Genomic DNA, 70847 nt, shown 5'->3' with positions numbered 1-70847 from the left:
TAGTGTATGAAGATGGAAACTCTTAATGAAAGCATTAAAATAGGAGAAAAGAAAAATGGTTAGAGGGATTTAGGGTGGATTGATATCAATAATTAAGGATAACTATATTTAAGGAAGGATTATTGCATATTAGTTGTATTAAATCTTTATTTTCCTTTTCAGTAATTACTTTTTTGTATTTAAAAAAAAAGGAAAAAACTTTTTTATTTTTTATTTTTTAAAAGATTTTCTATAACTTGAAAAAGTGAAAGTTATGCTATAAGTTGTAATTTCCTATCTAATAATTGCTATATACGTTTTTTTCCCTTCAGTTTTCTTTTGCTACAGATTTTTAACTAAAAAATATTTTGCTTTTATTTTATTGTTTAAAAATAATAATTAAATAAAAATGTATAAAAATGGTATATTTTTTTTGGTATATAAAAGAATTTTATTTCACCAAGTAAGAATATTTACAAATCTAGACAGTGCTGACCACCCGTCTTTCCAAATTTTTATACATAAATCCAAACCAGTAGGACTTCCACTAACAATCCTATGGAGTCACTACCGTGTATTAAGAATCAATATTTTGCTATCTATCTCATCTAGTTCAAGGCAGTAGTCTTCATGGCATGACATTCAGTTGCTGGAAGTATGCTGCCCATTTCTTTTGTTGCTTCCCTCAGATATGTATATGCAAAGCTATCTCTTTACAGATCTTATCACACATGAAGTTTCCCTGGTGGAATATGATTTGGTTTCTTTCCTTCCAGATTATGCTGACCACCATAGTGAATACACAACATAGGATAGCCCCCTTTTCCTGATCTTTGTTTTGGCCAACAGGTTATCCATACTATTTTTTGTTGCCAAGCACATGTGGTTTTGAGGATTCCCATCCATGAAAGCAATATGCACCATAAAATATTTGTTGCTGGAAAATCAAAGTATAAATGATCTTGTGTTTCTATAGAATTATGGCAGAATACGCAGGCTGTATCAACTGTAATTCCAAATTTTGTTAGTCTATCTACTGTAGCCATTATTTTCCATATTGCAAGCCATAAGATGAAGTTGTGCCTTGGGTGAATGCTTGTGTGAAGGATGATACTCTTCCAGGGTACTTTTGGCAAGTTAGGTATCATGGCTAAATACAACTTTTTGATGAAGAATTTGCATTTCACTGTCAATTGGCTCAGTATTGCCTGTAGGTTGCCTTGTAGTCCTGGTGTTAGCATTATAACCTTCCTTGACTCTATCACTTTCTTTATAACCCAAGCAGCATCTTTTGGGCTGCAACATTCCTCAACATATGCGTCTTTGATTTATTAGGTATTCACCCATTTTATCCACATGTTGTCAGCCTTAGTAGCTAAGGTCCACATGTGCTTTGCAACAACAGCTTTGTTCCAGTTGCGTAGAGTCAAGATGTTTTGTCCTCCTACTCCCTTTAGTATATAGAGGTTCTCCCAAGATGCTAAAGCTCTCTTTGAAGGGCAATTTTGACCCGTCCATAAGAAAATCCTGCAATGAGAGTTAATAAGCTTCATAATCTTCTTAGGCAAAATAAATATTTGTACCCAATATATTTGTATGCCAAAGACAATGGACTTGATTAACTGAAGCCTGCTTGCATAAGTTAGTAGCTTTGTTGACCACACTTCATTCTCTCTAGGATTTTCTCTACCAAGGGGTAGCATTGGTCTACTGTCAGCTTCCTAGAAGACATAGGTACTCCCAGGTATTTGAATGGTAGTGTTCCTGTATTGTAACCCAATGTTTGCAGTATTTGTTGTTTAACTGTGTCCTTTACACCTGACATGTAGATTGATCTCTTATCTTGATTATCTTGAAGTCCCGATGCTGTAGAGATCCTATTGAATGCTTGTTGTAGTAGCTCTATGGATGTAGGTTCTGCTTTACAAAACATTAGCAAGTCATCTGCAAAGCAAATGTGGACAAGACCAAGCTTTTTGCATCTTGGGTGAAACTAGAATCTGGGGTTGGAGGAGATCAAAGATAATTCTCCGTGTAAATATTCCATAGCGATAAAAAAAAAGTAAGGTGACATAGTCACCTTGCCTTATTCCCCTTTTACCTTGAAAAAGTTTAGTAAGTCCCCCTGTCACACCCCCTTTTCCCCAAAAAGATTGATTTTAAGTTCGAAAAGGGTTTGATTATTAAGTGACAAAATAAAATAATTTATTTCGAAAAAGACTTTTAACAATCAAAACTCAGAGTCGCCACTTGGCATAAATCTGGTGTGCCACACCACCTTTGGAAATCTTTTTTTAAAATAATTTTTGACTCTTTCAATATTGATCCACGAACAGAGATTTCGACTAAGGAATTATGTTGACCGAGGGAAAGGTGTTAGCCACCCCTCGATTTCGTGGCTTGACCACGATCGTTTGTGGAGTATATCAGCTAGTACAACACTATGGAATATATAAACCAACAAAACACATAAACAAGAAAACGACAACCAAAACAATCAAAAATTTTAAAATAATCTCCAGTCTAATTTATTACAAACCAAAAATAAAAATGCTAAAATAGAACCTAAACTATTCCAATTGCCTTAGCTATGTTTTACCCGATGCCTCTGGCCTTGATCACGAGTCTCCTTTGCATACAAGATACTTCGGAGCATTCTCCAGTAGCTGAATACAATTTCAATTCCGTGCGATAAAGTAGAAATCATTCAACAAACATCCAAATATTCAACAATCCACAATTCTCAATTTTTGCCTACCCAACCTACCGTTTGCCTACCCATTTTGACTTATTATGATACTATCATGTTCAACAAAATTAATGAATCAAAATTAATCTGTATTCACTTTTATCAAGGTCAATTTTCACCCCAAACAACCAAGTTTAATTCTCAAATGAAACATTATTTTATCACATAATTCATAACCAAGGGAATCAATAATGAATCAATACCAAGAAACTATTCACCACCTACATGGATTAACCAACACACAATATTCAATTCAATGCACTGAATATCATCAAATAATGAAATAAAATGAGGAAAAGAGTAGAATTGAACCTCAATTTGAAGCTTTCGAACTCAAATATTATTTGAATAAATAGATGAAATTCACATTCTGAAGCCGCGAGTCAAACCTGGATATCAACCAAAAAACTCCCAACTCGAACAAATAACAATAACCACAACCCACCTCGTAGCGACGTCAAGTGGCGTATACACTATTGCGATTGGTTTTGGTTGTTGTTTTGGTATTTTTCAATGGATTTCATCGGAGCAGTAACGTCTTGGGCTGGTACACCTTTTGTCCGGTGGGTATTCACTGAATCAAAGCGGGATTTGTTGTTTCTATTTTACCGGAGCTTCGTCGAGCTCAGGCGGTGGTGGAAATCGGAGAATGGGTTAAATTTTTGGTGGCAGTGATGTTTCCCGATGAGAATTCGCCAGAAATTGCTTCTCCGCCATTCCTCTTCTCTTTTAACCTCTCTCTCGATCTCTCATTCTCAATTTTATCCCCCCTCTCTCAATCTCTCACTATCAATCTTCTCTCTATTTTCTCCCCTCTCTTGATCTCTCCCACTTAATTTTCTTTATCTTTCACCATTTTCTCTTCATTCCAGTGTGTGTGTGCACATATATTAGTGTGTCTATGTGAGTATTCTCTCCAGCTCCCAATTATTATTGTGTGTGTATATACTGTTCTCTTGTGGTGAATGAGGGGAAAATGGAGTCATTGCGTGTCTGTGTGTGAATTCGGTGGAAAGATCTATGTATTTGTGTATTATTAATTGTAAGGGGTGTGGATGTGAGCATGATTGGGTTTGCAGAGAGTTGTTGTAAGTGTCAGGTATTGGGTGGGATTAAGGGGTAGGGTAGGAAGTAGGGTGGGGAATAGGGTAGGGAAAAATAAATAGGTAAATATTATTATTTTGGGAGAGATAATGTAATACCCCAAAAAATTCAAACTAATGCTAGAGACATGCTTCAAGATAATGATTAGTCTATTATAGTTCCTTGATAGTTTTATGAGTTAGTTTCTTGATAGTTTTATGAGTTAGTTTAATGTATGTTAAGGTCTCAAATAACTCCCAGCTATTAGGTGAATTAGAATATTCCATATCGATTGAAATTTTGTTAAGAATGTTGCTCCAATCAAATTCAAAATAGCATATCTTTTTATCTACTTAGATTTTTCTAGCTCAAGACCCATCAAATGGTAGGAAATTGAATTAGCTTTCTAAAGATACCAATTTTACCTAAATCCGATACTCGGCTGAGAAGTTATGTCACTTTTAGTGTAGAATAGTAGCCCAGTACAATAAGACCGCGTCGCGGTGATGGATATTTTCACATTCGTCCTTTTTCAGTGTGTCACCACAATAGGCACCGCATCATGCCAAGAGGCATTTTTCGTATTTGTCATTTTTCAGTGAGGCACCGCGATAAGCACCTCGTCGCGCCAAGGGGTATTTTTGCATTTGTCATTTTCCAGTGAGGCATCGCCGATTTGCACCTCGTCGCACCAAAATGTCAGTTCAAAATTGTCCTTTCCAATGGTGCAATGTGATAGCACCGCATCGCGCTGTTGGGGAAAATGGAGATTTTCAGCTTTCCTGTGGCCCGCCGCGATTGCACTGTATCGCGCCGGAGCCAAAAATTGAGATTTTTCCAGTTTCACGATTTAATATCCAGGGACTGTTTGTTCTTTTTTTATAGCCCCAAATCCATCCAAACATGGAATTTAAGTCCCAATAGAGCATTCTTTGCTTATTATTTCACAATCACCTCAAATTTAAAGTATTCCTCTTTCAAGAACAAAACCCTAGCCTTCAAAATTCAAGATCAAATCTCAAGAGTTCACCATTAACTCCCACAAATTCATCAATGCACGTATATTAAGTGTTTATCTATGGGTTGTTTCACCCATGGAGTCCAAGTATCCAATTTTAAATTCAAAATTTGTGATCTTTACAAGTTATTATGATTTTAATTGTGATTTCCAACCATGAACTCCCATGAATTGTACTTCTATACCATGATTACATGAAATTGTTGTTGATTATCAAACCCCACATGTTTTAATGTTATTATTCATTGATTTAATTCATAATTGGTGATGTTGGTGTTGAAATCATGCTATTACTACAAGTTTTAAACTATTCTCATGCTTAGTTTGAACTATGAATATCAAGTGTTTGATGAAATGACTACAAGAATGAATTTTTGAATAAATGCTTTCATATTATGTCCCCAAGGTTTTAGTACTATTTTGATATTATTGGTATCGAGTCTTGGGGGCTATGAATACCCAAAAACTTAGTTGTTTACTTAGTCTCAATATCTTCAGAATAGTCTCAGAATATGTTATGAGCATTACCAGTTTAGTCAGTCATCATAATTTGTTAAACTCATAATAGTTTAGTATTCTGAGTCAGTTTAGTTGGGAGTAAAATTTAGCAGCGATCGAACCTAGGGATGAGGGCTCACCTGCTAATTGAGAGTGTGACCTTTATCAGCAGTCCTTGCATTCCAGAACTACGTAGCCAGCGTAGGTTGAGATGTTAACCTGCCAATTGAGGGTTGATCTCACACGGGTAACTGCCAAATGAGGGTTCTTTAGTCCTTTGGGACAACACTTTAGTGGATCCACACAGCTAGTGTTAGTACCCATGGCACGGTACTGACACCCTTCCAACTGGGGTCACAGGTTGGACCCCAAATGTACTCATTGGGGCATGTCGATTTAATGATATCTCCCATAATCTCAGTCCAGTAATCAGTTCAGTAATTTAGTTTCAGTTTTCCTGACCATAGAATACAAATATCAGTTATTCGATTATCAGACTAGTATTTTAGTTTACAGATTATATGCAGAACATGTTTTATGCTTGATCATGCATCCTCAGTATTTACAGTTTTCATGTATTTTATTCAGTACTTCATGCTATTCACTCAGTCAATTAGTACCCATTCACATAAACTATGCATATCAGCCTACCTTATTTAGCATACCAGTACATTCAAAGTACTGATTGCATACTCTTTTCTTTCGCTATGATGTATCATATCATTAGTTCTGACGCTCAGTTCTCGGATCGTACATAGACCTTCCAGATTATCAACCATAGCAGTGGTGAGTCCTCATATTTTGAGGATAGACTATATTTATTTTCATGCTTTCAGTTCAGGCCTCATCGGTTAGTAACACCTTGAAGGGTTTTCGGGCCAACAAGCCTCTCTCATTTTTCTTTCTCATGTGTCTGTAAAGGTTTTCACTAATGAGACTCTCTTATTTTTATTTCTCTCAATCTTGGTTCCTGTGAGGATTTTCGTCAATGAGACTCTTTCATTTTCATTTCTCTCATCTCACCATCATCTTGTGGTGTTCATGAGAATTTTCACCAATAACACTCCATGAGCCTTTCTCATTTTCATTTCTCTTAACTTACAATCGTATTACGGTGTCTGTGAGGCTTTTCACCAATAAAAATCTCTCATTTTATCTCTCTCAACTTATGATCGCCTTACGGTGCCCGTGAGGGTTTTCACCAATAAGATTCTCTTATTTTAATTCTCTCCTGATTCCTTATGACGAGGAAGGCAAGTAGTTCCCAAAATGCATCATTATAAAATGCATCATCATAAAATACATCATCATATGCATTGCATACTTGGCCTTATCATTCTCAAAGATTGATCTGAAGGTCTCTCTTTGATTGTAACTTAGTAGTTGGATAGAGTTAGAAAGAAAGGATGGCATAAGGTCCAAACTACACTTGAAGTGGGGTGGGACTTATAACTTTTTGAATCGACTCAAACAACAAAAATTAACTCATGCCCTAGTTTTTTTTTATTGGATAATTCTGAATTGTTTATTTGGTTGGACAGAGCCAGAGTAGGAAAGCATACGTATCTTACCCCCGAGAGAGGAGAATCAGGTCACTCGTAGTTCGGACAACTTATTCTTTTGCTTAATTGTGATTTCTCTCTTTTTTATCATTGACTCTTTTCTCTTGGGAACTTTTTCTGATTCTATTTTTCTTCACATTCTTCTTTTTCTTTCTTTTTGGACATGTTTTTTTTTTTTGAAATTTTTCTGACTCTATTTTTTCGCTCGACACTTTTCTTTTGAGCTTTGCTGACACTATCTTGATTCAAAAAAAGGGGTAAGAAAGAAAATAACAATAAAGCTCACATGGGGTAAGCAAATGATGACACAATGTTTGGATATCAGAATGGAATTCTTTCATCATATCAATCCTTGAAAATGTAAGTGGATATCATGCAACATGAAGTAAAAGATGAAGATCATTCGTGACACTTTAACAACACTAACTTTAACTGAGCATGTGTGCCACTTCTTCTTCTACACTTGTCAAATATACAACTCCACCTTTGTTGTACATCCCTCACATCGAATGACCCATGTTTTTGTAGAACCGATTATCTTCTTGTTTCTCTTGATATTACGTGTCCACTATTTGACCTATTTGAGATATGTTTTTCAATTGATGGCCATGTTAATCTTGTGAGTCTCAAAATAATTGCCTTAATTTTAAAGAAGGCTTCAATTTGATCACCAAATGCCTCAACACTCTGCCTATTTTCTCAGATGCTCTTTTTTTCTAACTTTAGCCCGCTAATTCAAAGTTTCATGATTAAAACTGAATTTTAAGATCTGGCTAAAAATTTCGCAAGCATGTCCTAACACTAGAATTCAACATAAAATGTATTGTGTAAAGAAGACAAACAAACAAATTAAAATAAGACAAAACAATCAAGGGTCACCACATTTTATTGAAAGGAAAGATAGAAGGGTTTAAACAAAGGCGACAGAGAAACAAAACAAGATAGATTCTGAACTACAACCCTAAAATAATTTGGAAAACAGAAAGAAAAACAAAACAAACTACCAACAATCCTTCTAAGTAAGGAGAGGAGTGACTTCTCAATTGCTGAGCTTGACATCTTAGCCACTGATTTTCATATCATCATGACTAAAGCTTTCACCGCTATCTGACACATTCCGTGTAAAATTATCCTTTGACTTTCTCCTTTTTGGCAAACTCTGGCCTCGATTGAAACTTGGACTTAGAAGTTCCTTGGTAAATATGTGGGGGTCGAGGACGATGTTGAGGGACCTATGCATGCCCTTGTGGATAAAACAATGGATGAGTATATGGTTGGGCGCTATGTACTAGATATGGAGGTGGTGGATTAGAAAATAATGGGTTTTAGGAGTGATTATATAGATCTTGGTTATGGACTTGGGCTTGATACTGAGGGTAACAACGACTTGGCCTTCTTGGACGTACCTATTGTCCAACTATAATAGCAGCTACATCTTCCCCATTTTTCTTCCCTCCAACATTTCCTGAACCTTTTTGAATTGCTTGCGTAGTTGCTTTCAATGTTTTGAAACTCATAATGCGATCGATTTAAATTCTATCCTCTATCAAATCCCCCATTTTGAGGACCTCAATAAATGACTTACCTAATGCAGGTAACGAGTGTTGATAATATGTTTCATCCTGCGCTTGAATAAACACCTCCACCATCTTGCTTTCTTTCATTAGCGATTTCATCCTAGCAACTTGTTCACGCCATCTAATCACATATTCCCTGAAACTTTCAGTACTATTGTTCTTTATATTAGTTAGGGATTTCTCATTAGGAATCAATTCACATCATATTGGAATTGTTGCATGAATTCATTAGCTAGGTCATCCCAACTATTCTACTTATCGATGTCTTGGTCAACAAATAATTTTGAAGCTAGACTTCAAAAATTCTCACCGAAATAAGCCACGAGTAATTCTTTCTTCCCTACAGCGCCCCTTAGATGGTTACAATAATGCCTCAAATGTGCCATTGGGTCACCGTGTCCATTGTATTTCTCAAACTTTGGATTTTTAAAACCAAGAGGGAGATTAACATTTGGAAACATGCATAGATATTTATACGATACACTCTTATAAGCCTCGAGTCCCAGCAAATATCTTATGGTATGTTCCAAACTTTCCACCTTGTTGGTCATTTCATTTTGTTTTCTATCATAATCGACTTTTCGGTGTTAAGAGAAAGTTCAAGCGGTTGAGTGTCGCCATGAGGACTAGTCAACTTAGATGTGGGCTCAAGAGCATAATACTAATCAGTAGAAATATTCAATATAGGCTCTCTTGTAGAGTGGGGAGGTACAACCAATGGATGCACATCAAAAGTAGGAGCTTTAGGTGGAGGTGGAGCCACAAAAAGAGAAATTTCAGGTGGAGCCGAGTATGTGATAGTTTTGTATTGAGGAACTTGGAGAGGAATATTGGAAGTGTTAGGATAGCGTTGCCCCAAAGTAAATCCTGATGCATGTTGATGCGTATTAACAAAAATAGGGCATTGTGCATGTGACACTAGAGGTAAGCTAGAAAGATATTTCAGATTATCAGCGAAAAATGAAGGAGGCGACAACCCATTAGCCCAAGCTCGATGCATTTCGATCATTTGCTGTCTTAATTTTTGGATCTCTTCATTAACTTCTAAATTCTCATTCCCCAAACTCCTTATCTAATTAGTGAAAACAACCTCGGAATCCTTGTTGGCTATAACTTTCTCTTCGACTTGGTGCAATATGGAGGACCAACCAAAATGCCACAAACCAACCACCTGAAACTAACTGAACAAGAGATAACAAATGCTTTAGGGTTTAACATTTCCTAAAAATCTTTCTCTCCCTTTTTTTCTTTTGAAACGATCAGTGAGCCCTAGAAGAGCGCCTACGTATCTTACCCTCGAGAGAGGAGAATCGGGTGCGTAGTTCATGAACTTTGGTTACAAAATGACCCATCAACTCTCTTTATTTTTATTTTTCTTGAAACTTTAAGAAGAAAAGAAAATAACAAATTGTCAAGAGAATTGCAAAAATCTATTTGGGTTTTTTGGCTTTAAAATCCCTATTCAAAATGAAACCTATGATCACCAAAGAAAAATCTTTTTGGGTTTTTGATATTGAATTTCATATGAAAATTAAACTTGAAACTATTAAAGGAAAATCTTTTTGTAGTTTTCTTTTAAATATGTGTATAACACCTATTCTAAATGAAGAGTGAAGAAATCTTTTTGAATTTTTAAAATATGATCACCGAATCCTAGAAGGACTGCTTACGTATCTCACTCCCGAGAGAGGAGAATCAGGTGTGCGTAGTTTGTCCTGATTGGACAATCAAAGATTGAACAACCGACTGAACCTTGACCTAAGAGACACGACCACATAGAGACAATAAAATGCCAATAAAATCTTTTTGAGTTTTCACTTTGACACTTAACATAAAATAACGTCAACAACTAGGAAAGACAAATCTTTTTGGTATATTCGTTATACGAAATGTACAAAACTTCTACTATTTTTGAATTTTTCTTTTATAAAAAGCTCCTATGAGGGAAAAATCTTTTTGAAAATTTTGAATTATGAATGCTTACTAGAGAAATAAAAGGAAAATCTTTTTGATATTTTTATTTTTGACAAATGAATTCACATGGTAAAAAATCTTTTTGAATTTTTTTGGATTGTGAAAAACAAAAGCCACAAAGAACTCTAAAAAGAAAAATTACGAAACTCTTTTTTTTGACTCACTTTTCTTTCTTTCTTTTTTTCAACCTTTTCTTGCCTACACACTTTACTTCTAACACATGTTTTCCCCAAATCACTCCGTCAAATAACCCCGTTACTCTCAAAGATGCAACAATTAACACGTAGGGATGCTTTAGGGGTGATTCTCTTACAAAGGACCAAATGGATCCCGCTAGCTCTCAACATGATATAGATAAGCATGACTTAAAGGCTGACCTAGACTAGGGTCCACTAACAAGGCTGTTCGGGGGTGCATACGGTTGATAGTGGCTGCAATTTTTTTCCATCTATTCCATACATCCAATAGCTCCCCCTCCTAAAATGAGGGTGACTCAACATGACGTGTACTCCAAGACTTGCTGCGAAAGAATGACTCAGAGTAATGCACATGATGCCAGATATAAAGCGGTAACATATAAGAGAAAACTATAAATACGTAGCAAGTAGGCATTCAACAATGATTAAAAAAAACACAAATGATAACACAAACAAGGCGTCTATACACCCATAGTGTCACACTAAGCCGATACACCTCAAGAATGGAGCTCGAATTCTGAAAAATCTCCAGCAAAGTCGCCAGAGCTGTCATACCCCATTTCACCAAAAAGATTGATTTTAAGTTCAAAAAGGGTTTGATTATTAAGTAACAAAAGAAATCAATTTGTTTCGAAAAGGACTTTCAACAATCAAAAATCAGAGTCGCCACTTGACATAAATCTGGTGTGCCAAGTCACCTTTGAAAATCCTCTTTCAAAATGATTTTTGACTCTTTCAATACTGATCCATGAACAGAGATTTTGACTAAGAAATTCTGTTGATAGAGGGGAAGGTGTTAGGCACCCCTCATTCCTGTGGTTCGACCACGGTCGCTTCATAGAGTATATCGGCTAGTACTATACTATGGAATATATAAACCAGCAAAATACATAAACAGTAAAACGAAAAACCAAAACAATCAAAAATCGAAAAATAATGTCTAGTTCAATTTATTACAAACCAAAAATAAAAATATTGAAATAGAAACCTTCTGGTTGCCCTAGCTATGCTTTACCCAATGCCTCGGACCTTGATTACGAGCCTTTTTTACGTACATGATATTTCAGGGCATTCCTCAGTAAATGAATACAATTTCAGTTCCGTGCGATAAAGTAGAAACCACTCAACAAACATCCAAATATTCAACAATCCACAATTCCTAATTTTTGCCTACTCATTTCGACTTATCATGATACTATCACATTCAACGACATCAATAAATCAAAATTAATTTGTATTTACTTTTATCAAGGTCAATTTTCACCCCAAACAATCGATTTTAATTCTCGAACGAGACATTTTATCACATAATTCATAACCAAGGGATTTAACAAGGGAAAATTTCAGAAATAACAACTATAGAGTATTAATTGTAACTTTTATAGCAACAATTTCATAATTACAAAAAATAGCAAATTGTATTTTGTATTTAAGTAAACTGTTGCTATACAAATACATATACAACAAGATTTACTGCCCTTGTTTTACTCAAATTAGTCGAGTTAAATAAGGAATAATTATCCCATCTAATTAAATTCCCATAAAGTACTCTTGTTTAAATTAGTAGATTCCTTTTCCAAATCAAATTCAAATATGAAGATTATTATTTTCTGATCTTCAAAATTTCAAAATATCATTCTTTTATATTTCTAACTATTTTTTCTTGTTAGTTTTTTCATTTTTTAATCTTTTTTTATTTTAATTTTTTTTCTTTCCACTTTATTTTCTCTCTTCTATTTTTTTTCCTTTTTGATTTATTTATTTATTTATTTCTTTTTTCATTTTCTTTGTTTTCTTCTTCTTCTTCTTCTTTTTTTCAATTTTTTTTCTCTTTTATTTTTACACTTCTATTTTTAATTTGTATTTCTTTTTTTTTTTCTTTGTCACTTCTTTTTTTTTTTTTTTAAATTTTTTTTTTTCGTTTTTGTTTTTTTCTAACTTTTTTTTTTTACTCTTCTATCTCTATCTTTTATTTTTAAAAGACAAATATTTATATCATATATACATATTCAAAAAATATATAAAATAAATAGACATATAGATCTGCATATGTATTTACGGTAAAAAACATACATATATATCTACATATGTATTTACAAAAATATATATCTGACTCATATGTATATATAAACATATAGGACACAAAATCTTTATAACAAAAATGACAATTATATACATATACATATATGTAATAAAAAAATACATGCTACATGCCTTAAACAGTAAAAGAAAATAAATAAGTACATATGTTACCGTCTAAAATGACATAGTATGTACAGTTCAAAGACAAATTCAACAGCATATAAAATACATATAGCTCTACATATATATATTTACAGAATACATATCTGATCTATATGTATATTCTTATTTTATATGAGTCACCTTTGTATTTCGCAAGTACATATGAAGATATATAGTATAGTTATGTTTGTTACTGTTTAATATGAATACGATTTGTATTTCGTAAATACATATGTATGTTTTGTACTGTAAATACATATTCAGATATTTATGACTATGTATTTTGTATATTTTTTGAATATGTGTATGTGATATACATATTTATCTTTTCAAAATAAAAGTTAGAGATAGAAGAATAAAAAAACAGAAAAAAATAAAAATATAAAAAGAAAAATGAAAAAAGAGAAGTGAAAAAGAAAAAAAAAAGAGGAAGAAAGAGAAATAGAAGTGTAAAAATAAAAGAAAAAAAGAAACAAATAAAATAGAAAAAAAGAAGAAGAAAATGAAAATAGAAAAAGAAAAAAAAATATGAGAAAGGAAAAAAAAAGAAAAAAGGGAAAAAAAGAGAAATAGAAAAGAGAAAATAAAGTGGAAAAGAAAAAAAAATCAAAATGAAAAAATAAAATGATAAAAAAATAAGATGAAAAAAAACTAACAAGGAAAAAAAGATAAGTATATAAGAGAGTGAAAGACAAAATGTTGTTTTATTTTAAAATCTTGAAGATCGTGGAGATAATTATCTTTAAATAAAAAAAATAAAAAAAAAAAATGAAAAATAAAAAATAACCAAAAAGAAAAAAAAAGAAGAGAAATAGAAGAGAGAAAAAATAAAGTGAAAATAAAATAAAGTGAAATGATAATAAAAATAAGATGAAAAAAGAGGTAAAAGATATGACTATATTTGAGGGGGTGAAATAGTTGAGTAAAAATAGAAAAATGTAAAGTAGTTAGAGTAAAACGTGCACTTGTTAATAAGTAAAATAATATTACTCTTGCTACAAACTGTAATTTTACAAAAATATTACTATTTATTGTAATTATAATCTTAAGTATGTTACTTTCTGTAATTTTTTCATTTAATAATGAACCAATACCAAGCGACTATTCACCACCAACATGGATCAATCAACACACAATATTCGATCCAATGCACCGAATATCATCAAATAATGAAATAAAAAACAGAGGAAAAGAGTAGAATTGGAACTCAATTTGAAGCTTTCAAATTCAAATATTATTTGAATAAAAAGATAAAACTCACATTCCGAAGCCGCAAGTTGAAATTAAACCTCAACCAACAAACCGGCTACTCGAACAAATACCAATAACCACAGCTCAACCCATAACGCTGTCAAGTGGCACATACACTGTTGCGAATGCTTTTGGTCTCTGTTTTGGTGGGTTTCGATGGATTTTGCCGGAGCAGCAGCGTCTTGGGCCGCTAGACCTTTTGTCTGGTGGGTCTTTTCTGAATCGGAGCTAGATTTGTTATTTCTATTTTACCGGAGCTCCATCGAGCTCAGGCGGTGGTGGGAATCGAAGAGTGGGTCAAATTTCCGGTGGCAGTGATGTTTCCCGGTGAGAATTCGCCAGAAATTGCTTCTCTATCGTTCCTCTCCTCTTTTCCCCTCTCTCTCGATACCTCACTCTCAACTTTCTCCCCTCTCTCGATCTCTCTCACTTAATTTTCTTTCTCTTTCACCATTTTTCTCTTCATTTCAGTGTTTGTGCGTGCATATATTAGTGTGTGTATGTGAGTATTCTCTCCAGCTCCCAATTATTGTTGTGTGTATATACTGTTCTCTTGTGGTGAATAAGGGAAAAAATAGAGTATTTGCGTGTCTGTGTGTGAATTCGGTGGAACGATCTGTGTGTTTATGTATTATTAATTGTGAGGTGTGTGGATGTGAATGTGTTTATACTTCTTTGATGTAGCCAGATGCTGCAACAATAAAATAAAAAAAAATTATTTAAATTTGATCCATATAAAAATAGGAATATATTAAAATTCTATCATGCAAAAATAGAAAAATTTTAAAGTTCCAACGAAGAGAGAAAATTATTAGCCTTTGGGTCTATTATTATTATTATTTTTTTTTTAAAATAAACTTAAAGGCACCCACACCTAATGTAGCAATAGAGTTTTATTCAACTGTAATATGCTAGCAGCTACTATTTATGGAGCTAGTTATATTATCAAAGTATATGTTTATAACACTCGATCATAAATTTGATGATTATAGGAGCAAAATATACGGGAGCAGAGCCGCATGCATAAATACATACACATCAATGAGAGAAACCCTTAGATTTTTTTTTTTTTTTTTTAATTTAGTACAAAGTCTTAACAACATATTTTCATTCCGATTTTTATAGCAGCAACCATTTATGCCGCCAGTTATATCATCAGAGTATATGTTTATAAGACTCGATTATTAATCTGATAATATATGGTTATTAACGTATGTCACAAAATAAATTGAAGAAGATTTTTTGAGTATTAAATCTAAAAGAAACTTATTTAGCTATAGTCATATACTTTAGGATTTTTTAATTTTTAATAATTAATTAAATAATTAAAAAAATAAATGAAAAGACAATTTAGTCTATTACAAAGTCCTTTTATGAAGGGTAAAAAAGTTCAAACAATATTTTTAAGATCCTTCACACTTTTAATATATTATAGATATAGATTACAGATATAGATTATAGATATAGATATATTATAGATATAAATATAGATTATAGATATAGATATAAATTATAGATTATAGATTATAGATATAAATAGTATATAGAGGAAACATCAAATAATAAATATGCCCTTACTCATATGCCTTTCTTTCAATCCCAAAGATTTGATGCCAATTTATCAGATTCTGTAAGAACAACTAGTCAAAATTCCCAATGTCATAGATAAAACAATATGGAGGAACTTATGTGTTTACTGCATGGACTACAAATAGCTTATCACAACAATTATCGACCATTGAGATCACAAATGATTCTATAGAGGTAATCTTTTTAGACTTTTAACCATTACTCACTTCTAACATTGAGTAATTTTGACCACCTTGAAAAACATTGAAGAAAATCATTGAAGATATTGAAAGTAGAAAATCATTATAAGCCTTGAGAATTTTGAGCCTTGAGAATGTAGAAACTCCTAGTAAAAACTCCCTCTTTAATAGGCCTATACTACACAAAGGGAGATTAGCCGGATTGCTAAATTTCAAACACCAAATGTAATACAAAAAGAGAACATTGAGTATAATTTATACTCGCTCATAAATGGAAATAAACACTTCTTATACATAAATATTATTCCATGGTCGATGTTCTTGAGATATACACTTCAGACCACTAAGGGCTCGTTTGGTTTGGGAACAAGCTAATTATCTCAGGATTAGTTATCCTAGGAATGTTATTCCATCTTCAATATGGGATAAAATAAAATACTACAATCCGAGAATAACTAATTTCAGATAAATAATTATTTCGTGATTCTATTTCAACCAAACATGAGATAAACTCACCATAAAATTAATCTCGAAATTGATTATTCCTTATCATTCGTACGAAAGGAGCCCTTAAGTGTATAGTTCTATGGTATTTGGATGCAATACATCTCCCTAAGAATTGCTTGAAGATAAAGGGAGTGCAAGTGTCCTTACAAATGAAGACAACTTATTCCTATTTCAGAAATCAGATAATGTAAGTGAGAGGCCAAAGTCAAAGCAATAAAGTAACTTTGCCCTATGGATGCTTTTGTCCTCCATTACTATTTTGCTATGGCTAACTTGATTAGTAACATCATCTCAATTATTTATTGTGACTATAAATACATGTCTTACATCCAACGTATCATCACAACAAAAACTAAAGTAGAGTAGATGTGTCAACGGTACAATTCGGGTGGTTATTTTATAAATTTTTTATCGTACCAACTTTTTAGTTATTTTATTTTATGTAACTAGAATTAGACTTTTTAAAACCGTCCCATCATCTTGGTTGTTTTTCAGTATCGGTATGTTCGGTTAATTTTTTATTTATTTTTGTTTTTGAAAAAAAATTACTTGCATATGACTTTGACAAAAACTCTACATATTTTTATTGTTTAAAAGGTGATGAATCAAGAATAGATATTCATCTCATCATTTCACAGTGGGGTAAAAAAATATTAAATCAATGGATAAAAAAAATATAATTTAGACCACAGGAGCAGAAAGAAATCAATCAACATGAAATTCAAGATTCGAGTCTACTTCATTATTCAATAAGAGAAATTTAAGTCAAAAGAGAAAAAATATTTAATAGCTTGTAGCTTGCTATCCAAGATCGTTGGAGTACCTTGTAGCTTACTAGTTATTACTCGAGAGTAGATATAACAAATTTAGTTTTGATTATAGTAGTATAATAAATTTCAACGTCTGGACTTCAAGTATTAATTATGTTGCCTCTTATAGTTACCTCCACATCTCCAGATCTAAAGGAAAAAGTTTAATATCTATTGTTCTTAAACTTAATATGCATAAAATATTTTACATATGTATTATTTGGTATGATTCGGTTATTTTTCGATTAATTTTTATAAAACAAGTACCTACCCTATTATTCGATACAATTATAAATTTATAAAAAATCCATCGATTTTGTCAAAAGAAACTTAAAAATCGGTGCATTATGGTATAGTTTGATTGATTCGATCGATTTTGAGATTTTAACAAAATCATTGACACCCCTAGCAGTAGTCTTACATGAAGAAAAGAGTCATATTATTATTTAGTAGTCAACGATGACTTGCCTGTTCTATTACTTAAAAGGTTTTTTGATTACTCCATTACTAATACAATGGTGATCTTTTTGGTTGGTTTAAGGGTTGTCTCCTTGGCTACCTTGACATGCTCTTCTCTTTCATTCAAGGCTTTCGCTACAAAAATTGCGAAAAATCCATCTCAAAATGGTCAATTATTATTTTTACTAATAAGAAATTTATTGACCTTCGAATAGAAGAGAGGTCTAGCATGATGAGAGGAATTTTACTGACTTGTCTGCACCATATATAATAGTGACGGTGTGTCGTTTCTTTCTTAGTGTAATGACCTAAATAGGTGAATTTTTTATTTCTATGTACTTGTTTGCTTTTTCCTTTTCCTTAGTTGCTAGGTGGAGATGGTGGGCACGGTTCTCAATGTAATCGAGAACTATTTGTGTGAGGTTGTGGTTCTTATAGGCTTGAAAAATCATATAGATGAATTCGATCAACATTCATTGTTTTGATCAGTATCAAATAGAAATTTAGACTGTGTCAACAAAATTAGAGTGTCAAATTTGAGTTAGTTGCGTGGTTTGTTCGATTTTGAGACCTTTATATCTCATTTTGACCCTTTATTTGAAAAATAGTGAAAGAGGATTCCAATGGTTAATTTATTAAAATTAACTTTTTTTTTTCAAAAATCAATGCCTTCATTGAGTCTGAAAAATCGAAATTATCATACTAACATATATGATCTATTTACGCCGAGTCCTAAATGAATTTGAGGGTCCATTCTGAGGCATTCCTCCACTTAGAAAATTTGATGATGCAACATTTTTTGGTGCATCAGGTTCTCTTTCGCAATTGCTTGGCCACGTGTCATGATTGCGAGCCTCGATGATAGAATGCATCATGACCGCTTGATGGAGGTACCATGATCACGATGGATTAATTAGTGGATCAGGTTAGGCTGACTCATTATAATTGCGAGGTACAGCTATGCGACCGTGATGACCAACTTAATTGCTGGTCAAACTTTGACCCTCACGATCATGAGGTGGGATCTACGATCGCGAGGTGTTGTCCACTAAATAGTATATATGATCCATTTTCATGTTTTTCCTTTATTTTTGGACCTTTGAGCTTCGAATTTGGGCAATTCTCGAGAATTTCTTCACCATTTGAGATTGGGTAAGCTCCAAAATCTTATACCCATTATTTTTCATCGATTATATCATCAAAAATAACTCTAAATCATGATTTCAAAATAAAAGTTTAAAGTTTTAACCGGTAAAGTTTAAAAAGATTTTTTATTCAATGTGGACCTTGTTTTTAATCCATTTTTACATGAATTTTCTCCTGTAGACTCCTATAATCTTGGGGATGTGTTTCTAAAATAGAATTCTAATTTTAATTTACCCTTTACATTTTGAACTCATTTTAGACCCAACCTAAATATGAGTAATATGAGCATCGTTAGCCTTCTTTTAACGTATAGATTCCATATATAAATATTAAAGTTGATTCAGAGGCCGTTCGTGAGGGAAATGCTTGGGTTTGAAGCACTTTAGATTGGAATTTCGTCATTTTGAGGTAGGTTATGTCTTAAATTCTGTTAGATTGAGTTGGGAAGTTATTGAACAGAGAAAACATGTATGGATTGGGAAAAGTAACTATGGAGTGTATATTCCAGAGTTATTTTTACTATTGTGTGACAGTGTAGGGGCTTATATTCTATTGTGAGTGGTTTGTGATAACTGATGTTGTGTGTTGACTTTATGAGAGCTTTATTTAGCATCATTGGCCTTATCTGTGCATTTAGATGTTGTTATTCTAGATATGATGCCCTTATTTTTCTAATATAGTCCTTAATTGAGTATTGGTTGACTTTATAATGATAAAATACATGAGTTAGAGATTGATATGATATTAATGATGTGTTACGTAATTGGAGTTGATGATCATGAATTATAGATAGATTGAGTTGATTTTTGAGATCACTTATATATATATATATATATATATATATATATATTGGATAGAATGATTATCATCATATTAAGTTGATTGTGGATTACATCTTCATTCCATACATATACATTCATGAGATACTGGTACCGCTGAGAAACACTATTTTTGAAGAAAATAAAATACTTTTATGAAACATCTCTGCGTAAATATGAGTTAGAGAGGCGAGTTGAGATAGAGATAAAGATATAGTATATGGTTTGCAAACTCTCCATGGATCCAACTTGGTGTGAACTTGATGGGTGTATACAGAAAGTCATGAGATAGCTTTCATCATTCATCCTGTTTACGTTGTATTGCATTGCATTTGCAAACACATCATGCTTAGTTTTCTTAATTTCCTTGATTTGTGCTTAGTTCAGTGTGTTTTCGTATATATCTATGTTGTTTTTATTTCTGTGTAATTATATTATAACTTTAAGAGGAGATGGTGAGAGCCACCGTTTGGGACTTTTCTGCTTGCAGGTGACATGCTCATAGTATATTTTACTTATCTTATTTTCTGCTTTGATCATTTGGCCTATGATTCCTACTGAGTACAAGTGGACCATACTCACCCCAACTGTGCTCTTTCGGTGCATATCTTAGTATGAGCACCTTGCGTGGCAGTTGAATTTGCACAGAGTTTCTAAACTTCGAGGTACTAATTAGCTTTAGAGTTGATTCGAACTCACCTATATTTATTTAAATTTATCTTGGTCATCAGAGACAGATGTATACTTTGAGTTTTCGAATATTATGTTAGACACTCTTACTCTATGACACTAAATTTTGGAGATTTATGAGATTTTTTTCCAGATTCACCTTATTTTCTTATGTTTTAGGGCCTGCTTAATTCTAGAAGTCTTGTATTGATGTATGCTATTATAAATTTTGTATTTCCTTTATCAGTTTGAGTGATTTACTTACTTATGAAGGCTTGACTTTATTGTGATTGTTTTTCATATTGGTTATTATTGTGGGATGTATTGAAATTTAGACGTCTTCATTGAATTGGTTGATTCAGGTACCACGACGGTATAGTACATGGATAAGAGCTCGACTCCTACAAGCCATGACTAGTGGACAACCATAAGACCCTTAACATGTATGTACATGGTATGTATGAATGTGACAGTTCCTTGAGTGGATCAGGTATATGATTATTGTTATTGTTGTTGTTTATATTGGTTCCATGAGTGGGTCAAATTACATTGTGGTTGTTGTTATGGGTTCCTTGAGTGAACGAAATTATGATATTGCTTGATATATTTGGGATTCTTGTAGGGTCTAGTTACGTGTCATATATTTTGAAATTCTTATTGTTAGAATCATGGTTTGTTAATTTGTATATCGTTAGAGTCATGATTTGTTAACTTAGATATTGTTAGAGACAAGATTATTGATTTGGACATGGTTTGACTTGACCTGTTGTCTCTTGACTTGTACTTGACTTAAGTTGCAGAGTTACTTGAAAAGGCTAAGTGTCATAAACTTGGGGTATTTATCATAATGTGTGTCATAGTTGTATTTATTATAAGCTGATGATTATTAATTATTTAACATGATTAATAACTATTAGGTTCAAACATGTGAGAGTTAGGATAGATGAGACTTGAATGACGGTGTTGAATGATCAACACGAATGAGAATGAAAATACTCTTAGTTAAAACAAGGAATAAAGATTGCAAGCGGATAAAGACATTATGAATTAAATTATTATATAAGTTGTCATATTTTCTATCGTAATTTCTATATCGTGTTTACATGATCTAACCCTGGTCGGTCGATTATACGTGCAAGTATGTGTTTTTACTGATACTACTCTTGCTATATCCTTTTTTGGGTATAGTCGTTTGCAGGAATCAATGTTGGTTTCATGATTGTTGCGGATAACGATCCTTCAGCAACTTTTACTCCTCTGATTCATGGTGGAAGTTGTGTACAGTCTTATCGTTCTTGATTTAGAAGCTCTTGGACTTATTTAAACTAGTTCCTAGGGGTAGTTTACATTTTTTTCACTTAATATTTATAATAAAATAGTTGTAATAAAGGTTGGTTATTTTCATTTAATAAAGACTTTCGTATGTTATGTTGAATAGGTGATAACGGGGTTTTCTATCTAGATGGATTAGAGTAGGTGCCCTTATGATTCAATAATTTGGGTTGTGATATTCCATCTCAAAATATTGGTAAAACAAGAATCAATAGAAAATGATAATTTCAAAATAATGGATGTCGATGCTGTCGAATTCAAATGCAAACCTCTGCCTTTTCTGCTGGGTGCGCCGACAACTTTGAAATGACGGTGCCGATGGCTCTATGGCCTCCTTCACACATTGGCTGACAAAGTCGGTAGCTCGTGACCTTTACACTAGCAATTGAAGAAGTAGACAGTAGAGAAACGATAACTTTACGAAAATCTCGTCGGAGAGAGCATCGAAGGAACTGAATATATATATATTGACATCATCGTCTTTGAACTTTGTTGCTAATTTTTTTTTTTTTCTTTCTTGCTCTCTATTTGAAACTTGGAAGGAAAGGTAGAAGAGGTGAAGAAGGAAGGAGAAAGAGAAGGGATTGTAATAGAAAAGGGTTAAATTAGATGTGTTTGGTCAATATGTTATGGGTCGGATCGGGGTAAAAATAAAATCAATTAATTTGGAGCGTATATGTGATAAGTTTCATAACGGCGAAGATATAAACAACCACAAGAGTAAATTTAACCAATTATTTTTGACCCTTTTTCTTTTTTTTTTTTTAGGGGGGGTGGGGCGGAGGGGAGGGGGTACTTGCATGTCCCATACGAGCAAATTATTCACAACTAATGCCCCTTACATAAAATGTCCCCTTCCCTTGTAGCTTTAGTTATTTATCCATCATTTAATTCATTTTCTTTTTATTTCTCTACTTACATTTTTTTCTTTTCTTATTATGCTTCTTCGCTCATTTATTTTTTAGTTAAATAATTTTATTCTTTATTTTCTTTTTACACCATAATCTTATTCACAATCTATTTTTATTTTTTATACTTCTTCTTCTTCTTCTTCTTCTTCTTCCTCATTTATTGTTTTATTCATTTATTTCTTTCTCTACTATATTTTTCTTTTTCCTCTATTTTTATTTTTCTCTTCTTTTCCTTTATTGGTTCTTTTTATTTTTATGTGTGTATGTGTTTTTTCATCTTCACTTTATTTTCAGTCTCTTTATTTTTTGTTCCTTTTAAAAAAAATAAATTTATTCCATATTTTTTTCTCTACTTTTATTTTCATTTTTTCAAATTTTATTTTTCCTTTTTTTCTTTATTAGTTTCTTTTATGTTTGTATTTTTATTTTTTATTTTTTCTCTCTCTTTTTTTTTTTTTTTTTTTTAATTTCCTTATTTCTTGTTCCTTTCTATTTTTATTTTTTATTTCTTTATTCCTTATTTTTCTCGTTTTTCAGTCATTTTTTTCTTAAATTATAATTTCATATTTTTAGAACTTTTTCTTTTTCTTTTTTACTTTATTTATTTATTTATTTTCTTTTATAATTTTAATGATTCTCTCTTCTTTTCTTATTTCTATTTTTCATATTTGCTTCAGTCCCTAATGATACTATCATAATATATTTTGTACTGTCATTGTATCACTGATGTTTTCTTCAGTCTTTAGTGGACCTCCACGATGCCATCATTGTCTTTCTATATGCCATCATAGTATCATTGATGTCTCCTTCAATCCTTCAGACAGACCTCCATGATACCATCACTATATATCTATATATAGACACACACACACATACACTCACATGGTATCATTGGGTTTGCTTCAGTCCGTAAGGATACCATCACAATATATTTGTATACTATCATGATATCTTTGATGTCTGCTTCAATCTTCACTGAGACCTCCATGATACCATCACAATATATCTATATATTATTATGGTATTATTGGTGTCTGCTTCAGTGCCTCAGTCAGTCCTCCATGATACCATCATAGTATATTTATATGCTGTCATGGTATCATTGATCTCTGTTTCAAACTTCAGTAAGGCCTCCATGATACCATCACAGTATATCTATATGCTGTCATGGTATTATTGATGTCTGTTTCAATCCTTCAGTCAAACTTTCATAATATCATCACAATACATATACTCACATAGTATCATTAGGTCTGCCTTAGCCCATTAAGATACGATCACAATATATCTCTATATTGTCATAGTATCATTGATGTCCGCTTTAACCTTTTTGTGAGACCTCCATGATACCATCACAATATATCTATATATTATCATGGTATAATTAATTTCCTCTTCAATCCTTAAGTCAGGCCTCCATGATACCATCACAGTATATTTATACTAACATGGTATCATTAGATTTGCTTCAGCCCGTAATGATATCCTCATAGTATATTTATGTATTGTCATCGTATCATTAATTTCTGCTTCAACCTTCATTGAAACCTTATGATACCATCACAATATATAACACTGACATGGTATCATTGAGGTTTGCTTCAGTCCATAATGATATCAGCACAATATCTATATATTGCCATGATATCATTGATGTCTGCTTTAATCCTTCAATGAAACCTCCATGATACCATCATGATATATCTACATATTGTCATGGTATCATTGATCTTGTCTTCAATCCTTCAGTGTTACCTCCATGATACGATTGTAGTATATCTATATATTACTATGATATCATTAAGATTTTCTCCAATCTGTAATGATATCATCATAGTATATCTATATATTGACATAGTATCAAGGAGGAATACTTTATTTCTTCAATGAGACCCTTCAAAGTATACCATCACAATATATCTATATACTACATGATATCATGGAGAACTGCTTCAATCCTTTGATGACATACTCCTTATTGTACCACCATACTATAGTTTTATACAGATAATATCATCATTCAAATGAGACACCCTTAATCTTTTATGGTATCATCATCGTATATCTATATGCCGATATATTATTATATAATCTTACTTCAGTCCTTCTATGACGTACTCCTCTGTATACTACTAAAACATCTATATACTGACATACTATCAACCTTTAGTAAAATACTTCTTAATCCTCCATGATACTATTACAATATATTTAGATACTGACATAGTATCACATGTTACTATCTCAATCCTTTATTGAGAAACTAATGAGAATATTATCATATTATATCTATATATTCCGACATGTATCATGTAGGACTACTTCAATCCTTTAATAAGATACTTCTTAGTCTTCTATGATACCATCACAATGTATAAATTTATTCCAGTGGTGTTCGGTGCTTTAATGAGACACTCCTCAGTCATCCTTAGTTATTTATGATTTTTTAATTAATTAATTTATATTTTTATTAGTCTAAAGATAATTAGATACTATCTTTATTGTTTTAATTTTCTTTTGTCTTTAAAAGAAATTAATACAAAAGAGAAGATAATTTAATAAAAAACAAAATACAAAAAAAAATCCAACTAGAAAAAAATAAAAAATAAAAAAGTTAGTGGACTTTAGTATCTTTCTTATTTATTTCTTATCGTAGTCTAGCTATTTTTTTTTTTTTTAAATCCACAAACGTATAAAGAGATAAAGTATTAAAAAGAAGACAACCAAATAAAAAAAAGAGAAAAATGGAAAACAAAAAGGAAGAAAAGCAAACTAAATAAAAAAGAATGTAATAAATAAAAAAGACAAAGCATTAAAGTAAAGTACTACAACATTAACATACCCAGTATACTCCCACATAGTGAAGTCTGAGGAAGGTAATGTGTACGCATACCATACCACTATCTTAGAAAAAGTAAAAAGACTGTTTCTGATAAACCCCATCTCAGGACAAACCCCGACTCAGGACAAACCATTAAAAAAAAGAATGAAGGCACAATGTAGTAAATGAATGAAGGTAGAATGCATTAAATGAAAAGACTAAAAAAGAAGAAAAATAGGAGCATTTTATCGGGTAAGGGGGATAGCGAGTGTAAATAGTATTGAGCGCCTAGGTATTTTTAGAATTAGTATGGGAGGGGTATTTAGGTGTACATGTTTTAGTTTTTTGGTTCATTTAGTGTATATTTTTTTTAGAAGTCAAATGACCACTTATATATTAGTAAAATTTACGTAAATCCCGATATTCTTACTTATTTTTACATTTTATTCCGTCTTTTTTTAAAATTTCATAAAATTTTTCTTTTTGTGATTTCAGATACATATTAAGTAAACGATATACATGTTAATGGTACATCTTATTATTTAACTGATTAGCATAAATCAAGAAATGTAACAGATAGTAAATCATTAAATGAGCAATTAACTCAATTAATCATCTACATAATTAAAGAAAATCCCATAAAAAATAGTATTTTGTTATTAATTTTAATTTTGAACAAATTCACTTCCATAATCATTTTGCAGACAAACAAAAATATATTTTCTTATTTTTTTTTGCATTTTTTTTCTTCTCCTCATTCAAATTGCACAATCAATATTCAACTCTTTTCTCATTTTTTTCTGTGATTTTTTTTCTTCTCCCTATTCAAATTGCACGATGTATATTTTCTTCTCTTCTCTATTTTTTCTGTGATTTTTTCAACAATTCTCAATGAATATCTCGATGTTATTACGATATTTCGGTGGTTGTTTGTTTGATGTCAAGTACGAATGATACAAGATTGATTGCACAATAATCAAAGAGAATGAAACGTATGAAAAGTTAATTTCTACAATTACTGCAGAACTCAAAATTGATGAAACAGAAAAGAAAATTGAAGCCCGATATATTATTGAAGAAATTTCATCTCCCTTGTTGATATGTGATGATATGGGAACCAAGCTATATGTGGTGGTTAAGAAAAGTGTGCTAGGTATTAGGATGTACCCTCTGTGCATCGGTACCATCGATAAAGATGAAACTGAGATGTTTGCAGATGAGAATGGAGCAGTTATGTATCTCTTGTTGGATGAATTTAATAAAAAATATAAAGTTGTTAAAACGTTTTAGCCAAAAGTATTTATTTGACGTTTTAATACATAATATTGAAGTTGAGATACATAATTTTAATTACTAAGATACATCCATTTCTGAACTATTTTGGTAGAGATACATCATGCATTGGCTAGAACAAAGAGATACATAATTAAAATTATGCATCAAATATAATTTATTAGTTACATTTTGCATTAAACTGAATAATAAAAAATAGTGATGAATGTCATGAACAAAGAATTATTGTATATTGAAATGAATAACTTGTATTATATTACATATCGAAGTACAACTTTCTAAAATCGAATATCATCATATGATTCTTAATAAGAGATACATTTGTTAATGAATAGCTTGTGACATCATATTAATACATTGTCTGTTTTCTGGTAGGTTAATGCTTCGTCACCGTATATGTATTCTATTTATGATTATGGGAGAAAATATATTATACGAGATACATGATGTTTTTCAACTTTAACATCAATTTATTGAATTGTAATGAACTCAACTAGTTACTTGAAGTTTTCTATTAAAAATTATATTGTTTTAATATACAGAAAAAATTATTTTGCTTTACAGTACGAAAAAAATGTTTATTTGTAATACAATGTACATTTTGACATGAAATACATGTCATATTTGAGATACATAAATTAATTATAAGACATATCTATTATATAACTATTTTTTAATTGTATATATGTCATGTAAATAACTCATGTTTAGCAGATATATATTTTTACCTGATAAATAGCTATTTACTAATGTACCTGAAACATTTATTAGTTATACATGACTTTGTCTCCAACAATTCAAATTGAGCTTCATTAATAAAAGGAATAAAATACATAAAAATAACTTCTGAATTAGAAATACTTTGTCATCAAAGTACTAAGTATTTGTCTTACATAACACCCCAAAAACATCACCAAAAGTTTACTAAACTTTGATAATCAATGAAAATTTAGATTCAAAGTTGGATATAACCAACAAAACTACAACTCTTTAATAGTAACCGTATTGTCTTTTTAGGTGGTATGAAATTGCGTTTTGATCTTAGAAAAAATTTATCGTCACTAAAATATTTATTCTCCGCTTTTACAATTTCATAATTGCAAAAACGAAAGGCATATCTCCTTTAAAATATCTGATGCTTATACTTCTTTCACAAATAGTAAAAAATGACATCAAGATGCTGCGCAAGTTATAAAGAAATCTATGAGATATAAAAACATGGGTGTATAACATAATATAGTAATGTTAACTTATATTAGTTACAAGTATCTACATCTTTGTTAAATAAGAGTTAACTGGCAAAAGATATATGTTACACAATTTAAAATAATAAGAGATACATTATTCTACTTATGTAATTGAAATAAAAATAATAAGAGATACATAAAATGAATAAGAGAGTACTTTTATCTGACTACATATAATTACAAATACATAATTATCTTCATGTTATATTCTCAGCTAAAAAGAGATCCAAAAATACTATTTCAGCACATACATAAATTAACACTTATTTCTTTATGAAATAACATATACATAATTTAGCACTTGCATCTGACAAAATGTAACAAGAGATGCATAGTGATCTTCATCTAATAATCTCAACTAAAAAGAAATACAAGTAAACTAAACTAAAATATTTGTCACAAAACTTATCCTCACTGAACAAGTGCTAGATTCTCTTTTCTTATCAACATCAACTTTTTTTTTCTTCGATTTTACTGTCATATTTTGATGCAACTGCTTCATCTTTACTGAATCATTGCAGTATTTAGATCTATTTTCATAAAAATCTTCAGAAACATTATCAAAAACAACAAAAAGATGTTAATGAAGTTGAAATTGAGAGGGGAATGACAAAATTTATTGATACTGTATGAACTTTTTGAGAATTGAGACAAATTATTAAATTTGTTGAGATGAAAATTAAAGATTAAAATTAGAAAAACTTGTACAATTCAAAAATTGAAGGCTAAACGAAGCTATAGAATCTAGATCCATTGTAAACTTGATATTGTAACAAAAAATTGAAGTGATGAAGATTTAAATTGATTTTTGATAAAATCGTTGAATATAATAAGAAGAGAGTAAAGATGAATTTGGGAGGTTGGGGTGATACCTTAATTCAAAAACATGAAGAAGAAGAGAAAATTATGGAATGAAACTGCACCAACAATTCTGCCATTGGTGGAGGAAGAAAATGAAGTTCGTTTGTTAAAGTTAAAAGCAAAAAAAAAGTTTATTAGGATGTATCTCAATTTTTAACCTAAATTGATAAAAGTTGAGATATTTGTAATTTTTTTAAATTGAAGGAATTTTTTTTAGTAATTTTAGTAATAAAGTTGTGCTTATGAAATTTTTCCTATATATTAAAGCAAAAAGGGCCCAAGTTATATACGATTCAGATCAGAACTAAAAGTGGCCCAATCAACAACAGATCAAAAGAGAAAAAAACAAAAAGCAACACCAAACAAAAAATTAGAAAAGTAAAACAATCAGAAGTGGAAACTAAAGCAGCAAAGACAAAACTATCTTGAGCATCTTCATCCGCTGCCATCATCTGGTGTAAGCTCCGAGGAAAAAAAATAATGTTCATAGATTTTTTTAGCCATAAAACATCTTCCTTCTCTGGTCATCAATCTATGATTGAGTGCAAATCTGCAAAAAAGGTGAATGAATGTTTGAGCTTGGAATAAACCCCAATTTTTCAGCCAATCTCTTAGTATTCTTGTTTAGGTGAGTTGCACAACAATAACTAGATCCTCTTCTATAAGAAATCAAGGAGACCATGTGCATCTACATTGAGGTAAGCAATTTTTTTAAGTTCGAGATACATTCTCAATATCTAGTTTTTGATGGATTGAACTTTGCAAGGAGATTAACACTACCATCTAAAAATAAGTCACTGAAAATAAACTCGGACTTTAAGGTGCTAAATAGGGATAAACAAAATTGAACCGCAACCCGCATCAAATCATAAATTGAGTCAAACCGGAAAAAAAATCCTAACTAACGATTTGTTTTGACTTGGTTTCGTCTAGAAAAAAATCCAACGATAATTGGTTTGGTTAGTTTAACTAAAAAAAGCCAATCCGAAATGGAACTAACTCGATATTACATTTACTTAATTTCTCAAAATATTTTATACATAAACATATTTACTATGATGTAATTTATAAATATTTCTTAAACCTTTTCATTGTTTTTATCTTTCAACATATTATTTCAAGTTTAAACTACGAATTTTGAATGGTCCAATAAGTTTTATAACACATACATATTAGTAACTCAAATAAAGCTCAAATCAATACTAATGCTAACAAAAGTATTCAATTAAGTACTAGGAATGACAATAATGTTGGATATCTATTCTTTAGTTTTGTATAAATACATGATTTAAATTTATTTTTTTATTTGATATTTGATGTTGTTTTTTTCAAGAAACACCTAAGATAGTTGTATCTTGCTACTACTAAAGAAATATTTGAAGCACATGTGAATTATATATTTGTATGAAGACATTAAAAAAAAATCTAAAAAATCTAAAAAATTCGAGAAAACCCAAAAATTCAAATTTTATTAGTTTGGTTTGATTTATAGATTTAAAAATCTGATGCGAATGGTTTGATTTGGTAACTAAAAAATTCTAATCAATCCGGTCATATACACTCCTAGTGCTAAATATCACATTTGAAATTGATGCAGGTTTCTAGCTTGAAACACCATAGCAACAACATGTATCTTCAACCTTTGCAAGAATTGAGTCCTGGTTTAGTACCATTCGAACGCTCCAAAACCTCACCAGGTGCGTGATACATTAGCCAATGAAATTACTTCAGACTTCATTAAATACATATGTGACTACTAATTCTTATTAGATTCTCTATAAATATTTAACATGCTTCAATTTTGACACTAAAAGGTTGAAAAGTCCAAGTCCTCTCAATTTGTTGATCTGATTTCTCATGTGAGGAGTACTATGTTTGTCTATATTAATGATCTTTCTATTTTCACTAGGTTTGTCCTCAAAATGATCAAATAAAAAATTACCTGCAACAAAAGAACTAATTTGAAAAAAAAATCAGCAAAAGTATTTCCTTTCCAAAGGAAATTTTATACTCTATTGAATGGGTGTTCCTTAATTTGTTAATAGAGGCGATCTGTAATGTCACATTCTATAAAATTTCCCAATTTCCATCTAAAATCTGAACCATATCCATGGAGTCATTTTCTATAATATATGATAGCTGATGCTCCTTACAAAATTATCACTACCTCATCAACGAAATTAGTGGAGTCAGGGATTTTGACACCTTTAGTAACTACAGAGTTCCTTAACTGCTTAGAGAGGAATCCATCTTACAATTCTAATTAAAAGGTTGGTATGTGACTTACGAGAGGAGTAAACATTCTTGGCTAGTTGTTTTAATCACACTAGTTAAACCTTACACTAAGGAGCTTATGTATGATATAATTGATTTCCCAAATGACTTTGCCAACAGAATTAGAACCTCTATGAAGCGAGGTTTGTATTTCTTCTCTTCCGCAGGATCCATAGAAAGATAACAAGAGTAGCCCTCTCTGACCACCACTTCTTTATAAACTGCCTTAAGTTGAACCAAAGGACTTATACATCGGCTGCTCTAACGTAGTACCCCAAACCTAGTTTCCACTTCTTCTTTCGAGGAAAGGTGCTCAATAATCTCAGTCTTAGGGCTTGAGAAACAATTACAAGTCTATGAGATACTAGGATTCCAAGAGTAATCAAACATCCTTACTATATCTACTTATTCTCCCATTGCTTTAATGTAAAACTCTGAGAGTACTCACTAGACGTAACACTATGCTTAAGACTATGAATAGTCCAAGCTAACCCATGATATCTACTCAACACTAAATTCTCATAAATATAAACTTAAAAGATAAAAGGAATCTGAAGAAACTTAAAGTGGAAATAAAACCGATGATTAATCTCAATTAAAAATTCTGTAACTTAGTAACCTTCAAATCTATGGAAACTGAAAGAAACATAATTTGACTAGTCTTGACAAACCTCTAATCTGGTGACTGAAGAGGCACCGGAACAGACCCGAACTGACCCGAACTGAAAATTAAATAACTAAAATAACTGTACTGAACATCTGAAATCATCATAAACTTGGCCCTCGAGCTACGAGATTCACTAACTATCGAGATGTAGAAAGCGGTGCTAAGGTCAATTGTGTTGCGGGGGATGAACACCAGAGCCTAGATTGTGAATCAATATAGCACATAGACATATATGTGGCTAGTACTTCTAGAATGTACTGAGTTTATAAGGGTGAATGCATAAGTAAAACTGGATTAATGCAAAATCTTAAAACATGCATGCTAAGTGTAGATAGACTCACCTTGATTATGAATAAAATTGGAAGCTGCAATAATATGAACAAAAATTATAAATCAACACATGCATGAAGCATGTGAGTCACTTAGATTCTAAAATCTTTACTTTTGTTTTATAATGGGAGATTCTTATAACCGACATAAATCATGTGAACTATCATAGAGCTTAATGTCTTACCTATGTTGAGGAGAGCTATTCTACCCTTGCCATCAAAATAGATCCTTAACTTAGTGTGATCTCTAAACTTAGACCAAATGGGGTGAGGAGATACTCTCTGGTGAGCTTTCATAAACCTGCGATGACACGTAGTTTCTGAAAAATAGGATGCACTAAACCCACATTCTCTTCTCGGTATCAAATACTACTCATAAAATATATACTTATATGCTTATACTTGTGAAATACACCTTAAAATAGCATATGGGTTTTCACGACCCGAACTGGGGCCTAGTCGTGATAGGTATCTCAAGCCTACCATGAGCATAAGACAACCCTCTTTGTCACGACCCAAAAACGAGGGTCATGATGGTACTTGTCGCGACATACCTTAACAAGTAAACCTATCACCCAAATTGATACGAATAAAGGAAAAGAAAGAAATATCCCAAGATAAGGCTTCTAGAACAAAGCCGAACCATATAAGTAATCATAACAATACGAAAGGAACTTATGCAAAATACCAATCATGCCCAAAACCAGGTGTCATAGTGTAAAACTAATAATACAATCCAAGAGTCAAATATACTGGAAAAATAACCACAAAGCAATAATATTTGTCTTCGAATACTAATAAAGACATAACTACTATAGAAAGATAGAGGTGAACTTCAGACGCATGAATGTCCAACCGCTACCTTGGAAGCTCTAAAAATCGCTCGAGTCAATCAAGTTGAGGCGCACTCGAGCTAGGACCTGCACCGAAAGAGTGAAACAGGCATGAGCATGGTCCACTTGTACTCAGTATGTATCATAGACCAACCAAGAAAAGTATCAAATAAAGCATACAAAATATACACTAAGGGCACATCATCCGCAATCAAAAAATGTCCCACAATAGTAGCCTACACCGCTTGCACTAACAGTTCTAGTATATCTCATATATATTGCAATATCACACCAAGATAAAACAAAAGTACAATTATATAACATATACGAAGAACAAGGGGGAACATGTATATACAAGATCATCAAATACAAGTAAAAGAAAATACGATAAATACATAGATGACAAGTCAATATGGCAATACAACACAACATAACACAATAAAGTTAGTTCAATGTATATGATGATGATGATAATGCACGAGATCATCGCAAAACCTCTGAAATCGTCGCATAATCCCCGTATACACCTACAGAAGCAAGCCTCCCAACACAGGACCTATAGGGAGTTCGTCAGCCCATATACAATCCACATATCTCATATCACCTTTTCGGCACATCCCTCAAAAAGGGTTTTTTAAGGTGTTACAATATCTCCTCCACGGCACATCCCTCGGGAAAGGTTTTTAAAAGGTTTTACTAGTGTTTCTCAGATGTTGCCATGGTGGTACCAATGTTTCATGAATGCATATGATATGAGTATGTAATGCTCATAACCAATCACAATGTGTATTTTCACAATCAATCACAATGAGTATTTTCACAACCAACCACAATGTTATATTCCATAACCATGTGAGCCAATATTCAATCATTATTTCAGTTTCATTCACGAATTTTCACATGTCTCATATGCCAAATAAAGTATGAATATAATCACAGTGCATCAATGGTACCATATTAAGCATCTTAACAACACAATACAATTATTCACATGTATTCAAGGCTATCAATATCACATAGGACCCCACATGATCACACATATCACATAATAACTCAATTTTGAAAATTACATCATATATAGGCCCCCACACGGGAACAACATATAAATATTCATTTTTTATGATTATTTCCCCACCTTAACATATATTTTGTATCATCATTTACTACCCAACCCATTCTGAAAGAGTTAAGCCATAATCTACCTCAAAAAAGCTGAAACCGGTTCACTACACTTCGAACCCACGACCTTACTTTGCATGAACAATGTCGAACTCCACTAAAAACATCAAGTATGAAATCTACACATCAAAATAAAACCAACAACACCCATATTGACTATTGGTTCGGGGTCAAAATGGACCCTCGAAATGGATTTTCAAAAAAGAAGGGCAAAATCAAAACTTTACTTCAAAAACATGTTTCCCATATTCTTAGGATCCTACAACTGAAAACCCAAGTTAATCGAGTAAAAAATAAGGTTCAATTAGAAAAATATTATTTTGAGCATTACCGGGTAAAAATTTTGAAATCCGGGTTAAAATCAAGAACCGAAGTTGTTTTGCTGGTTAAATTGATAAAAAACTAGTAATTATTAGATAAAAATATTATTCAAGTGAAAATGAGTGAAATTGAGATTTAAAATCAAGACCTAAGATTTTTGGTGTTTTGAGAAATTTATCAAGAAATTACTAAGAAAATGATGAATTCTTGCCTTTAATCCGTAATAAAATAAAAAATTAGGTGTTAATCTAGCTTCCCAAGCTCCCACAAGATTCACTTTTAAACTCCAATACTATTTTAGGATTTAACTTTCAAGAGTCAAGATGAAAAATATGAGCAAAATATGAAAAAAAAAAGTTTATATTGCAGTTTTTCTGTTTTTTTGCACTAGATTTTTGCCCTCAAATTCACTCCGGATTTCGACGAGGTGTTCGGAATTCGTTCGGAGTACAATATATGCAAACGAACTGTGCAAACATACTAAATTCAACGTTCCAGATGCGTTGGCGAAGTCAAATTTTCAAAAAAACATCATTTTCATAAAGTTGACACCCGAAATTCGAAATCATAATTTTCCAAATCAGGGGTCGAGATGAGATTTAAAATCCGTAAAATCATACCAAATATGCTAACACCCTAAAATCGACATTTAGAATCTGTTGGAAAATTCAGATTTTCCATCCGAGATCGTTTCGATCAAATGTGGATCCCACACTCATATTTTCAATTTTTCAACTTTCTGATCAATAAGTCGAATGAGCTCGGGTGCATCGGAACCCGAACCAAAGATCTAGCTAGCTTGAAATTGATATTCTGGAGTTGCTGGCACAGTCCATTTGACCATCCATCTCACGGATCAAGAGATATTCCCGTAAGTCTAAAATAAGGCTCTCGAAGCCATCAAAAACCACAATATCGCATAAATGATACCAAAATGCATCAAAAATCTTGCCAATCACTCCCACACTCTAGAAATACCATAATGCAACTACGGGGAGGGATAAAATAATCAAATCACACAATCACAAATTTCACATATTTCATTAAATTTTTAGGTCGTTACACTCTTAGCCTAACATCCAAAACTAAATAATAATAATAATAATAATAACAATAACAATAACAATAACAATCACAAATTTCACATATTTCATCAAATTTTTAGGTCGTTACACTCTTAGCCTAACATCCAGAACTAAATAATAATAATAATAATAATAATAATAATAATAATAATAATAAAACAACAACAACAACAACAACAACAACAACAACAACAACAATAATAATAATAATAATAATAATAATAATAATAATAATAATAATAAAAGGCAGAAGCCAATTAAGTTAGTAATGAAAGATGAGTAAGTCAAATGAAAATTCTAAGAGTCAAAACCGATAATCCAATGCATACTTGTCCACAAAAGCCTTTAAAATTGGAATACCAAAATTAGGTCGGGACATGCCCCCGACTATAGCCAAAGGAATTCAAAAGGAGACACTAAGACATATATGAAAGTAAGACAACGAAATGATTGGCCTTCTAGAAGATAGAGGCTCACCACTTCACATCATCTCAATCAGAATCCGCACAACCTAACGCTACATTGGGGTAATATAAAACCCTTCATACCCTACATTATGAAATGATGTAGCATCCAGGGACGGTCAGTGGAAGAAGTACTGGTATGTAACTTAGGAAAAGTGATAAAGTAATGCCATTTCCAAAACCAGTCAAAACCACATGCACACATTCAACGGGATAGTGACAAGGCTTATGAACATGAGATTTTAAAATTATTAACCTGGACTGTGTAGCTCTATCCGTCCTAAGGGCACCCACTGGCTATATGGGTTTAGCTCTCTTTGCTGAAAGGGCCCATCGCATGTTAGATGCACGAATCGATGAAATTCAAAGGAGGGACAAAGATACAAAGGCTCTAATGTATGAACCAAGAACCCGGTCGTATAGACCCCACATCGGCAAATGTGATTTCCTGTATTAGTCTCCTCGGGACCTCCACCTTCATGGGGATCTCCAAATTAAAATATTTTCACATTATTTCAACCGTTAACCCAAGAATCATTTATTAAGGCATTTACCATTTGGTATCATTATACCAATTATGCTTGCAAGCTAATCCAGTTATGTCATTCCATTCCAGTTAACCAATTTGACTCCCATGTTCGATTTTAATCCAAAAACGTGGCCACCAAGGCCTTTTAAGAGCCATTTATTATCCATTTAGCCATGCAATTATCCATATTTCAAAATCTATTTACAAAGTGGTTTGAGGTTAATGCCAATTCCAAGCCAAAAATTCATTAATTTTTGGAGAACCCATGTTCCTCATTCCAATACCCATCACCATACACCCATTCAGTCCAAAAATCATAAATTCCACCAAGATCAACATATTTAAATCTTGAAGAAAATAATCCAAATATAAACCAACCAAAGTGCCTCAACTCAATTTCAAATCCATAATTAAATCACATGAATATTAATTCAATTTATGCCTAAGTAAAAATATAAGTTTAAGGATGAGAGACATGCCTTAAACGTATGAGAAATTAGAGAGAATTCAGAGTTCTGAGTTCTATGGTTGAATTCCTTGTAAACCCTAGTGTGTTCTTGCCTTGGGAGTTGATGAGGAGAAAGTAGTGTTTGATTTAAGTAACTGATGGAAAAGTGGTCCTTTGTATGTTTTTAAGTCGTGGGTTAAGTGTAAAGGGAGGAAAAGATCAAAAAATCCCCCAATTAAAATATATTATAAAATATACGCCCAACCATTATGGGTTAGGTAACGACTCGTGAGGCCTAACCATGAGTCATTACTTGGACTCATAACCAGAGGGTCAAAAACCTGGCACCATACTGTTATGACCATGAGCCCCTCATGGTGACTCATTACATGTCATGATGAGTCATCACATAGAGTTGTGGTCTGAGAAGACTCCTTGGTCAACTTCACTGTTATAACTACAAGTCACTCATCACGACTCGTTACCTAACTTAACGACTCGTGATGAGGAGTCATGACCAAACAAGACTCCTGGGTGAATCTTACTGTTGAGACAACGAGTGATACCTAATGACTCATTATGTGACATCACGACTTGTACTATGGACTCGTTATCAAGGGATCACAACCCGAGCCACTCACTGGTGAGACCACGAGTCCTACCCTACAAATCGTGACAAGTGATAACAACTCATCACCTGAGTCGTAGTTATGGCAGTATCATCAATACTCCAGGAATCCACAAGTACAATTATGATTTAAGAAAGAGAAGCATAGTTTGTTGAACTTATAAGCTTGAACTTTTTGTAAACTCTATAACTCATGCTTAAATCTTGATTTCATTCATTATCTCATAGAAACTTCATGTCAAATATCAAATCAGTACTTAAGATCACTTTCATGAATAAAAACATAAGTAAACATGAAATCATATGCAAAATAATGTTCAATTTATGAGTAAGCATCAAAAGCTCAAAGCATAGGAAAATGGGTATCAATCCTAGTAAATTACTTTCTTTAAAATCAATTAAAAATCAAACTTTTGGGCATAAGGATGGAAGATAATCCTTACTCAAACCCCACATACCTAAATTTCCTGATTTCTTGGAGGAAGCTTGAATTTGGAGTCTTGGGAGTTAAATTTTTAGAAGAAACCCTACCCCTTCTCTCTTGAGAGTGAAGAGAAAAAAAAACTTTAAAAACTGGTTAAAAAGGGGAAAATAATGCTTATTTAATGATTAAGTCGTGGATAGAGAGTTTGAATTAAGGAAAAGACCAAAAAGCCCCTAACTAGAATGGGCAGGAATTGTCTGGGAACAGTCGCAATAACTCAGGCTACAACTCGTTGTATTAGACCATGAGTCGTGGACTGAAGTCGTGACCTTAGGATAAATGATTTGATTCTTCACTGTTATGACAACAGGTCCTCATAATGACTTATGGTCACTAACAACAAGTTATTAAGAGTCGTGGTCAGGGATTAAACTCCTGAGCATCCTTATGTTGTGACAACGAGTCCCTCATAAAGACTTATTTAGCCACACAACGAGTTGTACCCTGGATGCTTTATCAAAGGAACAAAGGTGATGACTCGTTATGTTTGATAATGAGTCGTTGTCAGAGCCTTTGTAGTGGTAGTTTGATAACACTTCAGTAATTTGGCCATAACTTTTTACCCCAATCATGAATAAAGGCGAGACTAATGACGTTGGAAAGCTAACTTAATTGTCTATATCTTGGAGGGTCTAGAGCTAAAAAAACTGGGGTATTATATTTAATTAACTACCATATCCACTTTATCATAATGGAAATTGAAACATCTTTATTAGTCTAGAAAAATTAAAGTTTAGGACCTAAATACATCCAAGGGTGTGGCTTAGTGGTATGAAGTGGATTGACCGCCTTGAGGTCCAGGATCAATTCCCAACAGAGACAAAACTAGGTGATTTTCTTGAATAATCTTGCCTTGGTGGATGGAGTTACTTGATACCTGTTGCTGGTAGGAGGTGACAGGTATCACGTAAAATTAGTTGAGGTACACACAAACTGATCTATACACCATGATTATTAATAAAAGAGAGACCTAAATGACACATTTTTCAATCAAAAATGTCAAAACGGATACTAACTTCATCTCTAGTCCAAAAAGGTCAAAACATTTTCACCAAAACATTTTTCCCCAATCGCAGGCCAGACTAGGTTTATCACTAAATTATTATGAAATATAAAGTAGAAAAGAAGATGAATGGAGAGATAAGAGAGAGTGATTCTCATTTATCTTTAGGAATTTCTTGAGAGTGCAATTACAATGAAGAAAAACTCCTTTATTTATAGGAAAAAACTAACTTTGTCCTAAGAGTTGGGGTTTCTAAATTTTTTATAGATAGACATTCACTATATATGGTAATACATTTATAACACCCCACCTTGAATGTCTAATGATAGATAATATGCCTCTTTAAAACCTTACTAGAAAAAATTCAATGGAAAGAAAGTCTAGTGAAGGAAAAAGAGTACACATATCTAATAATACACATATAGGCTGCCTCATAAAAACCTTACAAGGAAAACCTAGTGGGACAAAACTCAAAAAGGATGAAAAGAACAACTCATATTAATGAGAACATCCTTGAACAATTGCATCCCGATCTTGTGCACCATCTTCTTGAAAGTTGCAGTTGGAAGAGACTTGGTGAATAAATCATCCACATTGTCACTTGAAAAAATTTGTTGCATGTTAATATCACCATTCTTTTGGAGCTCATGGGTATAGAAAAAGTTTGACAAAATATACTTCATTCTATCTCTTTTTATGAATCATCCCTTATGATGCATTATGCATGCTGCATTATTTTCATATAAAATTATGGATGCTTTGCCACTTTCCAAACTATATTTTTCTAGAATGAGATGTATCATGGACCTCAATCACGCACACTCTCGACTTGCTTCATGAATAGCTATAATCTTAACATGGTTCGATGAGGTGGCTATAATAGACTGCTTTGTAGATATCCAAGATATGGTTGAACCCCCACATATGAATGCATAGCCAATTTTAGACCAAGCTTTATGCAAGTGAGATAAGTACCCAACATCAGCATAACCAACAAATTGGGATTGCAATCTTTAGAATAAAATAAGCTCATGTGTTTGATCTTATTTCTATGTCTCCTAGTAGGAGCAAAACTATACATTGTTAAAAAATTAACCGAACAAGCTATATCAGGACTTGTAGTATTTGCAAGATACATTAGTGCACTAATTGCACTAAGAAATGATACTTCATAACCAATCCATTTTTATACATTTCTCAGTTCAGCAAATAATCTATATGTTTTGAAAACTCTCCAAGAGTTCCAATAATTTTCAAATTATAAATTTATGCTATATAAAGATTATAAATAAGTTTCGTAGAAACTTTTATATGCTTTAAATATTTTGAATCCTTAAAATGTTTTTTATATAAGTTTTGTCAAATGAAAATATTCAGCATTTCATGTGTGTCATCTTCAATTGTTTGTACTGCAAATCAAATACATTTTATACTTATCAAGATGCATTCTTTCATGTTACTTGGTAAATATTTCTAAGTCTGCATGCTTAAATAAACGTTGAATTCAAATCCTCGTAATCTTTCACAATATTGCGCCAATATTATATCAAAGATATAATAAATGATATATCATTTTGTATAGAATCATAATGTGACATATCAATTAGAGATCTCACCATTTTATTATTTTCAGCTATCTAGACCTCTTATAGGTTTCAAAAAGTAGTGTTATATCGTAGGCTCTTCAAGAGCACATTGTCTCCTTATTATGATTATTTGATCCTTATTATTTTTCAAAGATTATTTCATCTGGAACCGATTATGGTCTACCACACTTCATGCATGTTGTAGATTTTTTCCTTCCAAACACACAATAGATGCACTGATAGATGAAATATGAGACTAAATTTGAGTCACCAAATACTTCTGGTATTTGATTGAATTATTTTTTGAATGATGATCAAATGATAATTTCTAACATATTTCATAGCTGCTTATTATCTCCTTCTTATGTTAGGAAAACTAATATACATCCTCTATCTTCTTTAAGGAATCCATCTTTATGCGTCATGGCATATCAATTAATCATATATTGCACATCAAAATTATTTAGATTTAGATGTAAAATATATGGTTCCTAGCCCTGAACAAACTTTGAGAAGAAGGTAATCATAATTTATTGGTTTCCTGCATACAAGTATTTTTGTATAAAATATCATATTTCAAACACGCACATAAAACTTTTTTCTAATAAGCAATGATTTAGCCAATTTTCTGAAGGCATTTAATGCCAAACAAAATTGTATATTTATTAATATAAAAATTATGTTCTTAACTCAATTTTTTTGAGCAAGCAACTTTATGAATGTCAACTACAGGTTGACAATAAATATACATGTGATCATCTTATTGACACATCTTTTCAGCATATCACATGATGGGTGAATGAATCCATATTCACCTCTTATTCTTTCTAGATTTTGAGAGATTTAATCCCAACATTCTCGAGTCCACCCAACTTATCATGAGAACAAATAACAAAATCTTCTATACATGTCTAATACTCAATATATAAATCTCTGAGATATCACAATTGCTCATGTTAATTTATGAACTTTTATACTAGTAAACGTCAAGTTTACCATGACATATGCTTTTTAGTAAAATTCTTGTTTATTATGACAAGAATTTTGTATCAATAAACAAGAAACTTTTAGTTTATTATGGCATGTGATCTCATCATGCATGGGTAGCTTCTTACATTCGGATTTCTTACCATAGTAACTTGGAGATATTCAATTTTTTTAAATTTTTCTACCTCTTCTGGAGGTGGGTTGTGATACCTTTATAACTAAGAACACGCTCGAATTTATAAGTTTTACTAAATCCAGTCACATTCACCTCCAAGATATAGATCTGTATTTATAACATTCGAAATCCTCATTCCTCAAGAATAGAATATAATTGTGCCTTAAACCTATGAAATTATGATAGCTTAAAACCTCTTTCAAGATGTTGCTACTTCAGGAGCAAATCAAGGCATACATAAGATTTAGAGAGTTTTTCTTTAACATATCTTGTAGACCTCAATATCATGTACTTGTAACGCCTTGAGTATGTACCCCGGAGGCTACCAGTGCCAGCGACCCTGAAGGACCACCATCTAACCCATGACTGGTACCTGCTGTGAGTACTAAAAATAGTAACACTATATTAGTAATATAACTGAAATAAATGCAGAAGTAAGGTAGTAAATTCCATAAGGTTCATAACTGAAAATCAATATCGAGTACTGAAATCTGAATACTAAAACATCTGTCTGAAATACTCTAGTATGAAAGCCTCTAACTGTCTGAATATGGAGTTGATGGGACAAGCCCCCAACTAACTCCGACTACTGCATACTAAAATACTAAAATGATAAAATGATATGATACTTTGTCCTTGAACTATAAGGACTCACCACTAAGTCTGTTGCTGATAAATGGGCTACTAAGTACGATCAGGAGCCTGTACGTCTAAACCAATGATATAAAATATCATAGCGCAAAAGAAAGGTATGCATCGGTACTTTGAATGTACTGGCATGCTAAGTGAGGTAGGCTGATATGCATGGGTTCATATGCATGAACAAATAACTGACTGAGTAGCATGAATATAACTAAATGAGATTACATGTATGAATACGTAAACTGTAATTAAGATCATGTCAATACTGGATACTGAGTTCTGAATGTTGATTAATTGATATCTGAGTTTACTGATACTGTAATACTGTGTAACGCACTAAGTCTGCTACTGCGGATGCTACACGATGCTAACAATCTCGAAGGACCACTAGCTAACCCATGGTCGGTATTTGCTATAATAACTGTATAATGATACTGAAATATGCAAAATAATGGGCTGAAATACCACAAGGATCAAAACTGAAACATAACTGTTAATGTGGTATAACAATACAAAAATTGAAATAACCATTTGAACATGCTATAGTCTGAATATCTAGTCTGAAAGCTTCTAAACTGTCTGAATAAGGAGTTGATGGGACATATCCCCAATTGACTCTATCTACTGAAAACTGAACTGAAATAATAAAAAAAATCATGCTATCCTTAATGATGAGGACTCACTGCAATCTATAACTGTTGGATGAATCTGAACTGCTAAGGATGCTCTAGAGCTCGTATGTCTAAACCTATGGTATAAAACACCATAGCGCAAAAGAAAAGTATGCGTCAGTACGTGTGAATGTACTGGTACGCAAAGTGAGGTAAGGCTGAATGTAAGGGTTCATATGCATGAACTATATATGACTGAATATCATGAGAATAACTGAATGAGAATACATACATGGCTATATAGACTAACTGAAATCATGAGAATTCTAAATACTGAGTTTTTCTGATAACACGAATTACTGATAATTGATATAACTGATACTGGGTGACTGTATCTGACAGTCCTGATTCTGATGAAACTAGCTGAGTTTTGTACTGAACTGAGTGACTGTATCTGACAGTCCTAAAATCTGTAGAACAATATGAGTTTTATTACTGAGGCTGAGACTGAGACTGTGGCTGTAAGAGGTAGTCATCTAATCGACATACCCTAAATAAAGCAAAATAGCTTAGTTGGGGTCCAATCTGTAACCCCAACTGAAAGGGTGTCAAGACCGCACCACTGGTAAAGACAAGCTGTGAGTGACGCTCATCTGGCAGTGTCCCCAAAGGTGAATGGTGGGACCCTCAACTGGCAGTGTTAATCCACCTCATCAACCCTCAACTGTCAGTATTGATGTATCAACCTATGCTGGCTACATAGTTCTAGAATACAAGGATTGCTTCTAAGTGTCACACCCTTTACTGTTAGTGTGTGCCCTCATCCTTGGGTTCGCTTGGTGCTGAATCCTACTCCCAACAAAATAGACACTAAACTAACTATAATAAAATGAACTGGACTGAGTTCATTGAGTGTTGTGGATTGACGGAATATTATTGAATTTTGTTAATTAACAGAGTTCATGAGATTACTGAGTTTTTCTGAGTTATGTAACTGACTGAATTCTACTGAGTTCTGAAACTGACTGAGAATATTACTGATCATAGTGTGATTGAGATTATCTTGAAACTGATATTGGCTCTAGGCACACAGCTAAATTGTCGGGTATTGAATACCCCCAGGACTCGATAGCATGAAATAAATAGGACATGACACTTCTAGAGCTCATAACAATTGATAATACAACCATTGAGGGATTTCATGATGCACTTGATACTCATAGTCTTGTACATGAATAGGAATGCATTCCAACATATCATAAGTTCACAATCTAGTCTCATGAACACTCCATCAATTCATCACAAGACATAACATTAGCATGGGAGTCATTTTGAACATGTAGTTATAGCCTAAGTTTATCATGTAGATCAGTAAGGGTTCATAAAATACAATTCTACTCACTTAGGCATTTTGTCATACACATGGAATGCATATACGTAGGCTTAGGCATGAATATTAAACAATTGCATCATGGCTATATTAATCAACCTAATTTCATGAAATTCAATCTACATTCTAACACAATATCATGAAAACACACTAAAAGATTCCAACTTGGGAATCATACAACACATCAACATGATCATAATAAATCCACAACATGAATATCAAAATTTATAATTTAAAATTGGATCCTTGGACTCCAAGGATGAAAGGGATCCTTGGACGAACACTTTACATGCCTTAGAACGTAAATCCTTAAGGGTTCTTGAAGGAATTCTTGAGCCTTGTTCTTGAATTTTTAAACTAGGGTTTCTTGCTTTTGAGAGAGAATGATGAATTTTGGAGAAACTTGTGTGAATAATGAAATATTTAGGTCATTTAGGGATCAATTTCGTATTTGGAGCTGACCTGGTTCATGGAAAAATGACCTATTTACCCTTAAAGATGCGGTCATTTAATGACTAAAAACTAAGCATCAACGCGATTGGCGATACGATGAATCGATGGCATCAATGCGATACCCGATGCGTCACGCCATAATCGTGCTAAGCCTCAGTATTTTTGACACTGGCAACCTGGAACAATGTTAACCAATGCATAGGCGCCGCGCCACGCCAATATCATGTTGGTGCACTATTTTGAGACACCAAACGTGGTCTAAATGAGTTTCAAAAAATCCGAAACTTGTTTGGGAACACCTAATGACCTCCCTGATCATGAATCAACAAAAATATAAACTAATAAAGCACATTAATGTCGGAAAATAAGATTGCCAACCTTCAAAGGCCAAAAATAAACTAAGTCTAGAAACTTAGCTAGGATTTTTTTCTAAGTCTAGGCCCCCTTGACAAGCTTAAAGGACTGGATTAAGCTTAGGAATTTTGCAGGGTCTTATAATATCTCCCTTTTGGGAACATTCGTATTTGAATGAGACTGACTGAGATGGGAAAAATGATAAGCTGAAGTACCTACTGAACATGAACAACTGAAACAAGACTACATACTGACATTACTGAAATTCATACTGAGCATGCATATCTGATGCATGATTTCATGACTGAGCTAATACATGAATGCATGACTGAGAGTACTGATAAACTGATCATGCATATCTGATGCGTTAATACCTGACTAAACTGACTCATGAACATGCGACTAAACATGTAATGGTAAAATACCAAGTTTGAAATGAAAACTGAGCATGGAGCTGAATACCAAGTTTATAACTAAAATTTGAACATGAAACTGAATAAGCTTAAGGAAAGCTATTACCTTGGGCTGAGTCTGAGTTTGCGGAGAAGAGGTGAGGATACTTGGTCCGTATGTCTGCTTCTACTTCCCAAATAGCTCCATCAATGGACTGATTTCGCCAAAGAACTTTGACTAGAGGGACTTCTTTGTTCCTCAATCTACGAGTCTAATAGTCAAGAATTTTGACTAGAATTTCCTTATATGAGAGACTATCTTGAATATCTATGCCCTCAACAGGGACTACGACTGCTGGGTCACCTATGCACTTCCTTAATTTCAAAACGAGAGATGATTCTGAACTATTCTGAACCCATAATCTACCTTTTATCGAGTCGACTAAGCGGACACCTAGTCTGGTAAGATGATAAACTTCCTGATCTAATTTTTTCTTACTGTCCTCAACATGAGCAAAAATACCTATAGAGAGTCTACTGAGAGCATCAACCACTACATTGTCCTTGCCCGGATGATAAAAGACACTCATGTCATAATCTTTCAAGAGGTCTAACCACCTTATCTAACGGAGGTTAAGATCTTTATGAGAGAATACGTACTAAAGGCTTTTGTGATTTGTGAACACATCTACATGCACCCCATATAAGTAATGCCTCCAAATCTTCAAGGCAAAAACTACGACTGCTAACTCAAGATCATGAGTCGGATAATTCTTCTCGTGGGGTTTAACCTACCTAGAGGCATAGGCTATGACCTTACCATGTTGCATGAGGACACAACCCAAACCTACTCTGGATGTATCACAGTACACTATGAACCCATCTGAACCGCCTAGAAGAGCCAAAACTGGAGCTGAGGTGAGTCAAGTCTTCAACTTCTAAAAACTCTTCTCGCAAGGATCTAACCACTGAAACTTGACTTTCTTCTGAGTCAATCTGGACATAGGGGATGCAATTGAAGAAAATTCCTCAACAAACCATTTGTAATAGCCAGCCAAACCCAAGAAATTCCTGATATCTAATGGAGAGACAGGGCGAGGCCAATTTCTCACTACCTTGGTCTTTTGAGGATCAAGTCTAATGCCATCACCGGAAATGATATGACCAAAGAATGCTACCGACCTTAGCCAAAATTTCTACTTATTGAATTTGGGGAACAACCGATGATTCCTGAGATTCTACAATACTATTCTGAGATGGTCTGCATGATCATGCTCACTGCAAAAATAGACAAGAATATCATCTATGAAGACTATGATGAACATGTCCAAGTACTGCTTGAACACACAGTTTATCAAGTCCATGAAAGCGGCTGGGGTATTGGTAAGACCAAAGGACAGGACTAAGAATTTGAAGTAACTATACCGAGTTCGGAAGGCTATTTTCGGAATGTTATATTCTCTAACTCTAAGCTGATGATATCCTGATCTGAGGTATATCTTAGAGAAATAAATGGAACCCTGGAGTTGGTAAAAAAAGTCATCGATTTTGGGAAGTGGATACTTGTTCTTGACTGTGACCTTATTGAGCTGACGGTAGTCTGTGCACATTCTAAGAGAACAATCTTTCTTTCGCACGAATAGAACTGGTGTACCTCACGGGGACACACTGGTTCTGATGAACCCATTGTCTAGGAGATTCTTCAACTGCTCTTTTAATTTTCTGAGTTCTATTGGTGCCATTCTATATGACAGAATAGATATGGGCTGAGTATCTGGGAGAAGGTCTATGCCGAAGTCTATTTCCCTTTCGGGAGAAATTCCTGGAAAATCTTCAGGAAAGACATCTGAATATTCATTCACTACTGGGACTGATTCAAGACTGGGAGTTTCGGAACTAGAGTCCTTAACTTGAACAAAATGATAGAAAAATTTCTTAGATATCATTTTCCTTGCCCGTAGGTAGGAAACAAGATGTCCCTTGAAGGCTGAAGTACTACCCCTTTACTCTAAGACGTGTTCATTTAGAAACTGAAACTGAAACTGGACAATTTTGTTTCTACAGTCGACTGTGGCATAGCAGAAATGAAGCCAATCCTTGCCGAGAATGACATCAAAATCAGTCATCTCTAATTCGACAAGTCCACTGAAGTGACTTTCTAAGATATCATAATCGAGCAGTTCCTGTATACCCGCCTGGATATGATAGTTTTACCCATGGGATAGAGACTGAAAAGGGCTCTGCTAGAATTTCAGGACTGACTCCGAAATCAACTGCTATAGAAGGAGTAACAAAAGACAAAGAAGCTCTTGGATCTAGCAAAGCGTAAACATGTATATGAAAGACCTGTAACGTACCAGTGACAACATCAGGAGAATTTTCCTGATTTTGTCGGGACTAGAGCATATAGTCTATTTGGGCATTGCCCACTGGTGGCACTGGAAGTGGCACCCTGCTGGTTTGGGTGACCAAACTGAGCTGAGAAATGATTATGCTGACCCTGAAAACTTAACTAGGCATAATCTCTGACTCTATGGCCTGTCTTGCCACATCTGAAACAAACATCGCTGCCAGTCCTGCAAATACCCTAATGGTTCTTGCCATAAGTCTGATAAAGATTATGAGTGCGGGCACTGCTAACACTACCTTCAGACTTAGAGCCTGGCGCCCTATCTTTGTTACTATTCTTGAACTTAGGAATCGGAGCACTGGCTGAGAAAGGAACTATAATGGATGACTTTGGGCAAAACTGAGAATAATTTCCACCCCCCGACTTAGGTTGACTGAAATTGAAGCTACCTATTCTAGCCTTCTTATTCTATTTTTTTCCTTTTGTTTAACCTTCTACTCCTTTATCTGTTGATCATGGATCATAAGCCTGGCTATGTCCATCTCACTAATCAACATGGAAGTCCTGCACTCCTTGACCACACTATCATTCACCACAGAAATAAACTTACTCATCTTAGCCCTGATATCTGCCACCGCATGAGGAACATACCTGGCTAATTGAGTAAACTTAAGAGAATACTCTTTCACTGTCATGTTGCCCTACCTGAGGTTGATAAACTCTAACACCTTAGCTTTTCTCAGCTCTAGGGGAAAGAATCTATCTAAGAAGGTAGTGGCAAACTCCTCCCACTCAACGGACCCTGCATCTTTGGCCCTCTCTGCTTTTCACTGTTTGAACCATGTGTGAGCCACATACTGCAACTGATATACATCTAGATCAGCACTCTCACTAACAGTAACCCCATGCTATCTATAACCTTTTGAACCTGATCAAGAAATTTTTGAGGGCCCTCATTTGACTTAGACCCAAAAAGAGATGGAGGATTCATTTGGGTGAAGTCCCGAATCCTAGCTGCAGTAGTGTTGGCCACGGGATTGGCCGGAATGACAACTGGCCATACATTCTGAGTAGCAACTAAATTATCAAGAGTAGTGAATGCATCTCTGAACTCTACATGAGAAATATGTCCGTCCAGAGGATCTTCCTGAACGGGCTGAGGGACTGACTGATTTCTATTTTTCCTCTTATTTGTCCTTTTAGGAGGCATGTTCTGTAAACAAAAGGAAGGAATGGATTAGACTAAGAGTTAAATTTGAGCTCATGCTCACTTGCGCGACATGAATACTGAAAGAAGAGAAACTGTTCCTAAAACATCTCATAACCTCCTGTATATAAATGTAGCGTGCTACATACCCATGCACAAGACTCTACTAGATGTGACTTTCAGACTTCCTCGGACTCTACTAAACCTTAGGCTCTAATACAAAGTTTGTACCACCCCGAGTCTAGTACCCCAAATGCTACATGGTGCTAACAATTCCGAAGGACTACTAGCTAACCCATGATTGGTACCTGCTGCAATAGCTGTATAATGATACTAAAATATACGGAAGAATGGGCTGAAATGCCATAAGGTTCAAAACTAAAACATAACTGTTAATGCAGTATAACAATACCAACACTAAAATAACTGTCTGAACATGCTATAGTCTAACTATCTAGTCTGAAAGTCTCTAAACTATTTGAATAAGGAGTTGATGGGACATATCCCCAACTAACTCCGTCTAGTGAAAACTGAACTAAAATAATGAAAAAATCATGTTATCCTCAAATGATGAGGACTCACTACATCCTACAGCTGCTAGCTGAATCTGAACTGCTAAGGATGCTCTGGAGCTCGTATGTTTGAACCTATGGTATAAAATACCATAGGACAAAAAAAAGTATGCATCAGTACGTGTGAATGTACTGGTATGCAAAGTAAGGTAAGGATGAATGCAAGGGTTCATATGCATGAACTATATCTGACTGAATAGCATGAGAATAACTGAATGAGAATACATGCATGACTATATAGACTATAACTGAAATCATGAGAATTTACAATACTGAGTTTTTTTATAACACGAATTAATGATAATTGATATAAATGATGCTGGGTTATTGTATCTGACAGTCCTGATTCTGATGGAACTAGCTGAGTTCCATACTAAACTGAGTGACTGTATCTGACAGTCCTAAAATCTGTAGAACTATCTGAGTTTTATTACTAAGACCGAGACTAAGATTGTGGCTATGGGAGGTAATCATCTAACCGACATGCCCCAAATAAAGCAATATAGCTGAGTTGGGGTCCAGTCTGTAATCCCAATTGGAGGGTGTCAATAACGCGCCACTAGTAAAGACAAGCTGTGAGTGACCCTCATCTGGCCGTGTCCCCAAAGGAGAATGGTGGGAATCTCAACTGGCGGTATTAATCCACCTCATCAACCCTCAATTGTCAATGTTGATATCTCAACCTATGCTGGCTATATAGTTCTGGAACGCAAGGATTACTTCTAACTGTCACACCATCTACTGTCAGTGTGTTTCCTCATCCTTGAGTTCGCTCGGTGCTGAATCTTTAGTCCAATTGAATAGACACTGAACTAATTATACTGAGATAAACTGGACTGAGTTCACTGAGTTCCGTGGACTGAAGAAATATTACTAAATTCTTTTAACTGACTGAGTTCATGAGATTACTGAGTTTTCCTGAGTCATGTAACTAACTGAATTCTACTGAGTTCTGAAACCGACTGAGAATACTACTAATCATGGCGTAACTGAGATTATCTTGAAACTGACACTGGATCTAGGCACACAGCTAAATTGTCGGGTATTAAATACCCCAAGACTCGATAGCATGAGAATAAACAGGACATGACACTTCTTGAGCTCTTAACAATTGTTAACAATTCATAATATAACCATTGAGGGATTTCATGATACACTTGATACTCATAGTCTTGTACATGAATAGGAATACATTCCAACATATCATAAGTTCACAATCTAGTCTCATGAACACTCTATCAATTCACCACAAGACATAACATTAGCATGGGAGTCATTTTGAATATGTAGTTATAGCCTAAGTTCATTATGTAAATCAGTAAGGGTTCATAAAATACAATTCTACTCACTTAGGCATTTTGTCATACACATGAAATACATATACTTAGGCTTAGGCATGAACATTAAACAATTACATCATGGCTATATTAATGAACCCAATTTCATGAAATTCAATCTACATGCTAACACAATATCATGAAAACACACTAAAGATTCCAACTTGGAATCATACAACACATCAACATGATCATAATCAATCCACAACATGAATATCAAAATTTATAATTTAAAATTGGATCCTTGGACTCCAAGGATGAAAGAGATCCTTGGATGAACACTTGACATACCTTAGAATGTAAATCCTTAAGGGTTCTTGAAGGAATTCTTGGGCCTTGTTCTTGAATTTTGAAACTAGAGTTTCTTGCTTTTGAGAGAGAATGATGAATTTTAGGGAAACTTGTGTGAATAATGAAATATTTAGGTCATTTAGGGATCAATTTCATGTTTGGGGCTGACTTGGTTCATGGGAAAATGACCTATTTACCCTTAAAGACACGGTCATTTAATGACTGAAAACTGGGCATCGACGCGATTAGCGATACAACACGTCGATGACATCGACACGAAACCCAACACGTAGCACCATGATTACTCTAAGCCTCAGTTGTTTTGACACTGAAAACCTTCAACCATGTTAACCAATGTGATAGGCGACGCGGCGCGCCAAAATCGCATCGGTGCACTTTTTTAAGACACCAAACGTGATCTAAACGAGTTCCAAAAATTCCAAAACTTGTTCGGAAACACCTAATGACCTTCCTGATCATGAATTAACAAAAATATAAACTATTATAGGACTTTAAGGTCGCAAAATGAGATTGCCAACCTTCGAAGGACAAAAATAAACTAAGACTGGAAACTTAGCTAGTACTTTTTTTTCTAAGTCTGGGACGCCTTGACAAGCTTAAAGGACTGGATTAAGCTTAGGAATTTTGCGGGGTCTTAAATACTGATAGCTGAGTGATAACGCTCAACTTACACCTCAAATTAGTGTAAGACAGTCGTCGTCAATATATTTACCCAACTTTGGAGTCAGGTTCGAATCCACAGGGAACAATGTGAGTGGCGATTAAGCTAATTTGAAGCTATAGCTACAAGTTCAATTCAAACAAATGGTATGAAAATATAAAATTAAGATGGGGGTTTTGAAAGTATCAAGTAATGTTGTCACTTCAATATTAATGTTTGTAATCAATATAAATGGGAAACCAGAGTTATGTTCACCATGGATTTTGGGACTTTACAGGTACTAGGTAGTGCTTGGGATTCTTGAAGTAAGTAAAACAACAGACTATCCTTGACTATGATACTTTCTAACTTATCTCTCGACCTCACCAGACAATTTATTATCTAATTCTCTCGAACTTAGATAACTTATCTATTTCCAATAGGATGTTATCTCAGGTAGATTAATCCAGTTACGGCATCAATCATTAAACAGAAGGTTGGTAGCTTCCGATTCTCTGTTGATAATTCACGACCTCTAGTCTATTTCTCCGTTAGAAGCAAATAAAACCTAAGGCATAATAGAACACGATCATTATATTTTGATGAATTATTATTTATATATTACATTATTAATTTTGACTAAAAGAGTAACATAATATCATTATCTCAACGGTATGACATATATATACACATATTCATATATATATATATATATATATACGAACTCTTGAACGTATACTATATATATCACATCCACAAGTACATTACCTTATAATAGAACATGGTCATTATATTTTGATAAATTATTATTTATATATTACATTATTAATTATTATTGGAAGAGTAACATAATATCATTATCTCAATGGTATGACATATATATACACATATTCATTATACAAAGATTATGCATGCTTAACGTCACTTAACGTATATACAAAGGAAAATATTTATTATATATATTTAAACATAAGTAAAAGATAAAGATTATGTTTAACGTAATTCTTTTATTATTTTTAGTGTAATTTTGTCACAAAATTTAAGAATTATTGAATTTTATTATTATTATTATACTGACTATCGATTACGTGTGATAAGTGTAATTTTAAAAAATTATATATATATATTACATTATATATATATATATATATAGATATATAATTATATTTTTATTTTATATAAATAAAATATATATTTGATTACATATATATATTTAGGTGTTACTAAAAATTATTTACTTTTTAATTTTTTTTAGTTCAAAAACCAACGGCGAGTAGTCGGTCTTTTAAAAAATAAATTAAAAAAATATACATTTATCATAAATTCTGATGCAGAGACTTGAATTTTCTTGTCATAATTTATTTAATTTTTAAAATTCAAAAAATGTCACATTAATTGATATGATTATTATTATAATATTAATTTGGAATAGATGTTGGGCCTGTGCTTTGCACGGGCTTCTTTTCACTAGTTTAAAATATAAAATCAACCATTTATGATCGCTTTTTAAAAAAAATAAAAATTTAAATAACCGACCACAAGTGGTCGGTTTTATATTATTTTTTAAATTTTTATTTGAAAAATAAATAATTAATAATAAAATTATTTAATTAATTATTAATATTTTTTAAAAAAAAAAAATTGACCACTTGTGGTTGTTTTTTTTTAAAAAAATAAAAAAATAAAAAAATCGATCACAAGTGGTTGATTTTTTTTTTAAAAATTAAAAATATATAAAAAGCCGACCACAAGTGGTTGGCTTTTTTTTTATATATTTTTTAATTATTTTTTTCAACAAAACCGATCACTAATGGTTGGTTTTTCATATATATTTTAATTATTTTTTTTTTCAAAAAATCGACCACCAGTGGTCGATTGTTTTGTTTTTTTTCAGTTGCAAAATAAATAATAATTAATACTAAAATTATTTTGATTTTTTAAAATAAAAATCTACCACTTGTGGTTGCTTTTTAAAAAAAAATTAAAAAAAAATTAAAATCCGACCACAATTTGTGGTCGGTTTTTGCCTTTTTTTTAGTAGTGTTATAACACACTGAAACTAATATCACATCAATATTTCAAACACAATGAAAACTCTAAAAATCAACGCTAAAACTCTTAGCTCGATTCTATACTTAGGACTAGGTTCTTCAATGTGTTTCTACTTCGTGAAGTCAATCTGTCGATTGTTCTTTTCTGCTTTTTAAGTGCGTAGTTTATTCTGACTGATGCATCTTCCATTTAAGCACAACTCTTCAAAGAGTCATTCTTCATTTCAAACTCCCTCTTCAATCATAACTCTCATTGCATAGAGTTCTACTTCAAGTGAGACTCCTTCTTCAATTCCAACTCTTGTCTCCTTAGTGTTGTAGTCAAACTCCAACTCTCCAAAGAGTCCTTCAAATTGTACATTTTGCATAGACTTCTTCAATTTTCAGAATCTTTCTCCTTCTACACATAGGACTCTTAAGGATATGCTCAAAAGTGAAACTCCTTCTTCACATATGATTCATTTTTCAACTCAACGTGTTTGAATCAAATTTAACTTGTTCTATTCCCCACGTGATCAGTAAGTTGAAGTTTTCAGTTGCACTGAATTAACTCATTCTGATTTTTAATTATTTATACCGTAGACTACACTCTTGAACTTGTCGGATCAGTGGAACACGTATGTCAACTTGTTTCATTCATATTGTCATTCATCAAAGTTTCAAGGTTCCAACACTTCTGAATGCAATGCCTCCTCCATTAGTAGGGTAACACATTTTAGTCCACACTCTCTGATGGTGCTTTTGTTTTCCCTCACTTTTGGTGATATTTCCTTATTGCCTTCTATTTTTTTTTTTTCTAATTCGTTCTTCTATGTTATATTTTTTACCTTTTTTATAACGACATTCTACCTATAACATCAATCACAGATTTTACAACGGTACACTTTTTGTAAAATTATCTCTCTACAATAACTTACTCAAATATATTATGTAATGTTGATATTTTATAAGAAAATATACTATGTGCTGATGAAGAGCCTCAACGTACTGCTACTTGGGGTGATATAGTATTAGAGTCAACTGTTAAGCTCATAAACAACCTTCAAGGGAAAGCAATTGAATACCCTTGTGTTAAAAGTTTGGACAAAGATCTTCGTCAATTCAAGAGATATTAAGAGATTAGAGTTTATCAAACAACCTATAATTATATAATTCTTGCATCATGCTTGGATTATTCAAACTTTCGATTAATTATAAATGCATATGATTCTTAGATTTTAATTTTTTGTCGGTACTATATATTTAGTTATGAATTTTTTTAGTAATGTATTCGTCCTTTCAATAATGAATTATGAAAATCAATTGAGATTTTCAAATTTAACTAGCTAAGTATTTTGTTTTTGTTTATAACATAAAATGCATAAAGAAATAATTTTTTATATTTTAATTTATAAAAGTTTAATGAGATTTAAATTAAACATCAAACACTATTGTACATGTATAACAACGCCTCTCTGCTTTAGCGATGAAGTTTTCGAACAAACGCTGTGACTACACAGATGTTTGACTGTAATTAATATTATTAGAGAGGACATGATAGAAATAAGCCTTACTAAACAACACAATTGGTTGGTAATTAATTGAAATAAGTAACGGATTAGTGACTAATTATTAAAAAGTTCGGCTAGCTCCGAATAATTTAGAAACATAATTTGTAGGTAATTTCTCTTTTTTCTTGTAGATTGCGTAACTGCGAGGTAAATTCCCTGATCTTCTCTTGAATCGTCTTCCCTTAAGTAGCAAGGTCAAAAATATATACTACTAGTAAAATGAAATATTGCATGTGCAGCTAGCATTAGTTTAATTAATGAAATAGTAGTTGCTGGTTACTACTGTATTTGCTGCATTAGTTTGATAATAAAATAGTAGTAGTAGTTGGTTACTATAGTTTACAAAATAATTCATTTCAATAGCACGTGGAATATTAGTTTGAAATGCATGTGCACAGTACTTAGTCAACCTTGCATATTGGAATGTTGTCTTTTTATTCGTCAGAAATGGCTTGCTGTCTTACAAAATGTGTTGTTTCCAACAGAATTGTTTATTCATGCACTTATATACCATATAAAGAGGCCTAGCTATTTAGAAGGAAAGCAACAATAACAAAAACGAAATTGAGTACTAAGTTGCAGCAGCTGCAGCTAATAACTCATTAAAATTAATTTTCATCTTTCAGAGAAACAAAAATGCCAATTGTCATTGGAAATTTGAAAGAGGCTACCCATCCTGATACCCTGAAGGCTGCCGTAGCTGAATTCATTTCCATGCTTACTTATATTTTCGCCGCTGAAGGCTTTGCCGCATCATCTAGGTTGACGAGCGGCGAATCAACAGTGCAATCCGGGCTGATTGCTGCCGCGATAAACCATTCATTTGCTCTTTATGTAGCAGTTTTAATGGCCACAAACAAATCTGGGGGTCATGTTAACCCTGCTGTCACCTTTGGCGCCTTTATTGGAGGTCACATTACCTTATATAGGAGTGTTTTATATTGGATTGCTCAATTGCTTGGTTCTGTCGTGGCTTGCTTGCTCCTCAAGTATTCCGTTGGTGATGGGGAAGTATCATCATTCCCTCCTACACTACGCAATGCAGTTGTTTTTGAGATAGTGACGACATTTGGGCTTGTTTACACAGTTTATGCAACTTCTATTGACCCCAAGAGAAGTAACTCATGTGTGATCATTGCCCCAATTGCAGTTGGTTTCACTGTTTGTGCCAACATTTTGTCTGGTGGTACCCTTTTTGGTGCAGCAATGAACCCTGCCGGGCTCTTTGGTCAAGCAATTGTCAGCTGGACATGGAATAACCACTGGGTCCACTGGCTTGGTACATTCGTTGGTGCTGCCATAGCTTCCTTGGTCTATGAAACCATCTTCATTACCAATAAATCTGATGATGACTGGCCGCTACCTATTATCATCTGTGGGACCAACTCCACTGAAGGAAATTCAATTGAATCCCTCCGTCAAAAATTTCTACCATGCTAAAAGGTTATAAGCAATTTTTTGTACATATATAAGTTGTTAAATCTCTTTGACACGTGAGAGATTTTTAATATTGTGGTAAATGGAGTTTAAAATTTGTTTAGGTCATAGGCTTAATTTTAATCCTAGCTATGAAATTCTTTTATTCTTTTATCCACTGGTTTGGACTTCTTCCTATTAGAATTCTTATTCGATAGAATTATATCTCTAATATGAGTAAATACAAAAATATCCCTGATCTTATCCGAGTTTTATAAAAAGATACTTAAACTTTAACTTCGACTTATTACCCCACGATTCTTCTTTATTCCGTTACAAATACATTATTTTGATCCTCTGCGTGTATACACGTGCCACAGGCGCGTGAAAGGGCTCAAAATTTATTTTTTGACCAATTAAAAGCTGCCACGTGTAAATAATTTAATATATAATTTATATTCTTTTTTTAAAAAAAATATTTATTTTCTTTTTAAAATTACACCCCCCCCCCCAACCACCCTTTCTTCTTCAACACCATTAAAGCTTCATTGAAGATTTTTTTTTTTTGTTTAAATCATATCATTAAAGCTCCATTTTGTAGTTAAATCATATCATTTAAATATCCATTAAAGATCTTCAACACCATTGAAGCTCCATTGAAGCCTTATTTTTAAAAAAATCATATCATTAAAGCTCCATTTATCACTTTTGAATGTTTAATGGAGTTGGATTTTGATGTTGCAGAAGCAGTTGATATGAAGTTTGAATTAAAATGGTTGAAATTCAAGAAAAATTCAAAAGTGTAAAAATAGAGTTTCAATTTCATGATGATGGTGAGTGTATTTTGATGGTGGTAGTGGTAGTGATGGTGATGGTGGTGGTGATGATGGTGGGCGGGTGGAGGTAGGGGGAGACGCTGACGGGGTGGGGGTGCTGGATGAGGAAGACGCTGGATGAGGGTGGGGGTGGGGGTGGGGGATCTGCTGGGGGAGGGGGAGTTGTTGGATGGGGTGGGGTGGGGGAAGAGGGGATGGGGTGGGTTGATAAATTAAATAAAAAGGAAAAGTTTATTAAAAAAATAAATAAAATATGAAATTAAATATATTTAACACGTGGTAATACCTGATTGGTGCGTGTATTTGCTCTCTTTGTTGTGACTGAAATTCAGCGAAAAATAGTGTATTTGCAACGGATTAAGTAAGAATTGTGGGATAATAGGTCGAATTCAAAGTTTAGGTATCTTTTTGAAAAAGTCGACCAACATTAGGGTATTTATATATTTTTTCCTTTAATATATAATCTTATTTAATCATGTTCTCACCTGAAGAAGAAACAATATTGTCCTTGTCACTTCTCTCTTAATATATAATTATATAGCCATGAAGGATATATGTCCGAATGCAGTCAGTATATATATAGAGAGATAACCAATAGAATTTAAAAATAAGATATTTTTATATTGTTTCCAACATATTGCAGAAGGATTTAGAATCTACAAAATAATTGATAAAATATTGATACAGTTTGCTTCCTTAATTCAATTAGTAGGATTTCTAGAGTTCACTCCTTCCCAACATTATGAGTGAAAGGAAAAAAGTTAAGACTGTCCTCAAAGCAATCCGAGCAAGCTTTACTATATCTATATGAATTAATGTCCCCTATCTCTATAAATGCAAAAATTTCTTCCATCCGCCCAAAAAAAAAAAAAAATAGTAGAATCAATGGGCTAAAGTAAAAACGAACGAAGACCATCAAGAAATCACTCCAATAAATGCGTTTCCTTTATAAGAAAGTCCTCTATGATTTCTAATATGAAAAGACCAGATACAAGCAAAATATCCAGTAATACATCTCAAAGGAATGTTACTAATGAAACATGTAGGAATAACAAGTTCTCCTTTTTTGTTGACTCTCATTTCAAATTATTGGATACTTGATATTTAGTGATTTTTGTAAGTTTCTCGTACAACTTTTTTTTATCATTCTCGCTTTAAAGTTCAATATCAGATTCAACATTTTCGTATGGGATCAGAAGTAATAAAGATGGGGCATGCCCTCAAACAACTTGGTTAGAAAAAATCATATCGGAGAGATAACAAAAAGTCAGGCCTTCTGAAATTTAAAATTTCTATTTTTCATAAATTTCAAAAAATAATAAATCTTGTTGCAAGCTCTGAATCTGAATTCACCAAATTATCAACAGATAAATTTAAAAGCTCATTCAGTCTTTGAGGTACTTTTTTTCTTCAATTTTGTGTCCTATTGCAAAGTTCAAAAAGTTCAAAATTGTTTACCAAATCATGTTATATGAGTGAAAGGTACGATGACATGTCTATTTGGTAATACAGGAGTTGTGATACTCTCAATAATTATAGTTTGATAGCTGACACCTGCAGATATGTGGGGGATTTTATGATCATTTTCTTATATCTAAATCTCACTCCTCATCTTAGATACAATATTATCCCCCAATTTTCACTTAGTATTTTCATACTTTAAAGTGAACAAATGATCCAAACTCGTACGTCTTTCACAATACTTTACTTAAGATCTAAAGGTATGTCCTCAAACTTTCTCTTTTTATCAATTTTTTATTCTTACATACTATAAGATTATTTTTACAATTAATTTATGAATTATGTTGGATCTTGATTCAAATAGTTATTGTGAGCGTTAAAGGAATTCGATTTGTACACCTTGTGGAACTTGTTCCAAAAAAAAAATAAAATCCAATATCTTCAAGTTGAATTCCTTTGACTCTCCCAATTAATTTTTGAATCAAGATTTGATATGAGTCAAAAATTAATCATAAAAACAATCTTATAGAATGTAAGAACAAAAATCAAACAGAAAGAGAGAGTTTGAGGACATACCTTTAGATAAGCCTGTCAAATGGGCTGGGTTGACCAGGCCCGACCCATTTTACTCGCCCAGTGAGCCCACGGGCTAACGAGATGGCGATCCTCGGCTGGACCAATTTTTTCGGACCAAGTTGACCCGGCCTGGACCCAATCCGAACCAGGCCCATCGATTGCCCGGCCTAGTAATATATATATATATATTTTGAGAAAACTAGCCGTTTTGGACAAATGGACCGTTGGGCCCAACAGCTATATAGCCGTTTAGAGCCTCCAATGGTTATATGGCCCGATTTTTAATTTTAACTATTTTTTTAAATCCAAAAAATTTTCTACAAATACTTAACACTTTCAAATCATTTTTCACACAGTTTTCATTCTCTCAAATCTCTCCCAAATATTCTATATATCTCTTAAAGTGCACAATTATATTTTTTAATTTTGCGATTATAAATATGAGTGAAAGTTTTCTAAAGTCGCAACTTTCGGATACTTCCAAAATTTGGTATTGTCGTTCCATCTTTTACTTTTAATTTTTAATTAGTGTATTAATTGCTGAATATTTATTTTTATTATTTTTGCGTATTTTGAATAATTTTTAGTTTGATTTATACTATAGGTAAATTAAAAAACCTCGGTAAAAGTGTCAAAAAATTGTCTCGAAAGTGGTAGTGGTAGTAAAAGACGAATCAGTGGCGGTAGAGGTAGTACAAGTAGTAGATATACCCGTGTGCCTCAGGTACCGCTGAATTAACCTTTTGAGGAAGAAGTAGGTGTAGGTGCTCACGATATGAATTATTTAGAAGCTCAAAAAAATTACGGTATAGAAGAAGAAATGAAGTAGATGAGGTTAATTTAAATGAAGATGATGAAAATATTAGTGAGACACCCACAGTAGAAAATGCTAATGTTAGATCTGAATCAGTTAGTCTTCCTCCTCGTCCTCCCGTTGTCCCTAAAAGTCGTAGAAAAAATAGTATTGCATGAGAATTTTTTACACCTATAGAAGGAAAAACTAAGGTGCAATGCAATATTTGTCAACAAGTATATGAGCATAAAAGAGGAGGCAATCAAGTGGGTACAGGTTCGTTAATGAGACATATGAGAGATAGTCACGTTAGAAAGTTTCTTATTGCAAAAGGTGGTGAGGCTTTTGGTGGGCTACCACAAACTAGAATGAACCCAACAACCGGTCAGTTAATTAAGAATTATAATAAATTGAGGGACTGAGAAAAAATAGCAAAAATGATAGCTGTGGGTTGTTTGCCTTTCACTTTTCCTTCTTCGGATGCTTTTATTCATTATATTCTAGCAATTTATAATCCTATATTTAATGGTATTTCTAGAAGTACTTGTCGGGCCGATATTTTTAGACTTCATTCACAATATATTTATTATTTATTTACATTGTTAAAAAATATTCAATGTAGAATGTCTCTAACTTTTGATTTTGGTCGTGCTGTTAATAAAAATGATTATTTAACAATTACTTGTCACTGGATAGATAGTAATTTTGTTATGCAAAAACGTATTCTAGCTTTTTTATATGATGAAGATCGTAGACATACTGGAGAATTTATTTCTGAATTAATTAGTAAAGTTGCAGAATTTTATGGTATTGAAAGAAAAGTCTTATGTATTGCTTTTGATAATGCTTCTAACAACAAAACTGCTATTAGAAAGTTAAAAGTTGATCTCTCTCCGCCGTTACCTGAAATATTTCATGTTAAGTATTCTTGTCCTATATATAATTTAATTATAAGAGATGGTCTTGAATTTTTTGAGCTTTATATTGAAAAAATGCGGCTTGCTGTTGGCTTTATTCAAGAAAATAATCGAAAAAATAGAATTAGAGAATTTAAAGTTAAATGTGAACAAAATGGACTTAGACCGATATTGATGCCTGAAAAATGTGATGCTATATGGAATACTACGTATGATTATTTAAAAAACTTGTCATGCTTATAGAATTCCTATTACACTAACTTTTAACCAATATTGTGGTTCATTTGCCGATTCGGCTGAATGTATGCTACATGATTCTGATTGGGCTGTAATTGATGATCTTGTTAAATTTTTGAAAAATATTTATATAGCTATGGTTGAATTTTTGGGTGCTTATTATCCTACTGTTTGTTATATTTTAGCATATATAGTCGATATTTCTGCTTTACTTAAAAAATATAAGAATAAAGAAGGTTATAAAGAAGTTGTTGGTTCTATGTTTGCTAAATTTAAAAAATATTTTTTTCGATTCCCCCTATTTACTTGGTTGGTGCTATACTAAATCCATGTATGAAATATAATACTATGTGCCACTTAGGTCTCTTATTTATTCTAACTTAGAGATAAATGGTGAACCTGAATCTGAAGATGAAGAACAAGAACAACCAGATTTATATACGGCTATGAGTGATGCGAATATTTACATAGAAAAATTATATAACTATTATGTTGATTTACTTGATGTAGATGTACCAACAAATATCACTCCAATTGTCGTTCCTCATCCTCCAAGGAGCCATTATCTTCTAAAAGGCAGACACATAGTGGTTTTTCTGATCACTGTTATGATTTAAATGGAACAGTGTTGAGGCGAAAACGTACACAACTTCTTGAAAAGAGCTTAAGTATTATCTTCGAATTCTGATAGAGAATCGTAGACGACAGATCAACGCGTTGGATTGGCGGAAGAATAATGAAAGACAATATCCTGTGCTTTCAATATTAGCTAGAGATATACTGAATGTTCCAATGTCATCCATTGCATCGGAGATCGCTTTTAGTTAGGGACGACAACAACTTAGAGACAATCGATACTCATTGGGAAACAATGCTATGAATATTCTAGTTTGCCTTAGAGATTGGATTAGAGCGGAACGAAGAAATCAAGGAATGGTGGTGGAACCGAAAGACGAACAAAATCTTGAAGAAATTATGACTTCAAGGGAGTACTCAACCCAATCAAGTCCAATGCATAGTTTTGCCCCCATTGATTTTGACTATCCTATGCCAATTCCCGTTAACATTAACATGGATGATTTGGAAAAAATCCTGCAAAATTTGTAGATTTTTTATTCATGTACATTATAAATTTTGGATCATTTTGCAATCAATAAAATATAACATTCATTCACTCCTTTATAATTTTTTTTCACTCAAATTGAATTTCTAGTTTAAATTAAATACTTAGTTTTAATATATTACTAATTTACTATCAAGCTTTACACTAAGTAATAGAAAATTAAACATAACAAACATATATACTCATAATGAGAAAATAAATTTCTTTTAAATTCAAAACCTCAAGTATTATTATATTAAGTAGCATATTTTCTCTAGTCTCTAAATCGTAGTACATGTGTACATATTTTGTATACACTCTAAAGTAGTATATATATTTAACGAATACATGTATATATATTTTCTAAAGTATTAGTATATATATAGTGTATATATGTTGTGTCTATATTATTTAAATTAGTACATATATTGTATGGTACGTATATATGTGTATATATTTTCTATAGACTCTAAAGTAGTATATATTTAACGTATACATGTGTATATATTTTATAAAATAGTATATATATAGTGCGTATATGTTGTATGTATATTATTTAAAGTAGTACATATGTTATATGGTAATCGTACGTATATATGTGTACATATTTTGTATGCACTCTAAAGTAGTATATATATTTAATGTATACATGTGTATATATTTTATAATGTAGTATATAACTATATATATATATATATATATATATATATATATATATATACTATATAGTGTGTATATGTTGTATGTATATTGTTTAAAGTAGTACATATATTGTATGGTACGTATATATGTGTATATATTTTCTATTAAAGTAGTATATATTTAACGTATACATGTGTATATGTTTTATAAAGTAGTATATATATAGTGTGTATATGTTGTATGTATATTATTTAAAGTAGTACATATATTATATTGTAATTGTACATATATATGTCTACATATTTTGTATACACTCTAAAGTAGTATATATATTTAACGTATACATGTGTATATATTTTATAAAGTAGTATATAACTATATATATAGTGTGTATATATTGTATGTATATTATTTAAAGTAGTACATATATTGAATGGTATGTATATATGTGTATATATTTTCTATAGACTCTAAAGTAGTATATATATTTAACGTATAGTCGTATACATGTGTGTATGTGTATATGTTTTCTAAATTCTAATGTAGTACATATATAGTGTATATATATTGTGTGTATATTGTTTAACTTATTTAAAATATATATAGGAGAGTATATATAGTGTATATTGGAGAAAAAACTTTTAAATTTTAATTTCTTTTTTTTTTGGTTTGACCCAGTATAAGACCCCGCAAAATTTCTAGCTTAATTCAGTCCTTTAAGCTTGTTAAGGGGTCCCAGACTTAGAAAATTCTAGCTAAGTATTCAGACTTAGTTTATTCTTAGCCTTCGAAAGTTGGCAATCTCATTTCGCGATCTTAATGTCCTTTAAATGTCTATGTTTTAGTTAATTCATGATTAGGAAGGTCAATAGGTGTTCCCAGATAAGTTTTAAATTTTTCGGACTTCGTTTGAAGCTCCTTTGAAATCTCAAAACACTAAACCAACGCGACCTTGGCGCACCACGTCACCTATCGCGTTGGTTAATGTTTTTCCTAGCTACCAGCATCAAATTCCAGTGAGTTGGCGCGATCTTGGTGCGACGCATCGACTATCGCGTCGATGCCATCGATGCACCGTGTCGACCTGTGCATCGGTAACCCAATTTTAGTCATTAAAAGACCGCATTCTTGGGGGTATTTGGTTTTTTTTTTCCCGACCCTAAGCCCCCAAAATACTAAATTTAATATCCTAGATAGTAAATAAACTCATTCTTTCTCAATTTCTCTCAAGAACAAGCCTTAGGGTTTTTAAATTTCAAATCAAGAACTCAAGATTTTCACCATTAATTTCCAGAAATTCTTCAGCAAGGTATGTAAACTATTCATCCAAGGGTCCCTTCCACCCTTGGAGTTCAAGAAAATTATTTTAAAAAACATGAATTGTGATTTCCATGTTGTGGGTTTGAATGTAATCATGTTGATGTTGTAGTATGTGTTACAAGTTGAAATCTTTATGTATTTCTTGATATTATGATAGCATGTAAGTTGAATTTTGATTCTCTTATATTGAAACCCTTAAACTATGAAGTCATGATGTATTAGTATTGTTGTTAATGCCCAAGTATGAAGCTACGCCTGCCATGTGTTTGATAAAATGCTAAATTGAGATTATGGTGCTTTTATGATCCTTTGGTGATCTAAATGATAAACTTATGCTATACCCACGTGTTCACAATGTCTTCCATGCAAAGCTATACCTTGTATGTGTTTGATGGAATGCTCATGAGATTGGTTTAATGAAATTATGATGTGTTGGCATGCATTCCTATTCATGTGCAAGTTCATGACTTTCAAGTGATTGATGAAATGCCTCATAGATTGTATTGTGAGTTGTTGACTATTGTCAAGTATTCAAGAATTGTCATTTCTTATTATTTTTATGCTATCGAGTCCTGGGGGTATTTAATACCCGAAAATTTAGTTGTGTGCCTAAAGCCAGTATCAGTTATAGAACAGTCTCAGTCATGTTACTATCAGTAGTACTCTAGTTCAGTTACAGAACTCAGGAAAACTCAGTATCAATCCAGTCTCATTCAGTATTCAGTTCAGTCCTCAGTAATCTCAGTCAGCTAACAGAACTCAGTAGTATTTCATCAGTCAACGAAACTTAGTAAACTTAGTTCAGTTTAGTTAATCAGTACAATCAGTAACAGATTAGTCCAGCCTAGTATGAGCTAGGAAATCAGTCAAGTGTCTATTCAGTTGGGAGTAGGATTCAACACTGAGTAAAACCAAGAATGGGGGCTCACCTGCCAGCAGAGGGTGTCATCTTTAGAAGCAATCCTTGCATTCCAGAACTACGTAACCAACTTAGGTTGAGATATAACCCTACGAGACTAGGGTTAATACATCTCATTCGAGTTCTCCTACCAGCGAGGGGTTGACGAAAGAGCTCCTTGTTAGAGAAGGTTAACTCACAGCTTGTCTTTACCCGTGGCACGGTACTGACACTCTTCCAACTGGGGTTACTGGTTGGACCCTAAATAGTTCAGAAAGGGGCATGTCGGTTCGATGATTACCTCCCGCAGTCTCAATCTCAGTTGACGATAAAAAACTCAGATAGTTCTACAGATTTCAGGACTGTCAGATACAGTCACTCAGCTTAGTAAGGAACTCAGTTAGTTCCATCAGAAACAAGACTGTCAGACACAATCACTCAATAAATAGTATATTAGTTATCAGTTACATCAATTAACCAGTATTCAGACTCAGTATTCAGTATTATCACGATCTCAGTTACAGTTCACGTATTCATGCATGTACTCCCATTCAGTTATACTTATGTTATTCAGTTGTTATTGTTCATGCATATGAACTCTTGCAGTCAGCCTTAACTCATTCTGCGTACTAGTACATTCACTCATACTGACAAATACTTTTCTTTTGCGCTATGGTGTTTTATACCATAGGTTCAGACGTACAGGCTCTAGAGCACCCTTAGCAGATTAGGCTTTCAGCAGACAGAGTAGTGGTATGTCCTCATAGTTCGAGGACATGTTTATTCATTCACTATCTTAGTTTATTTTCAGTAGTTGGAGTTAGTTGGAGGCTTGTCCCATCAACTCCATAGTTCAAACAGTTTTAGAGGCTTTTCAGACTAGATGTTTAGACAGCATTCAGTATTTCAGATTCTGATGTTTTATCAGATTTTATCATTTCTCTTTATCAGTATTATAGTTTGAACCTTATGTTATTTCAGTCCAGTATTCCACATTATACAGTATTATTACTCAGTTATTGTAGCAGGTACCAGTCATGGGTTAGCTTGTGGTCCTTCGAGATTATGAGCACCGTGTAGCATTCGGGGTACCAGAATCGGGGCGTTACACCCAGTTTTGATCGAGTTGACCCGAGTTGGACCGGTCTAAGTATAATGGGCTGGTCCCAGTTTGTTTTTTAAAAAATACTGTTGGGCCCGATACCGGACTGACCCATTAAACAGGCCCAGAACTGGATCGGTCCACGATCCAATAAATTAACATGGGCCAGTTCCGGGTTGACTTGACCCGACCCCATTTGACAGACTTATCTGTATATCTTAGCTAAAGTATTACGAAAGTCGTACGGTGAACATAATCATTAATATAACCAGGGGATAAGCCTTTGTGGACAAAAACTAGAACAAATCAGTTTACTATTTAAAGTGCGTATGAAATGCTAAGGAATAAAGAAGATAGACGGGTTGATTTTAATCTCAACTGGATGAAAGGTTTACCTTTCAAATTCTCTTTTTTTTTACTTGAAGTATATGGAACAGTAAAATTCCTAAGGAAGCTTTAAAGTATTTTCTAGAATCCTAATATCTCGCAGACTTGTAATTGTTGCTCAAGCCTAAGATTAAGACTGTTGAGCACCCTTTTTGAAAGAAGTAATGGCAACTAGGATTTGGATGGTACTATACTAGAGCAACTGCTATTATAGGTCATTTCGTAGAACATAAGTAGTCTATAAAGAAGTGGTGGTCAGAGAGGGATACTATTATAATTAAAATGATATACCAAGCTACTCCTAACATCACTTTATGGTTCCCATGGAGAACCGAAAATATAGTACTTCATGGAGGTTCTTAATCTGTTAGCACAAACATTTGTTAAATCAATGATAACATAATTAAGCTCTTTAGAGTAAGGTTTTACGAGTGCCATGATCAAAATAATTGGCCAAGATTATTTTCTTTTCATGTATGTCACATACCTGAAAAAGGAGATCTTGTTACATGCTTGGACTCGCCTCTCTCTCTCTCTCTACTAGCCTAACAGCTCTCTCTCTCTCACTAGCCTCTCTCTCTCTCTCGCCTCGCCCCGGTCCACGGCTGTCGCCGACCGTCGGCGCCGACCCGACCCGACCACCGATCCTCGGCGTCGACCGCCGTCGCCGGCCGGAACGGATTTCTCTCTCTCCCTACCCTCTCTCTCTCCCGCGCCCCGGTCTCCGGCCCCGTCACCGTCGCCGACCTACGGCGCCGACCCGATGGCCGGTCACCGACGCCGACCCCCGTTGCCGAACGTCGGTTCCCCCCCGCTGTACCCCCACCCCCCCACCCTTCTCTGTTCAGACCCCCACCCCCACCCCCACCCCCCTCCTCCGGCGCCGTTACAACAGTGCAACAGCCGAAGCTCGGTCTTCAGCCGCAACCGCCACTCGGTCGCCAACAGCCGCAGATCCATCCCAGCAGCGAAATCCCCCGACAGCAGGTCGACGCGGGGCTTGGTTGCCGGCTTGGTCTACAAGCGAAATCTGGTGACTTCTAACCTTTGCTTATTTCATTCTTCATTCTGCACTCTTTCATTCTTCGTATTATACTAGTAATTGAGTATAATTTGGTTGCTGGAGTATTTCTTTGAATTTGTGTGAGCCTTGTATTACTTGCTGCTGCTTTTCTATTACCATCGTTTATGTCTTTATATCTTTATATTATCTTTATATTCTCTTATACTTTTGTCTAGTTGTGGCTGTGAGCAGTAATGGGTGGATAGGGTCATGTCCGAGGGGGTTAGGGCGGGGGCCGTGGTGGGGGCGGGGGATGAGGAAAGGGCAGGAGTGGCAGGGAGGCCAAGGTTTGGTCACGGGGGGAGTAGTGGAGGGCGTGCGGGTAGTGACGGTAGGCTGAGGGTTGGGTCTTAGAATATAGGGACCCTGCAGGGCAAGTCCATAGAGCTTGTGAAGACCCTTAGGAAGAGGAGGATCAACATTGCGTGTGTTCAGGAGACCAAGTGGGTAGGGTCTAAGGCTAGGGATGTGGATGGTTACAAGCTGTGGTACTCTGGGAGCGAGAGACGTAGGAATGGAGTTGGCATCTTAGTGGATGAAGAGCTTAGAGGTCAGGTAGTAGAGGTGAAGAGGATCAACGATAGGTTGATGACTATTAAGTTGGTCATTCGGGGGTTTACCCTGAACGTGTGTAGTGGTTATGCACCGCAAGTGGGATCGGAGGGGGAGGAGAAGATGCGGTTTTGGGAGGCTTTGGAGGAGGTGGTGAGAGGCGTGCCTAGCTCGGAGAAGATTGTTGTAGCAGGAGATTTCAATGGGCACATCGGGGCGCTACCGGGAGGCTTTGGTGATGTGCATGGTGGTTTTGGTTTTGGGGAGAGAAATGAGGAGGGGGCTACCCTATTGGAGTTTGCGAGGTCCTTTGGGCTGGTGGTGGTGAACTCGGGCTTCCCGAAGAAGGACGAGCACCTGATCACCTTTCGAAGCGCGGTAGCCAGGACCCAAATTGACTTTTTGTTGCTTAGGAAAGGGGATAGGGCGTGGTGTAAGGACTGTAAGGTCATCCCGAGTGAGAATCTTTTGACCCAACATAGGCTCTTGGTTATGGATTTGGGTATAAAGAAGAATAGAAAGAGGAGGAGTAGAGAGTGTAAACCTAGAATCAAGTGGGGCAGCTTGACGCCAGTGAATGCGTGGGAGATAGGGGAGAAGTTGGCGGGAATGGGGGTGTGGGAGTGTAGGGGAGACATGGATAGTATGTGGGATAGGGCGGCTAGGTGCATCAGGGAGAATGCAAGTGAGGTGTTGGGGGTTTCTAGGGGCCGGGCCGGGCACCATCAGGGGGATTGGTGGTGGAATGAAGAGGTGGAGAAGAAAGTGGGGACCCAGAAAGGGGCGTATGCCAAGTTGGTGGAGAGTAAAGACGAAGAGGAGAAGCGGGTAAACAGGAAAGAGTACAAGCTAGCGAGGAAGGAGGCTAAGTCAGCAGTCACGGCAGCTAAGACGGCCACCTTTGAGAGCCTGTATGCAGGGTTACAGGGAAAGAGAGGGGAGTAAAAGTTATTTAGACTCGCTAAGGCTAGGGAGAGGAAGGGTCGTGATCTCGATCAGGTGAGGTGCATTAAGGGGGAGGACGGTAGAGTGTTGGTGGAGGACGGCCACATTAAGAATAGATGGCAGTCGTGCTTTCATAGGCTCTTGAATGACGAAGGGGATAGAGCTATTGTGTTAGGGGAACTGGAGCACTCAGAGGAGTGTCGGGATTTTAGCTATTGTAGACGTTTTAAGGTAGAAGAGGTTAGACAGGCTGTTCGCAGAATGCGAAGGGGTAGGGCGACGGGGCCGGATGATATACCGGTCGAGTTTTGGAAGTTCGTTGGAGAGGCTGGTCTTAGGTGGTTGACGGGATTGTTTAATGAAATCTTCAAGTAGGCAAAGATGCCCGAGGCTTGGAGGTGGAGCACCATGATGCCTCTCTATAAGAATAAGGGGGACATCCAGAGTTGCAACAACTATAGGGGGATTAAGTTATTGAGTCACTCTATGAAGATCTGGGAGAGAGTGGTCGAGGTGAGGCTGAGACGGATAGTGTCTATTTCAGAAAACCAGTTTGGATTTATGCCTGGCCGCTCGACGACGGAGGCAATTCACCTGGTACGGAGGTTGGTGGAACAGTATAGGGAGAGGAAGAAGGACCTGCACATGGTGTTTATCGACCTGGAGAAGGCCTACGACAAAGTCCCCAGGGAGGTGCTTTGGAGATACTTGGAGGTGAGGGGAGTACCGCTGGCATATATCAGAGCAATCAAGGATATGTATGATGTAGCAAAAACTAAGGTGAGGACGGCGGGAGGAGACTCAGAACATTTCACGGTCCGGACAGGGTTGCATCAGGGATCTACTCTTAGTCCCTTTTTGTTTGCAGTGGTGATAGATGTGTTGACGCGGCGTATTCAAGGGGAGGTGCCGTGGTGTATGCTTTTTGCAGACGATGTAGTTCTGATAGATAAGACTCGGGGGGGGGGGGGGG

At 33.8% G+C, this 70847-nt stretch overlaps 1 protein-coding gene across 1 annotated transcript; it reads left to right on the top strand.

Moving 5' to 3' along the window:
• The first annotated feature begins 29145 nt into the window (after positions 1-29145).
• Positions 29146-57364, top strand: LOC107869768 (probable aquaporin TIP1-2). Its single transcript, XM_016716208.2, has 3 exons — positions 29146-29472; positions 30372-30471; positions 56254-57364. The coding sequence occupies exon 3, from the start codon at positions 56264-56266 to the stop codon at positions 57065-57067; it is 804 nt and encodes a 267-aa protein (XP_016571694.2). The 5' UTR covers positions 29146-29472; positions 30372-30471; positions 56254-56263; the 3' UTR covers positions 57068-57364.
• Positions 57365-70847: the final 13483 nt, after the last annotated feature.

The sequence above is a fragment of the Capsicum annuum genome, chromosome 7, assembly GCF_002878395.1.
Source record: "Capsicum annuum cultivar UCD-10X-F1 chromosome 7, UCD10Xv1.1, whole genome shotgun sequence".
NCBI classification, from domain to species: Eukaryota; Viridiplantae; Streptophyta; class Magnoliopsida; order Solanales; family Solanaceae; genus Capsicum; species Capsicum annuum.
The sequence above is the reverse complement of the archived record's forward strand: the minus strand, read 5'-3'. Positions and strand labels throughout refer to the sequence as shown.

Excerpts from the sequence above, each read along its gene's own strand:
- LOC107869768 (XM_016716208.2), top strand. The coding sequence starts at position 56,264 with ATGCCAATTGTCATTGGAAATTTGAAAGAGGCTACCCATCCTGATACC.